At 40.4% G+C, this 72,089-nt stretch overlaps 3 protein-coding genes across 5 annotated transcripts; all 3 read right to left on the minus strand.

Annotated features, from left to right (window-relative positions):
* Nucleotides 1-22,919: 22,919 nt before the first annotated feature.
* Nucleotides 22,920-24,155, minus strand: LOC122050601 (seipin-1-like). The gene is made up of 2 exons (XM_042611495.1): nucleotides 23,628-24,155; nucleotides 22,920-23,552 (listed from the first exon to the last, which is right to left on the minus strand). The coding sequence occupies exons 1-2, from the start codon at nucleotides 24,153-24,155 to the stop codon at nucleotides 22,920-22,922; spliced, it is 1,161 nt and encodes a 386-aa protein (XP_042467429.1).
* Nucleotides 24,156-25,087: 932 nt separating this feature from the next.
* LOC122052317 lies at nucleotides 25,088-33,444 on the minus strand. Its single transcript, XM_042613788.1, has 15 exons — nucleotides 33,084-33,444; nucleotides 32,570-32,676; nucleotides 32,191-32,304; nucleotides 31,665-31,769; nucleotides 31,508-31,579; nucleotides 28,306-28,418; nucleotides 28,092-28,217; nucleotides 27,915-27,983; nucleotides 27,688-27,775; nucleotides 27,524-27,595; nucleotides 27,333-27,433; nucleotides 26,529-26,646; nucleotides 26,384-26,443; nucleotides 26,158-26,268; nucleotides 25,088-25,422 (listed from the first exon to the last, which is right to left on the minus strand). Exons 1-15 carry the CDS (start codon nucleotides 33,217-33,219, stop codon nucleotides 25,309-25,311), a joined length of 1,506 nt encoding a protein of 501 aa, XP_042469722.1. The 5' UTR covers nucleotides 33,220-33,444; the 3' UTR covers nucleotides 25,088-25,308.
* A 5,380-nt stretch (nucleotides 33,445-38,824) lies between these two features.
* Nucleotides 38,825-51,050, minus strand: LOC122052318 (protein MEI2-like 4). Of its 3 annotated transcripts, none has more exons than XM_042613790.1 (13): nucleotides 50,540-51,050; nucleotides 48,381-48,722; nucleotides 47,713-48,143; nucleotides 47,466-47,624; nucleotides 46,686-46,802; nucleotides 46,421-46,572; nucleotides 43,036-43,136; nucleotides 42,588-42,935; nucleotides 41,609-42,266; nucleotides 41,412-41,496; nucleotides 41,253-41,321; nucleotides 40,753-40,932; nucleotides 38,825-39,306 (listed from the first exon to the last, which is right to left on the minus strand). In XM_042613790.1, exons 2-13 carry the CDS (start codon nucleotides 48,706-48,708, stop codon nucleotides 39,160-39,162), a joined length of 2,775 nt encoding a protein of 924 aa, XP_042469724.1. In that variant the 5' UTR covers nucleotides 48,709-48,722; nucleotides 50,540-51,050; the 3' UTR covers nucleotides 38,825-39,159. The 3 variants fall into 3 exon arrangements, with proteins under 3 accessions (XP_042469724.1, XP_042469723.1, XP_042469725.1); XM_042613789.1 differs by having other exon boundaries at nucleotides 42,516-42,935; XM_042613791.1 differs by lacking the exon at nucleotides 50,540-51,050 and having other exon boundaries at nucleotides 42,516-42,935; nucleotides 47,713-48,145; nucleotides 48,382-48,655.
* Between the last annotated feature and the right edge of the window lie 21,039 nt (nucleotides 51,051-72,089).

Consider the following 72,089-nt stretch of genomic DNA (forward strand, 5'->3'; position numbering starts at 1 on the left):
CATCAAGAAATTTTCGATTCTTGATCTCCAAAGATCGAAGCTTGTCATTGTGAATGGTGGAGGCACCTGTGTATCAAATCCAAGTCCATCTTGGAATTGCATTTTGAAGTTGAGCTTCTTGAATTCTTTGACTTTGATGAAATTGCTCCAACTTCTTCACCCTCTAGCTTTGCTTGTTTTATTTGCCCCTTCCGACGATGATTCCGGTGAAGAGCGACCTTGCTCTGATACTACTTGTTGGGACCAAAATGTAGTTAGAGAGGGGGGTGAATAGCTCGTCGCGTGCTCGTGGTCGGCGTTGCTTGTTTCTTCAACGATGTGCAGCGGAAATGAACAAGAAACAACTCACACAACGCTAACAAGTAGATTTACTTGGTATCCACCTCCAAAGGAGGTGACTAGTCCAATGATCCATACACTCACACACCCTCCACTATAAATAACACTTATTTATGGTAACTACCAAAGGCGGAGAAGCCCTACAATCTCTCAATACAAGAATAAAGCAAAGGGAACAACAAATACAAGAAATCTTACAAGTTTTACAGCTAAAAACCCTAACCCTAGCTTTTCTTTCTTCTTGTGTTCTCGCCTCTTGACTTGGATGTCTCTCCAAGATCCTTCAAGAATTGGCGATCTGAACCTCAAGAGATGCTGTGGAGTCGCTGGTGAAGATTGGAGATGAATCGTGTAAGATCTGCCGAAGGAATCGAACACCTGCAGCTATAAACGACGCCAACGGTCGGATCTCGATCGATTGGATTGCTCTCAATCGATCGGGGAGGCTTTGGATTGATCAACTGATCGATCCAGAGTGCCTCTGTACTTTAGAAATTTGCCTGGATCGATCGGTCGATCGATCCAGGACTGGTCGCGACAAATCACAGCTTCCCAATCGATCCATTGATCGATTGGGACCTCTAGATCGATCAACTGATCGATCCAGCAGGCTTTTGTGTGTTCGCGACTGCCTCCCAATCGATCCACTGATCGATTGGGACGATGGCTTCTCGCGGGGACTCCCCAATCGATCGGCCGATCGATTGGGCTCCAGCCAATCAATCGGCTGATCGATCCAGCTGCTGGTTTTTGCCCAAAACCAAGTCCCAAGCCCCCAAACCAACATCCGGTCTATCCATGACCTGTTGGTTCCTCATGCCTAGCATCCGGTCACCCTTGACCTGCTAGGACTCCCTCGCCAAGTATTTGGTCAATCCCTTTGACCCACTTGGACTTCTCTCCTTTTGCCAAGTATCCGATCAATCCCTTTGACCTACTTGGACTTTTCTCCTCGTGCCAAGTATCCAGTGATCAATCCCTCTGACCTACTTGGACTTTCCAACACCAGATGTCTGATCAGCCTTGATCCATCTGGATTTCTCCCGTTTCTGGCTTCACTCACCAGGACTTCCCTTCTACCTAGCTTCACTCACTAGGACTTCTCTTCTGCCTGGCTTCACTCACCAGGTCTTTCACCTAGCTTCACTCACTAGGATTTTCACCTGGCTTCACTCACCAAGATTTTCCTCTACCTGGTTTCACTCACCAGGACTTCCTCACTGCCTAGCTTCACTCACTAGATCTTTCACCTGGCTTCACTCACCAGGATTTTCCTTCTGCCTGGCTTCACTCACCAGGACTTTCACCTAGCTTCACTCACTAGGATTTTCAGTCAAGTATCCAGTCAACCTTGACCTACTTGACTCTTCTTCACAATCTCCCCACATGAATAATTGCACCTGCAATCTTCATGTGTTGTCTACAAGTATTGTCAAATATCGAAACCCAATCATCAAGACTCGAGCTTGACTCACTTCAAGCCCAGTCAAACAGGTGAACCTTGACCTAGGGAATATTGCACCAACAGTCCATACCCCATTGATCAAAGGGGCATGAGACTATGGAGGTTTTCAACGTGTTGGTCAGCTAATGGGTCGGGTTCTAATGCTTTTAGAAGGATAAGCAAGTATTCACCAATCGCTGAGTATCTTTATGTAGAGTGGGCCAGAAATACCCAGCCAACAGTATTTTTCAAGCCAGTATCCTTCCTCCAACGTGGTTACCGCAGCATCCATGATGTACTTCCTGCAGAGCATACTCCGCCTTCTCCGTTCCTAAGCATTTGAGCAACAGTCTGAAGAATGCTCACTTGTACAGCTAGTCCCCGATCAGGGTATATACATGAGCACTTTTCCTGATCAATCTGACTTCTTCCCGATCAACAGGTAGGATGCCCTATTGAAGATAAATGACCATTGAGGCTCTCTAGTTGATTAACTCTTCGATATTGCTCTGTAGGTCTATCTGAGCTATTAGGAAGGTCTGGGCTAGTGACCTGTCTAACACCTAAGTGGTCAAAGAGCTGGCTATTTTAGCTAGTTCATCAGCCCTTTGGTTATCTGTAGCTTGGGGAATCTTAGTCACCGTGACTTCCTTGAAATCCTCTTTCATTTTCTCATATACTTCTCAGTATAATTGCAACTTGTCACTATTAACCTCAAAGTTGTCCGCTACTTGTTGAGCTACGAGCTAAGAATCTGAATAAATAACCACCTGGACAACTCCTACATGCCTAGCTGCTTGTAGCCCTGCCAATAGCGCCTCATATTTCACTTCATTATTAGTGGCTCTAAAATTTAACCTCACGACCAGTTGCATGACATATTCCTAAGGGGATATCAGGAGTCTCCCCACTCCACTTCCCTGCTGGGTGGACGACTCGTATACATAAACCTTCCAAATTTCTTCGGAATCAGGTTGATGGACCTCCGCCAGAAAATCTGTTAGGGCTTGCGCTTTAATTGTCGTTTAGGGCTAGTATTGTATGTCATATTCTCCCAACTCAGTTGCTCATTTGATGAGATGACTCACTATCTCCACGTTAGTAAGAGTCTTACCCATGGTACTATTGGTTAGGACTGTGATGGGGTGTGCCAAGTGTTAGAGTGTATACTAAAAGTCTAACTTTTTGTAAACATTTATTTTGAAATAAAGAATCACATTGGTCGAATGTCTACATTTATATGCTAAGTGTAGTTGTTCAATTAATTTATATTGTAGATAACATAGTGTGTGGTGTCACACACAGAAGATCATGTTATCGGTTCCTTATAAATTATAAACAGTAGCTCACGACTAAAATGGATAGAAACAAACCATTGGAATAGTCGTAGTGTAATTTGGTATTAGTTTATCTTGACTATAAAATTACACTAGTACACTCTGGGTGTATTGAGCAGGACTATTTAAGGTAGTTTCTTTTTATACCGACTGCATAAAAGAATAAGACCTTTGTTATTATGGAAGTGTGTGCTCTTAATTATGATATAATAACAAGTGCATATATTTAGTATTTATTTCTTTAATTTATCAAAGGGTGTGATTTAGTTCGATAAATCAATAGACCTGATAAGTTGGGAAATAATATTATTTATAGTGTATGTTGTTAATTATAGAAGGAAACTGTGTCCTAGAAATCTAGGTTGATGATGTCCCCAAGAGGAGCTCATAAGGGTTGTCATGTAAACCCTGCAGGTGGACTTAGTCCAACATGACGATAAGGTTAAGTTGTACTACTCTTGGAGCTAGATATTAATTAAGTGAGTTGTCAGTAACTCATTTAATTAGTGGACATTCTATATCTTAAACATAGGGAGATTAACACACTCATGATAAGAAGGAACTCATATAGTAATATGGGATTGGTGCGGTAGTTCAATAATAACTCTTTAGTGGTATGAGTTATTATTGATGAACTCGAGTTGGGTGTTCGGGGCGAACACGGGAAGCTCAAGTTCATCGGGAGACCAAAACCAATTCCTCCTCTCGGTCCCTGTTGTAGCCTCTTAGTTATAAAGTCTTATACCCACCTAAACCCACCTACTTACCCATCCCAAGATGGTCGGTCAAGCCAAGCTTGGAGCCCAAGCAAGGGTCAACCAAGATAAGGCTTGGATGGGTTGAAGTGTGGCCGGCCTAGCTTGAACCCAAGCTTAGGTGGCCGACCACAATAAAATTAAAAGAATTTTATTTTTTAAAATCTTTCCTTATGTGGAAGCCATGATTTAAAAGAGAATTTTAAAATTAATTTTTTTTCTTTTATAGTTTCTACAAAAGATTAAGAGAAAGGTTTGATATCTTTCCTTATTTGTAGATTGAAAGGAAGATTTTAATTTTGGAGAAAACTTTCCTTAGTGTAATCATCCACATGTTTTAATAGAGAAATTTTAATTTATAAAAGTTTCCTTTTATAACCAACCATGAAGGGAATTTTTAAAGAGAAATTTTTATTTTAAAAATTTCTGAAAACAAATTAGGAAGTTTTAATTTTGTGTTTAAAACTTTCCTTGTTTAGGGGGGTTTGAGGTGGTCGAGCAATAGAAACAAGAAAAGGAAATTTTAATTAAATTTTCCTTTCATTGGCAAGGAAATTAAGGAAGTTTTAATTAAAACTTTCCTTATTTGCCAAGACCAAGGAATATAAAAGAGAGAGTAGAGGTGTTTCACCTCATAATAATACTTCTATTATTCCTCTCCTCAATTCCTTGGTGGTGGTCAACCCTCATCTTCTTCCTCTCCTCCTTTTCTTCTTCTTTGGTGGCCGGCGGCATCAACACTCAAGGAGCTTGTTGGTGGCTGGACTTTGCTTGGAGAAGAAGTAGAGAAAGGAGGCTTTGTTTCTTAGCATCCCTTGGAGCTTGGTTGGTGGCCGAAGTTCTTCATCTCTAGGAGATTGTTGGTGGCCAAAACTTGCAAGGAGAAGAAGGAGGCTTGAGTGGATTCTCGTCTCGGTAGATCGTCACCCACATGACGTCCGAGATAAGAAGAGGAATATGATAGAATATCGTGAGGTTTATTAGCTACAAAGAAAGGTATAACTAGTTGTCTTGTTCCGCATCATACTAGTTTTCTTTGTACGTATTTTGAAATACTAAACACAAGAGGCTAACGTTTCTAGGTTTCGGATTTATGATTTGAATTTGTGTTTCTTTTATTTTTTGATCTTGTGATTCGATTGTTCTTATTGGTTAAACCTAGGGTTACTATAAGGAGATTAAATATTGAATTTCGTTGAAAGAATTTGTCTAGGAAGTGGTGGATGCTCCCATAACCAAGAAGGCCTGGTGCCTCGCCATGTTTAACCTGGAAGACGATCTTTGAAATAAATATTTAATCAAATTTGTAACATAGGTGGATTTGGATTAATAATGTTAAGCATCGTTTGCAATCCAAGTCTAAACCTCTAAGAACAGATAAATTGAATTTGGAATCAATAATGTTAAGTTCTATTTGTGATTCCTAATTTAATTTCTAAAGAACACAATAGGTTGTTAGGAAAGGTTCAGGACTTGTATAAAATTTTTGTACAGGGGAACCAGTATGATATTCCGAGTAGCAACCAACACCAAGAAGTAAGGTCTTAAGAGGCGAGCCATGAGTACCAATCCATAAACCAATTTTTCAGGGTCGTGTATTGGGACTTGACCCCTTTCAATAAGTGGCTAAAGAAGTACACTAGACGTTGTACATCATCTTTCTCTTTTATCAACACCACCCCCACGACCTCAGGGGTGGCTGACAGATAGACCCAGAGTGGCTCCCCTGCAATAGGTTTAAACAATGCGAGTAAGGTCTCCAAGTGTTTTTTCAATTCTTCGAAGGCTTGGTTGCATTCTTCATCCCATTGAAACTTGGACGCTCTCCTGAGCACCTGGAAGAAGGGTAGTGCTCAATCTGCAGACCAGGATATGAACCTGGATAGTACAGTTATTCTGGCTACTAACTTCTGGGCTTCTTTCAAATTTAGAGGTGCTTTCATGTCTCAAAGTGCCTGAACCTTCTCCGGAATAGCTTCAATCCCTCGCTCGGTAACGAGGTATCCCAGGAATTCCCCCCTCCCCCCCCTCCCCGAGCTCTAAACAAGCACTTCAATGGATTTAACTTCAACCCATATTGTCATAGTGTGCCGCAAGTCTCTTCTATGTCAGTAATCAAATTTATGGCCGGAGTGGATTTGATGAGGATGTTGTCTACATAGACCCCCGCATTCCATCCTATCTGCTCTCGGAAGATCTTATCCATCATTCTTTGGTAAGTAGCTCCTGCATTTCGCAATCTGAAAGGCATGACGGTGTAACAGAAAGTATCATCTGCTGTGATAAAACTGACCTTCTCTTGATCTTCCCGTGCCAAAGGGATTTAGTGGTACCCTTGGTAAGCGTCAAGCATGCAAATCCTTTCGCAGCCCGAGGTCAAGTCTACTATCTGATCAATCATAGGTAGCGAGTAGCAGTCCTTGGAGTTGGTACGGTTGAGGTCTTGGAAGTCGATGCAAACCCTCCACTTATTGTTGGGTTTAAACAGCAAGACCACATTAGAGAGCCAGGACAGGAATTGTACTTCTCTAATGTGACCTGCTTTCCTGAGTTGGTCCAACTTAGCTCGGATGATCTTATTTGATCTAATGTGACCTGCTTTCCTGAGTTGGTCCAACTCAGCTCGGATGATCTTATTTTACTCGACCGAGAAGTTCCACTTCTTCTGCTTGATCGGTCGGGAATCATGCAGAAGATGTAGTTTGTGTTCAGCCACCTTGGGCTTGACTCCGGGTAGCTCTTCGGGGGACCAAGCCAAGACGTACCTATTGCGAGTCAAGCATTTGACTAGATCTATCTTGATCTCAATAGGTAGGTCTCTTGATATACGAGTGAGACTTTCAAAATGTTCGGGATAGAGTTGGACCTCCTCCCAAGGGATGGGCTCTTCTGCTATAGGTAAAGGTTCCTCTTGGATGACGTGGATCCCGCCATCCTGGATTCTCTGAGCCTTACGAGCCTCCACCTTCACCATGTCGATGTAACATCTACGAGAGACCAATTGCTTACCTTTGACTTCCCCGACCTGGTCTCCCACAGGGAATTTGATCTTCTGATGGAAAGTGGAGACTGCCGCCCGGAACTTGTGTAGTGTCGGTCTCCCCAAGAGGATGTTGTACGAAGACGGTGAATCCACCACTATGAAAGTGCTTCTCCGCGTTCTCACTAGGGGCTCGCTACCCAATGATATAGCTAGCTTGATTTGGCCCAAGAGTCTTACTTCATTGCCAATAAAGTCGTATAATGAAGTGGCTATGGGCTCGAGCTCACTGACGTCGATTTGCATGCCCTCAAATGTGTTCTTGAACAACACATTGACAGAACTTTCGGTATCCACAAAAACCCTGGCCACGCAATTGTTGGCTATGACGACTTTGATTATTAGGGCATCATCATGAGGGAGCTCCAACCCCTCCAGATCTTGTGGCTCAAAATTGATTACGGGCCCGGCAGCTTGCTCTCGGCTGCATCCTACAGCATGTACACTCATGAGATTTTCGAGCCCTAGCAGAATCTCCATCTGTGGGCATCTGGAGATCATGTCGATCTCTCGGATAGCCACATTTCCCCTATTCTCGTCCTCCAGGGATTCCCCTGGCTCCTTACCGTGGCTCAGTTGTTGGCTTCCTGGACCTGCATTGTCGAGTGGGGGCTTACTTGACTTACCTGCCGCGACCTACTGGCCAACCATCAACCTCTAAAGTTTGGGCGCGATCTCAAGTAGAGGCAAGCCCAGTTCAGCGACGTGCCGTGAATCACGGGCAAACTGGAAGTAGTCCCTAATGGCATGAGTGAAAGACCTGTGGTAAGTGCAATAGCGAGGCCCCCACTAACCGAGCCTTGGAGCTTGGGCAGCTGCCACACATTGGATTATCCTGGAACCTTGACCGGGCGGGAATTGTGGTTGGGCATCCCGGGCGCGTGGAAGGGGTTGAGCTGGCAATTGGGGTGGCCTCTTTTTAGATTTATTGGCTAGAGCAGGCGCTTTGTCAGCTTTCCGCCAAGCCTCCTGGGTTTCTTCCACGTTGATGTAACTGGTTGCCTTCCCTAGCATCTCATCGAAGTTCTTCACGATCTCTCGGATGAGGCCTCGGAAGAACCCCCCCCCCCCTCGGCGCCTTCTACCAAACTATGGGAGAAGGCGCTCATTAATATTTCAGAGGTAGTGGAAGGGACGTCCTGGGCTACCTGGTTAAAGTGTTTGATATAGCTTCTCAAGGGCTCGATAGACCCTTGCTTAAGGGAGAAGAAACAGTGGTCTATCTTCTGGTACTTCCTACTGCTGGTGAAATGGCGTAGGAAAACAGTCTTGAAGTCATGGAAGCAGGTGATGGACACATTCGACAATCCATCGAACCATTTTTGTGCCGAGCCGGATAGAATGCTCAAGAACACTCAGCACTTGATAGCGTCCCTATATTAGTGCAACAACACAGCGTTCTGAAATTTTCAGAGATGATCCTCTGGATCCTTGCTACCGTCATACTCTCCGACAGCTGGGGGCTTGTACCCCTTCAGCAGCTTCTCCTCGAGTACCCTTAAAGAGAAGGACACTCGCCCCCCAGGCCCCCCCCCCCCCCCCCCGGGGCTCCTCCCTGAGGACTATGGCCTTCCCTTTCTTTGAGTCCCTGGGCAGGGAACTTTCTGCCATGGAGGTCTGCGGTTGCTCTTTCTTATTATAACAGTCCGGTCCCTTATGGTAATAGTCTAGGCCAGGTTCCCGATAGAAGGATGGGGGGAACTTCTCGAGTTGTTTTCTCTTAGATCCTCTATCCGAGATGTGAGTAGGGTCCTTGGAAATTGTAGGCATCTTGTACAGTCATGAAGCAGTGGTCTGTTTTTCGGAAGCCGCTCGCCACTTGGTCTCCTTGAACAGTTCATATTCCCCTGCTGTCATGGTCATATTGATTCTTCCGGTCTCCTCCATCTTCACGCTCCAGAACAGGTGAAGGAAGTTCTCACAAACAACGCCAAATTGATCATGTCAAGAATCTAAGTCAGACGAAGGCCGGATGAGCTGTCGATGGTGTTGATGGAGAGGCGATTGTGACGCCCTTATCATACGTGCCCCAGCGAATGGACCCCTACGTGGCGCTGACGGGCGGAGATAACTAAGCCGGCGGTACTTGAGCTCTGCGCACTCAGACAAGTACACGGAACGTTAGAGGCCAAAAACCAGGAGAAAGATTCCCAGAGCAAGCCCTCCAATGCTCAAGTCAGGTACTTTTTTCCCAGAAGAACAGTGTACGAAAGAGAAAGAAAAGTAGAAGACAAGTGCGAATGTGTGAGAGAGTGTATCTGCTAAAGGTAGAGGACCTCCCTTTTTATATGACCGTGCGTACCTCTGGAGACTGACCGATGTTAGGAAATATCAGGTGTTTGGACCTGTCTGGTGATGGAGGGTGCGTGGCATCCTTTTGTAGACTGGAAGAAGGTTTCATTCACAAATGATCGCAGACCATTGGAATATTCTCTAACATACATCAATTATTCTCTGACAAAAGGTTATGATTCCCTGACCTTGTTGTCGTGTAGCACCTTCTGTCCTACTCGGGTATGACTAGGGCAGCTCGGGATGATCGAAAGTTGGCCTACTGGGAGAACCAGGCTTGGATATAACTAAGCAGTGAAAACTCGACCAGTCAGATCCAGGCCAGGCATCACCCCGATTACGTACCATGATTCAGATCTAAGATCTCGATTTGTAAGCACCCGACCTGACATTATACGTCTGACGACACCGGGCAGTCTTACCCCTTCTTTCCCTGGTTGTTGACTGTCACATACTCCTGATTATTGACTATCACATCCCCTTAACTTCTGACTTTCACATCTTCTTGACTTCTGATTGCCTCGTCTCCTTGACTCCCGACGACCAGGCCCTACCATTATGCACTGTATCAGGTAGCTCACGATAACAAGAGGAGACCTCTTGCTGTGGTTGTCGGTAAGAGAGAAGGAGAGGGAGAGAGAGGTATTAGGTTTAGGTTTTCAAAACCTAATCAAACCAATAATGAATTGTGTATTAATTCTCTCTTAACCATATCAATATATAGTCCTCTTTAATGAGTTGAATTAGAAAGTCCAAATCCAACTAATTATGTCTTAACCAAAAATTAGCATATTAACCCCTTGATTTGATTTATGACTAAACTAAATTGGTTCATAACTAAACCAAATAGCGTCTAACTCTTTCATTAGAGATGTGGTACATCCGCGCTTCTATTCCAACAAATATTTTCATATTTATCTTATGTATGGTCTAACCAAATATTTATCTCTTGATCTAAGAATCCTATTCTCTAATTTGTTTTACGTCTTTTAGATACTCGTAGTGTGTGTGGCCCAATAAGTTCCTGATTTATCTTAGTTGTCCATAATTAATTACTTAATTATAGAACAATTATGAGTGACACCTAGTAGTACATCATAATTTCTAATTAACTAGAAAATCACAGTTGATATCAGAACTAATTTTGAACCCTTCGGCATCTACAGTAAGTCGTGTATCGTTTCTTTCACTCGTCTTATACCCACTTAGTTCATGACATGGTCTATGTGTTTACCCCCATTAAGCTGACTACATCACACCTAACTCAATTAATACTTCCTCGTTCTATGGATTCAAATTACTCATCTATGTGTACAAGAGTCTCATACTCTTAACGTGTGATGTTTTGGCTAAAGATTTTGAGTAATAATCCTAACAAGTTGTCATAGGGTATACGTCTACTCGCAATGAGCGGTGAATCCTTTGTGGGTTTTCTAAACACCTTCGGGCACTTTGACTTATACTCAATTATTTCAGGTCTACACCTCCAAGAGATGCTTGTTTAAGATGTCAAAGTATAAGTCTCCATAACCAAGATGACTTGTATATCTCAAGTCAAAAGAAAGTTGCACTTGAGCTACAGTAAGAACTTCACAAACATATCCATATATGTAGAGAATCATATGAAATCTTACAGCAAGTCACTCCAATGAACTAGTTACCATAACTAGCATCCAAGTTTAACTCTCGACATCCCAATATCTCCATCTAGTGAGAAACAGTTGCTTGGCCGAACCAAGGAGTATAATCAGTGCTAGTCTTATAGAATTGATGATGTTCAAATGCACTAATTCGATGACTGGAGAAATTCTAATACGTTCATAATTACACATGTAGAGATAATTACAAGTTGTGATTCAATCATAAATTCTCTCGTGCTATAAATTATATTGCGGGCATTGAGTAAATGAGTTTAAAATTATTCAAACATATACTATGCACTCAAAGAATAAATCTATATTTATCAAATAAATAGTAAAACTCTAAGGTGATTGCTTTAAGACATCTCTCAAAATCTACCAATTTCAAGTGGTTTGAAGAAACAGAGGCTAGCTTTCAACTGGTCAAATAAAAGATGACTGAAGCACTAGTTATGGCCCTACCTGATTTTGGCAGATTATTCGAAGTCAACTGTGATGCATCCGACATAGGCATCAGGGGTGTTCTCAGTCAATCTCGGCCACCAGTTGTTTTCTTTAGCAAGAAGCTCTCCGGGTCCAAGAAAAATTATTCTACCTACGACTTGGAGTTCGATGACATTGTGCAGTCTTTAAAACATTGGCGACACTACCTAGTACAGAAGGAATTCATCATGTTCATTGATCATGAAGCATTAAAGTATATCAATGGTCAACACAAGCTGTGCAGGCGGTATGCCAAGTGGGTGGCTTACTTGCAAGAGTCCATCTTTACACTAAGGCACCAAGCTGGAAGTCTGAACCATGTCACAAATACCCTGAGTCGACGTTCTTCATTACTCACGACCATGAGTATTAGCGTTACGAGCTTTGAGGTTTTTTCATATATGTATGCAGCTGACCCATCATTCGGAAGGACATTCCAGGAGGTACATGATGGTTGCCGATATGATTTTATTTTGTATAATGGTTATATATTTCTTGGGTTGTAGTTGTGCATTCCAAATTGATCTCTAAAGCAGCAGATTATGAGCGAACTTTATAATAAGGGGCATTTTGCACATGATAAGACGTTGGCCCTCATCTCTACCAATTTCTATTGGCCCAAGTTTACTAGCGATATGGCTCACTTTGTTGATCGATGATGTTCTATATGTCAGCGGTCTAAGGGGGGTCTAACCAATGCAGGCTTATATACTCCCTTAGCCATTCCTAAAGCTCCTTGGCTTAATGTCAGCATGGATTTTGTATTGGAATTGTCCCGCACCCAATGAGCCTCAGACTCAGTTCTTGTTGTTGTTGACAGATTCTCAAAGATGGTGCATTTCACAGCTTGTAGGAAGACTATGGATGCTACTCGGATTGCCCATCTTTACTTCAAGGAGATCATGTTTACATGACATTTCTCAATCCATGACTTCAGATTGAGATACCAAATTCATTAGTCACTTCTAGAAGAGCTTATGGGGAAAATTGAGAACACAGTTAAACTTTAGCAATGTTTACCACCCTCAAACAAATGGGCCAACCGAAGTGGTGAATCAGAATCTAGGCAATTTTTTGAGATACCTTATAGGAACTAAACCAAAGCAATGGGACTTGGCGTTACCTCAAACAGAGTTTGCCTACAACAGATCAAAAAGCAGGACCATGGGATTGAGTCCTTTTGAGATTGTCTATGACCAAAATCCATCAGGAGTTCTAGACTTAGCCCCTATTCCACGTGTAGGGTGAATTAGTCCTAAAGCAAATGAGATGACAGAGCATCTTCAAGGTATTCATGAGCAAGTAAAACTAGCAATTATGAAAAGCAATACTAAGTATAACCTAGGGTCGATCGTCATCATCGACAGGTACTTTTTGAAATTAGAGATTTTATATGGGTCGTATTGACTCATGATCATTTCCTTGTTGGAGAATATAATAAGCTAAAGGATCAAAAAATTGGATCATGCGAGATACTGCAAAAGATTAACAACAATGTCTAGAGGTTGCATCTTCCTAGTCATCTAAAGACTTTTGATGTCTTCAACATGAAGCACCTAACTCCTTATTCGACAGATGCTAATGAAGTTAATCTAAACTCGAGGGCGACTTCTTTTCAAGCTGGGGAGACTGATGTAGGCCCAACCCATGTTGAAGTCCAATATGAGCCTTCACCTTCAAACGGTCATGACTTTTGACTCGGGATTCGGAATCAGAATTTGTCTGTCATCACGCGTACAGAATTTGAAAACCTATGTTTGATACTAGTGAAACTATAATGTCAAATTTTTAGCCCCAAATTCCACCGTTTGAACCCTTTTCAATAGGGGTGTCAATTCGGATGGGTCAGGTAGGGTTGGGTCGGGTTGAGTTTTTTTTTTTTTAACCCAACCCGAATCCGACCCGAACCCGAGTTCAACCCAAAACACCTCAACCCGAACCCGACCCATATAACCCGAAAATCTGATTAAAAATGACTTTTTTTGGACTATTTTTCCTATAATTCTTCACTTTTATCTCAATATTTCATCATTATCATACAAACATGATATTAATATACATAAAAACATCTAAATTTTTAAAATAAAATTTGATTTAACCCCAAAAAAACCCACAAAATCCTATATTTAAGTCAACCCGGGTCAACCCGAACCCGACCCGACCCAACCCGAAACATTTTTACTCATCAACCCTCCAACCCAAACCCGACCCGAACCCGAAAATGCCCAACCCGAACTCGATTTTTTTTTGGTCGACTCGGGTTAGGTCGTCGGGTCGGGTTCATTTTTGACACCCCTACTTTTCAAGGTCTTTTTGGTATTTTTGGTCATTTTTATTTTTGGATATTTAGGGTAATTTTCATATTTCTGGTATTTTTTTTATAGAGGATTTATCTTGATTCTTGTCTTAATTTGAGTTAAGATCATTAAGTTAATTACTTTCCTTTTCGGATAAAATTTTATTTCCTTTCTTTACAAGATTGGAATTAAGATTTGTTAATTATAATTTCTTTCATTGTTTGAATCTTAAGTTGTGGTCTATATAAGAGTCATGTTTAGATGCTGAGGGATCAATCCTCTGTAATTAATAAAAAGTTTTCTTTTTGGAAGTTCCTCTTCTTATCTTCTTCTCAATTTTCCTCTTCTCGTCAACCCGCAGGATAGTCGCTATTCAGTCCGGCGTCACTTGGTCATTTTCTCCATAACTCACATCCTCATAGCTACCTATCTTACACAAAATATTGTTAAACAATAAATTAACCAAAATTTTGGTTACCTTATCATTTATCTCTGATCTCTTCACTTGCTACTCGGTCCATTTGGCATTTGCTCTTCTTGAGGAGCTTTCCTTTGTTATTCATTAGGGTTTCAAATTCCTCCATTAGAATAAAATATTGATCTGTGTCCATCGTAAAAAAAAATTCTTTATTCTTGATTTCCATAAGTTGGAACTTCCAACTATGAAGGAAGGAGATGCCTGGAAGTCGTATCCAAATTCATCTCGTGGATCCATTTTGAATTTGAACTCTTTTTATTATGAGTCCTTTGACTTGTTGATATTTAGGGCTTCATTTTTAACTTTTTCTTCTTCCTCTAGTTCTTGCTCTCTCTGGCTATTAGTCCAAGGAAGAATAGTTTTGTTCTGATACCATATGTTAGCACCAAAAGAATTCATATATTTCTATAATATTATGATATTGTCCACTTTGGACTTAAGTCCTTGTAAATTTATTTTTTATCTCTACCTAAAAGGTCTCATACCAATGGAGATATATCTTTTCATCTTTTAAATCTATAATTTTTTTTTCATGTATGTCCAATGTGACACTTTAATTGTATTCCTTGTTGGTGCGGGTAGCACTAACGGTCTAACCTAGGTTTTGATGAATGACAAATAGGTTAAGTTAGTTTTGTTGTTGTCTGACACTTTGATCAAGTGTGCAGGAGAAGTCCAGACAGGTCGACGGGCTGACCGGATGTCTGGCACGAAGTCCAGCTAGGTCGACGGGCTGACCGGATAGCTGGCGAGAAGTCCAAGCGGGTCGACGGGCTGACCGGACGCTTGGCGAGAAGTCTAGACGGGTCGACGGGCTGACCGGACGTCTGGCAGGTAAGTGAGGTAAGTCACTAGAGGGGAGTGACTGCGAGGACGCGTTCCCGGGAAGGGAACATTAGGCGTCGATCCGGCTTAGATCCATTTCGGATATCTAAGTCGAGATCGTGACTAGATTCCGATCTCGGAAAGACGAAATCTAAGTCATACTATTTATGCTAATTCATACTATTATAAAATGTGCTAACAATCTATTTTGCAGGATATATATTGCCTCGGACTAACTTTGTTTTGCAGGAAAAGAGAGTTTTCTGGAACAAGGTGGTCCGGGCGCCCAGAAGGGATCCGGGCGCCCGGAAAGCAAATTATATCCAGCCAAGTCGTCGCCACGTGGAGCATCTCAGTTTGAGCAGCTACGTCACATTCCAGGCGCCCGGAAGGAATCCAGGCGCCCGGAGCAACATATAAAAGAAGCCCCAGGCAGGAGCTTCATAAATCAATCAACATATCTGAGAACTCCTCTACTGCTGGTCCTGCTGCTCTACGTTCTTGCGACGCCAACAAGCTCCGACAAAGTGCTCCTTCGGGTTTTAGTTAATTTCCTTGTCGGTATTTTTTCACTAGCATTTCCTGTACTTATTTTGTAACTATATTCGAATTGATAGTGATTGCCCAACGAAAGTAGTCAAGGACCACGGGCCTTCGAGTAGGAGTCGTCACAGGCTCCGAACGAAGTAAAAACAACTGTGTTCATTTACTTTTCCGCTGTGTATTTTAACTCAACTTTTCGAATCGATATTCACCCCCCCCTCTATCGAACGATCACGGTCCTACAAGTGGTATCAGAGCAGGTACCGCTCTGATTTGGTGCAACCACCAATCAGACTGGGGGTGAAATCTTTCCTTTGTTTTTTTTTATTCCTCTTAAAATTTTTTTCTAATTCTAAACTGGTATATCATTTTTTTTGCAATTAAATCTAAATTGGTGCAACACCAATCTAGATTTGTCTACTATTTTTTTGTCCCGCACTACTAATCCAAGACCAAGTCTTGGGATTTTTTTTGTCTCTTTTTCTTTCGTCTATGAGCAGGACTAAAATGTCTCAGACAGAAGGATTCAGCACAGTACGCCCTCCACTCTTCAACGGGGACGATTTTCCGTACTGGAAAAAGCGGATGGAGGTTTACCTCAAGACAGACTTCGACCAGTGGATGAGCATTACGAGACCCTACAAAATTCCAGTAGACAACTCCGGGAATTTACTGGATCTTGAAGACTGGACAGCAGACTTAAAGAAAAAGGCATCAACAGAAAATAAAGCGATCAACACTCTACAGTGCGGATTAATAAGAGAAGAACTAAACAGAGTCGGTCCACACAAAAACGCTAAAGAACTGTGGGACAAATTGATCAAGCTGCACGAGGGAACGAGCGACGCCAAGGTAACAAAACGAGACCTGCTTTTAAATAAAATCTTCAATATAAAAATGCAGGAAGGAGAAACGGCGAATCAGCTCCACGCGAGGATCAAGGACATCCTCAACGGGCTTCATGCGATAGGCCACCAGATGGAAAATAAAGACTTAATAAGGTACGCATTAAACGTCTTTCCACGTAATAGTTTGTGGGCATCAATAGTGGATGCCTACAAAATTTCAAAAAATCTTTCTAAGTTAAAATTAGATGAGCTTTTTTGTGAATTAGAATTACATGAACAAACTAATGTTGGAGCCGAGAAAGGTATAGCTTTATTTGCAGGTTCCACCAAAGAAAAGAAAAGCAAGCCTGAATTTGAAGAAGATTCCGACCAAGACTCCGAAGACGAAGAACACCTGGTGAACTTGGTGAGAAAAATGTTCACCAGGAGAAAGAGGAGCTTCTGTAAAAAGGACCTTCAAAAGATCAGCTCTCCCACAGAACAAAGGAACGTTACTTGCTTCGGCTGCAATAAAAAGGGACACTACAAGAACGAATGCCCAAAACTGAAGTTCGACAAACCGAAGCCAACCAAAAAGAAGGCACTCAAAGCAACGTGGGACGACTCCTCGGACGAATCGGAGGAAGAAGAACAGAAACATCAGAGCCACCTCGCACTGATGGCCCATGAAGCTGAAACAGAAGACGAGTCGGAAGATGAAGACGAGTCTGAACCCGAAACAAGCCACGAGTCCGTACTCGTTTCCGAAGGCCCGAGTGAGGTATACTTTAATTTAAACAAAAAAAATTTTAGAATTATTTCCTGTTTAAACAATAAATTAATTAAAACAGAAAATGAAAACAAATCACTTCTTGAGGAAAATCAAAACCTCAAGGAACAAATCAAAAATTCAAATCCAACTCAAGATCTAACACTTGAGGAGGAGAATTTATCATTAAAAAATGAGATTAATAATTTAAAAGAAATGTTAGAAAAATTCACAACAAGATCAAAAAATTTAGACTTAATCCTGAATAATCAAAAAGCATGTTATAATAAAACCGGACTAGGATATAAGTCGAATTCAAATAAAACCTTCAAATCATTAATAACCCAATACAAATCAACCAATCTAGCTTGGGTTCCAAAGCGTGTCACGCAAGTAGGACTTAATCAATATTATATACCTAAAGAAAAAATACATTATATAAAATCGAATAAACCAAACCAAAATCCAAAATACAAACCTAAATCAAATTCAAAATCTAAACACTTTAAAAATCAACAAAATTATCACCAAGTTAACCATAACTATAAAAAGAATCGACACAAACCTAAAACCAAAATTTAAAATCAATGGCCAATAATTCAGGGGGAGGCTCCAGAATAGCTGGCACCTCCAAAACTAACTTACCCGACAGGGTAACCCAAAACAAATTAACCCGACAGGGTAATTAGGATTAGAGACCAAGTTTAACTTGAATCATGGTACCGGTGAAGTTTTTGGATGATAGTACGTTAGGGAAACTTGGGCATCGCATGTCTAGAAAGATATGGCTTCGATCTGGTGCATTTGGCCAAGTGGAACTGACCGAAGCTACCCTTAAACGAATCCTAACTAGTTAGACCAAGATTTAGTACTAAGCTCCGTGGATAGGACTATTCGGAAAACCTCGAAAGGTTGGTTACTTCTAATGACGTCCATGTGACTCACCAAGCTTAGAAGTTCATCCGAAGAATGGCTGTTTGTAGAGACCAAAACTAAACCTGAATCTAATACTAGTTAAACCAAACTCTGTAATCAAACCAATTTCATCTCACAAAATCATAGGATTCCCTGATTGATAATATAGATCGGGTGAGATGAATAAAGCTTAAATTTGCTTAATTAAAAATTAAGTCCAAAATTTTAAACTTAAAAATTAATTTAATTTCAAAATTTTAATTTTAAACTTAAAAATTAATTTCAAAATTTTTAATTTGAAACTTAAAAATTAATTTCAAAATTTTATTTTTAAACTCAAAAAAAAAATCAAAATATTAATTTTAAACTTAAAAATAAATTTTAATTTGAAACTTAAAAATTAATTTCAAAATTTTAATTTTAAACTTAAAAATTAATTTCAAAATTTTTAATTTGAAACTTAAAAATTAATTTCAAAATTTTAATTTTAAACTTAAAAATTAATTTCAAAATTTTAATTTTAAACTTAAAAAGTAATTTCAAAATTTTAATTTTAAACTTAAAAATTATTTCAAAATTTTAATTTTAAACTTAAAAATTAATTTCAAAATTTTTAATTTGAAACTTAAAAATTAATTTCAAAATTTTAATTTTAAACTTAAAAATTAATTTCAAAATTTTAATTTTAAACTTAAAAATTAATTTCAAAATTTTAATTTTAAACTTAAAAAAAAATAATTTCAAAATTTTAATTTTAAACTTAAAAATTAATTTCAAAATTTTAATTTTAAACCGAAACAAAATTAATTTCAAAATTTTAATTTTAAACTTAAAAATTAATTTCAAAATTTTAATTTTAAACTTAAAAAGTAATTTCAAAATTTTAATTTTAAACTTAAAAAGTAATTTCAAAATTTTTAATTTGAAACTTAAAAATTAATTTCAAAATTTTAATTTTAAACCTAAAAAAAATAATTTCAAAATTTTAATTTTAAACTTAAAAATTAATTTCAAAATTTTAATTTTAAACTTAAAAATTAATTTCAAAATTTAAAATTTTAAATTTAAAAATTAATTTCAAAATTTTAAACTTAAAAATTAATTTCAAAATTTTAATCTTAAAACTTAAAAATTAATTTCAAAATATTAAACTTAAAAATTAAATTCAAAATTTTAATTTTAAACTTAAAATTTTTTTTCCAAAAAATATTTAATTCAAAATTTTAACTTCAAAATTTTAATTTTAAAAACTTAACTTCAAACCTAATCTCCAAAAAAAAAAAAAAAAAAAAAAACCCCGCCCTAAATCAACCCCGGGTGCCCGGAGTCCCCTATAAATAAGGGGCAGCAGGCACCCCCAACCCTTGCCCCACAAACTTTACTTTTGCCAAAGGTTCACTTCAAACCTTAGTGCGAGAGTATTTTAAATCAAATTTTTCCTGCGGTGAAGACGCTGTTGCGATTCAACCGAGGTCGTCAGATCTATATTTGTCGATGGCTCCTCGGTAAAAATTCTTCCCCTCTCTAAAATTTTATTAGAATTTGTCCTCTCATTTTCTCTTAGAATATTTTCTTAGATATACAGTAGGAAACGAACAAATACTGGTGCTGGACCCTCTAATGCTAGCACTGACCCTAGGTTTCCCATAGAAGAACTAAGGATTAAGTTTGAGTCAACCATTTATAAGGCCATTAGGACTACCTGCATAGATAGATCGTTCTTTCTAGGGTCATGTCCCTCCGTTTTAGAGGTTATAGACCACTATAACTTAAGGAACTTTGTCGAATGTACCAGTCCAATAAACATAAGTCTGTGTGCCGAATTTTGCAATAACCTAGTGAAAGTAGATGATCTCACCTATACCACTAGGGCAGCAGGCACTGATATCACATTTTCCCCTACGACTATCCGAGAGTTTTTTGAGTTGCGTCCATCTACTTGTTCCTTTTTGTGCTATCCTCCTAGGGATCTACCATTCGGAGATCTCTACTCACATATTACTCTCGATACGATTTATTCATATTTTTTGGGGGGAGAACGAGATCCCACTGTGACACAGTTTAGGTCGGTAGAACTTCGGGTCCAGGACTACGCTCTTTATAGGGTTTTAGTCCTTTGCATCTTACCACTGACTACTCGGGACATCGCTATGATGCGCCCATTCCATTCATTCTTACTCTATGCCCTGAGTCATAGGTTAGATATTGATATCAGCCTACATATCTTCTCCACCATTATCTACTCGGCTGAATTCGTGACTGATAGACGAGTCCACATGCCATTTTGTCACATTTTGACAGCCTATATGTCCTCGTTGCACATTGATGTCACTAGAGGAGACATTGCCCATATGACCGAGTTCGATGTTATAGCAGCTCGGAACTTCTCCCTAGCTGGTGTCCAGATAGATAGGGATGACGGGACTATGTCTTGGCGGAGGGGGGCATAGCACCAGCCCAATCCAGACGCACAGGTGGACGAGTTCATGCTCGCACTATTTCCAGAGGAAGCCGCACCGGCTCCACCACCGCCCCCAGCTCGAGCACCACGTCACGCTCCCCGCACTCTAGCCGACTGTATGACCGGACTAGAGAGAGCTATGGCGAGTCTCCAGCAGGAGAACTCATATTTTCATCGGGACATTCGGCGAGAGGTTGCCGAGTTACAAGCTGCCGGGGATACCCGACACACTGAGCTGATGGCGCTTCTCCGATCCTTGGGATCTGGACCACCCCCTTCATCATCTCAGTAGATCTAGTTATGACTCACTTCTGTAGCTACACTACCTGTAAAATATTTTGGATCTATCTAGTGATATTTCAGACTTACATTGATTATGTTCTATCTTGATAGACTAAGGATTTTTCAAAAATACTTTCATAAATGGTTTTATCAAATTATAAGTTAAACTTGTTTGTTTTCAAAACTTTCCTTTTTTAGATTTTCAAAAACAGTTTTGGCCTTAGACTAGTTTTGAATCCTTAGAAAGCATGTACCCATAGGACTAGTTTTTGAGCATCTCACCAACACCTTAGGTTTACCTTGTTTGTGTTTGACAAACATAGAAAGGGGTGAGATGCATAGGCCAACTGTCTAGACTTAAGATGCTTATTTCAGTGCATCAACATAAGTCTGGACGTTAAATACAACTCAGATATTAATCAGATTAAGTTCAGCAGTCAAGTCAAACACTGACTGCTTATAATCAACTTAATCTGACTAACCAAGTGAAAGCTACTATCTTCTGATAGTTAGTTAGTACCTAATTGGTTAGACAGCTGTTTAATTTTAAGTGTCAAGTTCAGGGGGAGAAATTAATTAAAATTTTGTATGTTTGAAAAATACCTTTGTACAGCTATTTTAAAACTGACTTATTTTTTAAAACACCAGTTTACAAAAAGCTAAACTAAGTGTTTGAAAAACTTGGAAGTTGAATCTCACCTAATTTTTAAACCCAATTTAAAAAGTTGAATATTTAAACTTATTCAGTTTTGTAACATATGCTTGAAAATTAAACTTTCCAAATTTAACTTTTATCAAATTAGCCTTAAAAATTTATTTTGGCAAATTTAATCTTACTTGTTTAATTTTTGCTTTGTTTTGGAAAATTGAGGTTGAAAATTTTACCTTTTTTGAGAAGTAAATATTACTTAAACTTGAAAAGAAAATTTGAAAATCCGGATTTAAAAATTTTTACACGCTTGAAAAGTTAAACTTGATTAACTTTAATTTTATACTTTTCAAAATTCAACTTGTCTCCCCCAAGTCAACTTGATTTTTTTACTTAGATTTAAAAATTATACTTTTATCTTTGAATTTTGAACCAAACTCAGATTTTTTTCAAGATTAACTGTATTTACTTTTTTAAAGTAACTTTACACTATGATTATTTACCCTTGCTTTTTTTTTTTTATGAATGCCAAAGGGGGAGGGTTAGGTAGTTAAGTTAGATACACCAACTTGAAAACACTAAAACTAACTTTAAAACCGATGCACCTGTTTTTTTTTTGCGCTCTTTCACTAACTTAACCAGGTTGTCATTCCATCAAAAAGGGGGAGATTGTTGGTGCGGGTAGCACTAACGGTCTAACCTAGGTTTTGATGAATGACAAATAGGTTAAGTTAGTTTTGTTGTTGTCTGACACTTTGATCAAGTGTGCAGGAGAAGTCCAGACAGGTCGACGGGCTGACCGGATGTCTGGCACGAAGTCCAGCTAGGTCGACGGGCTGACCGGATAGCTGGCGAGAAGTCCAAGTGGGTCGACGGGCTGACCGGACGCTTGGCGAGAAGTCCAGACGGGTCGACGGGCTGACCTGACGTCTGGCAGGTAAGTGAGGTAAGTCACTAGAGGGGAGTGACTGCGAGGACGCGTTCCCGGGAAGGGAACATTAGGCGTCGATCCGGCTTAGATCCATTTCGGATATCTAAGTCGAGATCGTGACTAGATTCCGATCTCGGAAAGACGGAATCTAAGTCATACTATTTGTGCTAATTCATACTATTATAAAATGTGCTAACAATCTATTTTGCAGGATATATATTGCCTCGGACTAACTTTGTTTTGCAGGAAAAGGGAGTTTTCTGGAACAAGGTGGTCCGGGCGCCCGGAGGGGATCCGGGCGCCCGGAAAGCAAATTATATCCAGCCAAGTCGTCGCCACGTGGAGCATCTCGGTTTGAGCAGTTACGTCACATTCCAAGCGCCCGGAAGGAATCCAGGCGCCCGGAGCAACATATAAAAGAAGCCCCAGGCAGGAGCTTCAAAAATCAATCAACATATCTGAGAACTCCTCTACTGCTGGTCCTGCTGGCCAAAAGTATTCGATGATGTTAAAAAGACTTGGAATTCATACTAAACCAGCACTATTTCCTCGTAGATGTATTTTGATTTTTTCTATAACTCTTAAAATAACATTTATAATATAATTTTAATATCATTGATAATACACAGATTTACATTCAGAAGACTCGGAAGCCGCTAACTCACCCGAATCGTCCATACTCTCGCTCGCCTGATCTCCTCCCTCGACGACGTCGCCGCCGGTGCTCGAAGCCGATCCCTCCACCAACTCCGCCCTACGACGATCTTCCGACACCCTCCTCTTGCTTCTCTCCCTATCCTGTAAATCCTCCGAACGCCGATTCTCAACTCTGTTCCTCCTCGGCCTGAACTTGAAGCAGCAAGCCGACGTGAGGAGAAGCGCGAAGAAGACGTTGAGCGAAGTCCACAAAGAGAATGTCCACCTCCATCGGTTCACCAGCTCCTTGGACCAAGGGAGCTGCGATCTCATCAGGAGCTCTGATTCGTAAAGCTGTGGCAGATCCCTAGTCCCGGCTTTCGGCTTCAATCTCACTCTGATCGAGCCGCTCCTCTTTGCTCTGCTTTCCTTGTATCTCAGCACCTCCATGCTCATCTCCTGAGTCTCACTGGAAATCCCCAGCAAAAGAGGGATACTCATGAACAACGTCCGCATTAGCCTCACCGGGAAGCTTCGGAATCGGAGCATGCAGGGACGGCTCGACGCTGCGATTATTTCTCCGGTCGAGGAAATTACTTCGGCTTGTACCTTCAACCAATCCAATCCGGTATCAGACGAACATATTGAAGAAGAAAGAAGAAGAAGAAACAGAGGTTATGGGACCTGGAAGACGCCGATCAGGAGATTGTAATCAGACTCAGGCAGCAGGATAAGGAGCGAGACCGTCACTGAGTGTCCCGGCGGCACCGCCCTTCCTGAGTGCCACGTGCCGCCGGCCAGCGCCACGGACGCGGTGGGGTTCGCTTCCGTGTAGTCGAGATGCAGGGGGCGGCGCAGCAACACTGGCTCCTCCGCCCACATCCGAACTAGCGCGACGCCGAGAAGGAGCGAAATGAACAAGAGGGCTAGCAGGAAGGTCGCCGCGTAGAGGGCTCCGAGGAGGCCGAGGGCGAAGCGGCGGGCGATGGCAGCAGCGCCGCGGACGACGCGGGCGGGGATCTCACGGGTCTGGAAATAGAGATAGAGGAAGGGGGAGACGAGGGAGAGGAAGGAGGAGGCGATGAGCTCGGCTTGGAAGGCGACCAGCTGCGCCAGCCACCCGGCAGGGAGAGTCAGGAGGTCCTCGTCGTCGAACCTGATGGCGTCTTCAGTCATCGACCGCCGATGGCTTTTGCAGAAGTTGGCATCCATGGCTGATCGGTGGACGGCGGCGGCGGAGTGGTGGCGGAAAGCTAATAAAGGAAAAAATAACGGCCGGGTGGCTCTTGTGCATGCGGCATGGTTGACAAGTTGCACTGCGGTCTCCTGGAAAATTCGGCACGTGTAATTTTTTTAAAATTAAAAAAATATTCTAATTTATATAAATGATTTAATATATATATATTTCTAAATTTTCTTTACTATTATATATCTTCCCATCAAACAATGTGGCATTATTTTATTTATTTCTACTAAATTAGTAGATGCCGCTTTATTTTTGTTCCTCATCGTTAAATGCTTTTGTTTTTTTTTTTTTTGTTTTTATATATTTTTGAAGGCTTTGCTCATTTAAAAACATTTTTATTAGTGATCCGTGAATACAAGTCGGCCTTCCAACTCGGTTGTACAGATCGTTGACAGAGGTATGGAAAGACTTTAAGAAAACAATAAGAGGCCAATCGAGTCAGGTCTAGAAGAAAAGTGGAGAAAATAAATGGAGAAAAGTAAGGAGAGTGAAAAGTTTTGAGATTGCTTAATTTAGTCGCCTTTAAATAAAAAAGATCCCTAGTTTATGAAGGGCTCAGCTTTTTTTTCATTACCAAGAGATGTCTCTATATGACAGATGCTTTAACTATCGCATCCCTGGGTGATCGTTGCTTTAACAACTACTGAGTCGAGTTCTAATTTGGGCTAATCATATTCGGATGCTGCGACTCAAACTGAATTAACTTGAGGTCTTCTTTTTGGATAGATTTGATCAGAGTTTGGTTTAATCTAATCCAGACTCCGTCTAAATTGACCCAAGCTCGATCTGATTTAACCTGAATTAGTATAAACTAAAATTTTGATGATTTAATAAAAAATTTTTAAAACCAATCATCATCTATGCCCATCATCTAGTCTTATGGGATTCTGAGGTGGAAATTTTGATGTTATACGCTACAACTCAACCTGATAAATCCAGAAACATGTTCTTTTTCAGCAAAACAAAGCCATTTTCAGAAAAAACAAATAATAATAATAATAATAATCCCGATGTTTTATCTTTATTACGGCAGAAGAGGTAGCAATGGATAAATCGAACCAATCAACTTGCCAGTCCAATACATTTGAAGAAGCTTGATATATCAATTTCTGAATCTGATCAACAAGATGAAGCTTGAGCTTGTTTGGCTTTCATCAGTACAAGTTCTTCTGTCGTGACACCGATAATATCGTTTGCCTGCTTTAGGGGAACAGCACGAATCATTTCATCGCTCTGCAAATGCAAACTTGCCATTTCATTACATAAATAATCATAAAGAGCAACAAAATAGCTCCTACGCATTGGCGTAGTTTATTTTTGCATGGGTATTTACTTTAATAAATCTTGGGATCAATTCCCAACTGATATAAAATGTCTCGACCTCCCCCGACAAAAGGCTACTGTGCATTATGGAGAGGTTGATATTAACCACCACCTCACAAGCAAAAAAGCATTATGCAAAATACAAAATGTTAGTGTGTTTTACTTGATCACCCAAGGAAGTGGATGGGATTGTGATAATGAAAAGAACCAGCGTCCTGGTTCTTTCTCGTAGGAAGCATAAAAACATTATGCAAAAGACAAGATGTGAGTCTTTTGCTTGATCACCCAAGGAGGTCGATGGGATTGTGATAAGGATAGGAACCAGCGTGTTCTATCTCGTAGGGAACATAAATAGAGAAAAGGATGAAAAAAAGGGAATGAGATGATCACTTAGAGGAATCGACCTCCAATAATGATCACTTCAAGGGGATCAACTTTCAATAACCAAAGTAATTTGATTATTTAATTGAATCACTTCATTGTCTGTCCCTAAAGGAGCCACCTTGGTGTAGACAGTATGAAGGCCTAGAAAACTAGAATTACTTCTGCATTAGTAAATGAATTTTTACAAACCAAAATCTATCTAACATGAAGTAAAACTTGAAGTGAATTAGCTAAAAATGAGGCAGATGCAATCAAACTTACTCTTGTAACAATACCAAGTTTCTCCAACTTTCTGATCGCGTCTTCAACTTCAAAATTGCAATTCTTCCCAAACTCCTCTGTAATAAGTTTCTCACAGTGACGATCAAGAGCCTATATTTAGATCATGAAAAATGTGAGGTTAAGAAAATACAAGGATAACAGAGAATGGCAAACAAATTAATTCCATGCATTTTTAAAGATTTTAGTAAAAGAAAGAATGTCATACTTCTTTTGTCAATTCCCTTTCCCTCATTAGAATAAAGTAAGAAACTATCACCTCTTTGACCTGCACATTCAGATTTTGAAACTAAGTTTTTCCCAAACTTCACTTGAACTTTGGTCTAATAGGATTTATTAATTATAGAACCTACTTCTTGTTGAATCACATCATCACACAAATGTAGGAGTGTAGCTTTGCCAGTGTCAAGTTGTTTGTCAAACATTGATTTGGTGATTAAGTTCTGGTAAGTTGCTATGTCTTGTTGAAACCTGAATGCTTTCAAAAGATTAGCATAAGAAAATACATTATACTCAAAATAACATGATCATGCCATATTCATGTTCCCATTAAGCATAACTTCTTTATCAAATCTGATGCAAAACAATATTCGTAAGAGACAAGTGAATATTGCACACTAAAATCGTAATGGTAAACAAAAGTCATTTTTATTTTTATAATGAGGTAACAGTCAAAATCGAATGTTCTAATCCATCAAACTATTATGTTAATGATAGATAGTTCCTTGAAAGAAACGTGTTGCAGGGTGCGATTACAATATCTCGACAAAGACCATTACATCTCTATGAGAACTTAGGTGTAGTGTTAAAAATGTAAGAGTTCTCACGTCATCGGTTAGATAAGAACAAGCATTATAGGAATACCGATTGTCTTGGATTTGAAACATAAGAATGCTCATTGGTAAAATGATGGATATAGTAGATATGTTGATTAAGAGAAAAATTAATATTTTGTGTTTACAAAAGATAAAATGGATAGAAGAGAAGACAAAGATGATAGAGAATTATACTCACGTGAACAAGGAACCAGAAATGAGAAATATATAGGGTGTTTATAATTTTGGAACAAGAAATGAAAAAGGAAAAACTATGTTGGATTTTGTAATAACACATGAATTTAGTCAGAAATGGAAGATTGTTGAAAAAAAAATACTCACGTGAAGTAAATTTTAGCACAATAGCCAATGAGACCGAAAATGATAGTGAGGACAACACGAATTTCAGCTTTCGGCATTTTAAAAGAGCCAATGAGAGTAATCTGAAACAGTATGCTGCTTGTTAGGTAATGGCAAAGGAGAAAGAAATTGTAAAGCCAGTCAAATTAAGTCATCAGGATTCAGAAACTTACAAGACCAAGCACCATCGTAATCAAGAAGCTGACCCAGTCCCTAGGAGTCAAGCTTGGGTTTTTCTTTTCAGGCTGCAAAACCATTCACACTTTATGAAAATGGAACCTCAAAATGTTGTTCAATAAGTTGGTTACTTGTAGGAATTGGAATTTAGAAGTCTCACTAAAACTAGTTCCAAATCAGCCATGGGAATATTTCTGAAATGTTTTACATAGATTCCTCGATCTATCTTGTCTTTTGTGCTCGCCCGCCTGCTAGGTTGTGTGTTTTAAGTAGTTATGAAATGCAGGTAACTAAAAACTGTTGACTTAAATTGAAATGGATCTAAATCCAGAATCTCCAACTTCCATGACTTATAGAAGAGAACTTAAAATGTAGAATAGCTGCTACCTGTAAACGACGATTATTCTTTTAAAAGTTGGTTCTTGGATTTCAATCTTGCCTAGTAGGTCTTGGGTTCTGCAGAAAATAAAATGCAGATTTATTATGAGATCATATACTGTCAAAAACTGGTTCTAGGATATCAGACCAAATCTCATCAAAATCGACATGGGAAAGATAGTTGACCTGAACTCCATGTTTTCAATCCTTTTTCGTTTAAAGAGCTCCTTTGAATCATCAATAATTCTAGTTGTTTCCTCTGTATCTTTTCTCAATATATTGCTCGATCTTTTTGAGATGAACCTCTCAAGCCTGAAATCATACAACTCACCCAAATGCAAATGGCCTTTTGAAAGTAATGGATTCAATTTACCATGTTTGAAATAAAAAAAAAAATTACCTAGTAGCCCTTAGAAATTTAGTCCAAATACTAGTTATAATCGTATCCAATTTCTCCATGAAAAAGTAACCGGTTGTATGATCAGTTCCTACTCCTCGATGAAAAATAATGTACTTCCAAAATAAGAGAGACAAAGATAAGAAAGATGTTTACACTTCAAAGATAAATCATTATGCTATTTTTAAAGTTCAATGAATTAGTCAACATTGGTGAAAAAATAAAATGCCATGCTTCTATATTAGCTAACATAAACATATTTGCAAAAAAGTCATATTTCAAGGAGATTATCACAAAATTAATGTGGTCACTTGTGATAAGACTAGTGGCGGAGTTAGAAACTATAATCTACCCGGGCTAATCGGTCGATGGTAAGAGTTGTATATATATAAAAAAAATCTTTAGGCTGATCGCGGAATTTGATTTGGGGATTTAAGGCTAGTCAGATGAACAATTGACTAAAATGATTAAATGTATGGAGAAATTCCTAAATATATGGGCTTCTTGTCTAAATCCTAAAATGGGCCCCCGGGCTAAAGCCCAGGTAGACTAACACCTGCCTTCGCCCTTGCAAAAGACACCTAAAACCGAGAACATTTTCTATACAATTTTCATAGTATATATGAGCAAAGATTTAGATACTATTTCATATCACACATTTTTCAAAGAGGAAAATACAGGATTGTTTTGGTGTTTTGCAACAGCTTTGATGACAATGAGCATGGATCACGCTCGGTCAAGTTTTAAAGAAGAAAACCGACCTAACCCAATTTCTTTTGGGTACATAACAATCCTCTGATTTGAATCCAAATCTAGATTTATGAAAAAAATTCAAAATCAAAATTTTCAAGCCAAGTAGGGTGGATTGGATTTTAGGGGTCTTTAGGTTTAAGGCCTTTATTCAAGTTTATGGGGATTCTCGAGTCTTATTGATTTTTAGATTTTATACTTATAGGGTTATGTAAAAGTTTAGTAATTTTATATCTAAATAAAATAAAATCATATATTTGGGTTCATTTATTATTATTTTGATCTCTTATGCTACTTTAATTATTATTAATAAGTACAACATGTACTAATTGCAAGTTTATGCACTGTGAACTTTATTTCCTACTATTCTTATTCTTCTTGGGTAGGGATGATAATTTCCTTCGAATTTGATGGAGAATTTGATATCTGACCCGAATGAAGAAGGGTATGGAGGGATCTTTTTGGACCTGATTAAATAATCAGATAATTGGGTGTGAGTATTCGGGTATGGAGACGGGTCTAGTAGAATCCTACCCACATACGACCCGAATACCCAAGTAATATATATAGGAAATTTTTTCCCCAAAACTCACTAACTATTTTTGTTGATCTTTAATATGTTTTTATTGAATATGATTAAATTAGGAGTATGCTATAGATGTTTAATCTGTTTTTTTTCTAAATTATGTTTTTTTTGGATATGATGTTAATTCTAATATGCTTTTGTTAAATGATGGTAATTGGATGGAATGAAGAAAATTATTAGTATAGAGGATATCATCCTATGGGCATGGGTATGAGGATGGATATCTAATCCCTGATGGATATGAGGATGTGGATGAAAGTTGAAAATATGATGGAATGGGGATGAGGATAGAGATAGAGATGGATATAATAAATGGGGATGGGATCCAAACCCAACCCATTGTCATCTCTATTCTTAGGTATCATCTTTTGAAAAGTGTCAAATCAACATGAAATAAAAGTTGGACCTTGTACAAGTCAATATGGACATGTCACACAATTCTCTTGAATATAATTTAACTAACATAAGATTTAACATAAATAACATCAAAAACAATATAAAAATAGTTATTAAAATTTAAAATGAATATAAATTTGAGAGTGCATTATTTTTTAGTACTAACTAAATTAAGGTTGGAATAGAATTTAGCTAACATCAAATAAATTTAATCTAATATAAATACTTCCTAGAATTTAAAATTGATTAAGAAAATAAATTATTGTTGTTCAAATCCTATTTCTAAAATATAAATTTTAATTGAAAATTTTAAGTTAATATTCGAATGCAAATTCCAGTCAAACTTTTTCCTATAAAATTATAGCATTATATTTTTCTATAATTTTTTGTAACTTATTTTTCTTAAATTCTAATTATATTGATTATTGTTTTCTATGCAAATTTACTATCTACTATAGTTTTATTTTTAAAAGAAAACAAATAAAAAATAATAATATTAAATTTTCCCTAAATTTATATGAATTTATCTAGATATAAGTAATAAGGCATATTTAATTCAATTATCTAACTATATAGCATGATTTTAAGTCTTCAAAGTAGAGGTTGAAATGTATCGTTTTGGTTGAATCTCTATATTAATTAATACAAATAATTTCTCTTGTATCGTATATGTCGTTGTATTAATGAGAATCGTATCATGTCAACAATCTATGTGCCTTGGTATATTACACAACACATCAAAAAATGTTCAAGATGCTTGTTTTTTATAGCTTGTGGTAGCACAACACAATATTGAAACTGTACCACTCTAACTAGGGACAAAGTACTAAACGGTTCCACTGTTTCAATAATCAAAAGTAAAAAAAAAAAAAAACTATGTACTAAAGCAATACTAAATGAGTAAAATCCATTTGTATGGTTTTAATACATTGTAAAGTGTGTGACGTATGTATATGACACAATGCAATATTTTCATTAATTTGACTATCTAGCTGCTCAATCCATTATAATATTTAGTAATTTATTAGTTTTAAATTATAATTAAAATTATTTGTAGTTGCCATAGACATATTTAGATTTAACAAGCTAATTGGATTAATATAGATTAACACATATTTGAATTTATCTCGTCACACTTGGGAGCATGTCGATGCATTAGAAGTGTCAACACCCAACATCCCTAATTCTTAGGTGTAAAAAAATTTAAGAACAATGGTGTTAAGCTCATAGATCCACACTTGTGTGGATATTGAACTCGAGGTCCAAGTACATAGATTTTCTCATATAGGACATATAATAGTGTCAATAATCTCAAAAAACGATCATTGAAGTGAAAATTAAACTTCAGAAAACTAAAGTTTATTTATACAACAAATCAAAATTTTGAAATTCATGAACTTTTAGATTGATATAGTTCAAATATTGGGTAAAAAAAAACTGCAAAGCAGAATATTTTTTAGGAGCTGACTATACCTTTTCAGAAAAACGAGGAAGATTTTCACAAGGATGCTTCTGAAAATACCTTTGAAGAAGCTTGTTATCCAACTACATTACCAAGAAACTACCAAATTAAGCTAACATGCAAGTTCACAAGGTTCAAACCTTGAGAGAAATTGATAACCATATAAACCTTAGACTCGTCGACTTCAATTGGTAAATTTAAGAGATAGTTCTCCGAGAGTGCAGCTTCAATTTCCTCATCAGTTGCTAGTTTGAAGTTGCTCTTTTCCATAACCTGTTTCAATCAGAGAAGAAATAATATGATTACTATGGAAGGACCAAGATTGACTGCATATGATTGCTTCTTTGGTTTCCTAATTTAGTTAAAAGAACATCGACTATGGTACATAAGGTTTACAAGCTATAAGAATTGTTGCCAATTCTAACATATACCCGGCTGTAAGAGGATTGAGCAACAAGAAGAAAAGAGATTAGTGCCAATGGACGATGTCAACCAGGGTTTTGTTAGACAATCTATCATCAAAGATATAATAGGTTTATACGCACGTAATAGTAATCAAGGTAAGTGAAATATGATGATTATATGATTAGATTTCATTTAAGTTAATCTAGGTATATTTTTGAAATTTACCAAGCATCTGCATGGCATAGAACCAAACAATATTGAAATTTATGAAAGTTAGAAATTGGCAAACCTTGAAAAAGTGTTCCAGAAAGTCTAGTTCCAGAGTGTCTATTTTTTCACGAGATAATTTCCTCTGCTCCAGTCGCTGGTTACCATCAATAGGATCAAACAGAAGATAAAGTTGCTGCAAATACAATGTTGTAAAAATAAATAGAATGCTGAATTAAATGTTTCACTAGACAGAAGAATAAGTTCATGTCCGTGCACATGCAGCCATCATTTCAGTTTGTTCCTACATGATTGTACAAAATATTCTGAAGATAAATGACTTATTTTACAAGTAGGTATATGCCTACAATTATGAATAAGTTTAACAAGAATGACTAATGCATTAAATTTGATTATTTTATTTTTTGAGAAATGTTATGACAAATATGAATCAATTCTACCATCATTTCTTCAAACTGCATAAGGTACCAAGCTCGAATAGTGTATTCAATCCTCTTGCACAGCTTATGAAACTCTGCTGGATCCTCTTGCACAACTTGTTCAGGTCCTGAATATGGTGGCAAATCTAGTGTCATTGGAATTAAATTTAAAAATTAACACCAATTCAATGTAACAGATGTGACACTTAAGTCAAAATGATTATAAAATATATATTTCCTTAACGATGGCGTAGGAGGATCTATAGAAACATTTTTTGTTATTTTCTTAAATGGGGACCTGATTTTTAAACATAAAGCAAAGAATAGGATAGACATTTGATAAATGTACCTTCTTATAAGGTATTTGATCAGATTGGGGTGGCTTTCACTTCTTAAGTTCTTATAATGAAACAGAAGCTTTTTGGGTTGTTTATTCGTTTAAATAAATAAATAAATATCATTTAAAAAAAATCGTCAAAGAGAAAATAGAATCAGGTAAATAAAGATCGAAAACCCTGGATCGAGAGATTCTTACTAATTAGCCCGGTGAGAGCCGTGATGAGATCAGACTTGGGCACCGGAATGACGGACTCTTGCTCCACACTTATCACATCCTCAACCTTCGCTTTTCCCTTTCCCTTTCCCTTCCCGTTGTCCTTTCCCTTCGCCATCAGTAGTATCGACCACAGGAGGAGACGATTGATGAGACGGCCAGAGAAGGGAGAAGTAAGGACGCATTTTATGCAGAGGTTGCGTGCGATGAGAGTGGCGGGGAATGGTACGATTCGAAGTGAGAAGGAGGAAGCTATGGAGGTTCAACGGTGGCTTGAAGCTTCCACTCTTTCTCTCTTCGGAGGAAAACATTTGGTACTTGACGTGGAGCAGATGAAACGAACGAGAGCAGAACAAAAAAACATGTTCACGAAAGTTACTGCAGTTTGCTTAGGTGATTGTTATTATTTTTTTTTAGTTGACAACTGTATATATATATAATTTTATATATATATATATAATTTTATATTTACTAAAGGACACCGTAAAATATATAAAACTTTCCTTCTATCCCTTCCACTAGCCTTCTCTTTTCCTATCTCAATTTTCAACACAGCCGAACCATAATTTTATTTAAAATTTATTTTTATAGTTCAGATACCTTCTTCTTTCTCTTATAAACACGAAACTATCATGAATCTCTTCCGATTACCAAATCTCTTCTTATAGTTTGACGAGATTATAAAAGAGTAATTAGAGTGAGATATTATCGTAAGGGTTTCAAGAGGTGACTTTAACGGACAACAGGATTCACGAACAATGTTGTTGAAGATCATCGTCGTTGAAGGACAAATTTCAAGCCAGAGTGAAATTGGTAGAATAAGACATAAAGATTTAGCGATGTACGTATCAATTTGCTACTATAAAATTGGTTTGTAGTGTAAAAAAAAATAGTATATACTTTTATAACAAAAGGTAATTATAGAAATCATATTTATGGTGTCAATGGATGTCTAGGTAAGAATTATGGAAGAACATCTATAATATGGGTCCTCCATTACTTAATCAGTTTACGAGATGCTCCACTGTGATGTTAGATTTCAGTTAGATTTTGCTCATGCACGTTCAACTGATATAGTAGGAATCAACATGTTGAGTCTAATATGCAATCATATCAGGCCTACTTTGTTCCTTGATTAAAACTGTAGTTTAATATCATATCTAACTTCTCCTCACTCAACCCTTTGTAGTGATTGGGAGTTTACATAAATCTAATTATCTTAGGTCCATAAATGGATTTTGATCAAAACATACCGATGGGTCTAGACATATTTGATTACACTCATTTAAAATCTTGTAAGTTGGTGTTGCAAGGACTCAAATGGTTATATCCATTACTATTTAAAGCTCTCCAAAGGTACACCAACGTTATGATAAATTTCACCCATTACATATCCGTCGCCAACAGCGATGGATTTTTTGAAATATCTGTCGCCAGTAGCGACGAAAATATAATTTTTCTTCACAATTAGCGACAAATATATTGGTATCCGTCGCTATGGCTAAACGTTGATACTCTCTTTCGATATTATAGGAATTAGGACTTAGCCACGGATATATTGGTCTCACCCTCTCTCTATCCATACCTTCTTCCTTCTTTTATAAACACAAAACCATCATGAACTTCCTCCGGTTACCAAACATCCTCCTACAGTTTGGTGGAATTACAAAAGAGTAATTAGAGTGGGATATTATCATAAGGATTTCAAGAGATGACTTTAAAGGACAACAACGTTCAAGAACAACGTTGTTGAAGAACATCGCCGTTGAAGGATAAATTTCAAGCAAGAGTGAAATTGGTAGAAGAAGACATAAAGATTTAGCGATATACGTATCAATTTGCTACTATAAAATTGGTTTGTAGTGTAAAAAAAAATAATATACACTTTTATAACAAAAGATGATTACATAAATCATATTTATAGTGTCAATGGATGTCTGGGGAAGAATTATGGAACAGCACCTACAATATGGGCCCTCCATTACTTAATCAGTTTGCGATGTACTCCACTGTGATACTAAATTTCAGCTAGATCTTGCTCATGCACGTTCGGCTGATATAGTAGGTATCAACACGTTGGGTCTAATATGCAATCATATCACGCCCACTTTGTTCCTTAATCAAAACTTTGGTTTGATACCATATTTACTTTCTCCTCGCTCAACCCTTTGTAGTAATTGGGAGTTTACATAAATCTAATTATCTTAGGTCCATAAGTGAATTTTGATCAAAACACACTGATGAACCTAAACATGTTTGATTGCACTCATTTAAAGTCTTGTGAGTTTTTAGTGTTGCAAGGAGTCAAATGGTTATATCCATTATTATTTAAAGCTCTCCAGAGGTGTTCCAACGTTATGATAAATTTCACCCATTATTTATCCGTCGCCAACAACGATGAATTTTTTGAAACATTCGTCGCCATTAGCGACGGAAATATAATTTTCCTTCACAATTAGCGACGGATATATTGGTATATGTCGCTAATGGCTAAACGTCGATACTCTCTTTCGATATTATAAGAATTAGAATTGCAACAAAAAATTATATTTCCGTCGCTAATACCTCAATAGGAATTTCGCCCCGTTCAGCTAGTGGCGACAGATATTTTTATTTCCGTTGCTAAAAGTAGCAACGGATATTAAATATCCATCGCTACAGTGTCAACGACTAATATCGCATTTCGTTGCTATTCCGTCGCAATATGTCTCTAGCAACGGAATAGCAACGGAATATGTCTATCACTATTTGGGGCATTATTTGTTGTGAGTGATCAACTATAACTTCTCGATTTACCTCCTCATAAATAGTCGTGAGGCTGACCGTATGGGGCTGCTGTGGTGGCGGATTCCACCTTATTCTATAAAGATATACACTGTAAGCAATCTCCCAAGGCAGAGTTGAGTTGGTTACTGTGGGGCAGAACTTGCTACAATGGGCAGGAGTTGATTCTCATCAAAAGCAGAATGAACAACTCTCCTCCGCAGTGGCCAACTACAGCTTCTTGATTTGCCTCCTCACAAATGGTTTTGGGGTCGATTATGTGGTGCCACTAGGGTGGTGGATTCCATCTTTTTGCTACAAAGATACACTGTAAGCGTTCTCATAGGGGTGGCGCATATCTTTAGGAAAAAAAATTCCTCCCACCCTCTAGTCACTTGACGGTCGGCTATAAGTTGATCCCGTAATTTACCTCTTTCACACAATCTAGAGACGAGCTGTAAGGAGCGTCTGAGATGAGCATAATCACTTTTTACTACAAGATATATGCTATGAGCCCTTGGGATAATGGTGCAATGATTAGACCCTTCAATGGATAACCAAAATATTTAAGATTTGAGTATGCGCACTGCAAGTAATTTTTTCTCTAGTGAGAAGTGAACATAAGAATGTTGACCATTTAGATGGACTTTCGTGAGTTTTTCTTGATTTATATATTTTGGTGACTAATGATAAATTTTTATAGAGTCGGACGGGTTATCTCCAAAATTAATTGGTTCGAAGAAGTACCAAATTCTTATAGGCATTGTAAGGAGCTATAGAAATTCTACAATAGAGATGGTGCAAGATATACATGGTGCAAGATATGCACTACCAAAGCATAGATTATACCATGCTATTTGAAAGTACTTTGTGCCGGTGTGGAATCTATCGACGACGACGATCTTGACCTTGATCTAATTACTAGCGTGTTTTGTGGATTCTCAGGCGGATCGCCGGTGGCTAGGAGCTGATCGAGGGCGGAGACCATGGCCGAAACATCGTGCTTGGCAAGGCTAGGGACGCAATTGTGGTGATCCCATTCAGCTGCTGCTTCCTTCTCCTAATCCTCCGGTGCCCCATGTTTGGGAGGAAGGGAAGTACTCTTCCTGTACCTTCGATCCACCTTATAATAATTCCTCGTTCATCTCCTCTTCTGTATAGTGGATGCTTTCAACCGGCTTCATTTGAGGAAGAGTAAGAGATATGGTGTTGGGTGGGATGCCTTTATTGGCTTGCCCTTTACTTTTTGTTCAACACAAGATTCTTTTGGCAAAGTAATAAGAGGTGTGTGTTTTTTTTCAAGTTTTGTATGCATGCTCCTATTTAATTTGTTTATAAGGAAGCTTATATATAATTAGTTAGTGTATTAGAAGATTAAATAAGAACAATATCTATTCACTCAGTTGGTTAATATATAGCAGTTTAATCAAAAGATACAATTTGAAAGGATTGTTTTAAGATTAGAGTTGTAGACCTGCTAATCCGATTCAAGCTCCATAGTGTTTAAGTTTTATTGATAAAATAATCGGGTTAAGTTACGTCGAATATAAAATAAATTCACTTTCTCTTTTCTATGTGAGTATTGAAAATATCCCTATTCATAAGTCCGAAGTCCGAGATCCACATCTATAAATTAAAAGATTCGAATGATGAACCCTACAATCATTTGCTAGAATCGATAGATGTTTAAATCGTATCATTTTACTTTTAAAAAATATCAAATGGATGATTGTCTCATTCCATCAGCTCCAGGTTACCCATTATCAATGCGAGGGAGATCGAGTAGGAAAGTCCAAGTGTTAAATGCATGGACAAATTCTACGACAATCACCTCACTCTCTCTCTTCACTCTTTAATTAAAACATCAATAAATGACACCAGTAAGTAGGTTCGTAAACCTAGTTGACTAGTGACTACGCCGGCTCCGTTAATATTATTAATACACTTTCATTTCTTTTTAAGAAAAAGGAAAATAATGTGTACTTGTTCATGGAACCGACCCAAACCACATGGAATTTCTTTATCCATATCTGAATTATATAAAATATTATATCACCGTTTCATTGAGAGTCTACTATGCCTCTCGATTTACCTATGGTTGGAAGGAACTTCCGTAAGATCAGGCGGTCACTCCTAGCATTCATCATCGTAAATTAAATATCTAACGCTAACTTAAAAAAATAATCGACCACACTTGCTTGATCAGCAGCTGACGTGGCTAAGGGAAACGATCAACGATAAGATCCGGCCATAAAAGTAATCCAAATTATTTAACCGGTCAATCAATATGCAACAAGATAAAGTCCTCAAACACATACCTTATTTGAATTTGTCAAATAAAATGACAAAGTTAGCCGACCAGAGTTAGATAACTATCGCAGCGGATATCGACTGAATCTCTCGGTCAGGTTGGTCGACTGGAATATACAGAGTTCAAGAGACTAAAGTACTAAAGAAACAACTAATTAGACTCGTACTAAAGAAGACATAAGTAGAGACTCAAGTACTTTCATCAATGCCATCAATTTACATTAGAAAAGGCATGCAGAATTGCATACTAGAAACAGTTCAACATGCTTCAAATCCAAATCCAACAGAGTTTTTCGCTTTCTCAATATTGAATGCTCAGTTTGATGGTTATAAGAATAAAGTTATGGTGATACAAAACTAAGATTCCAGTTCTCATATGTCATCTGATTCACAATACAAGTCCATCGATGACTTGGAAAGGTATTGCAAGAAATGCATTATGCATATCCAACACAATATCGGGTGTTTGTCCAAAGATAAACATCAAGGCCACTTTACAACAAAATTCATGGTATTAGAATATAGATCTGTATCAAGAAAGAACACAGGGAGGAACTAGCCCCAACTCCAACAATAAATATAACTCTTCTCATGAATGGACCCTAGGCTGACCATGGAAAAGATGAAAAAAAAATATGGAGAAGCAAATGTGGAAAAAACCTTCTGCAGCCGCAATGGTAGTCATTTCTCTTAAAATTTCTGTACATTGTTTTTCCTCTTACAGAAAATTCAAAATCTTAAGGCCTCACACATCCTTTGACAGGTTACTATCACTGGCTCATTAAATACTCCAAGAAAATTGAAAGCTTCTTGACGCGGTTATGACAGGTGTAAAGGCTCCCAAAGGCAACCACAACCGACAAATTTGCAAAAGAAACTCTGAATCTTATAAAAACAATAGAGAGAAGGAAACAGCATTATGGTTCAACTTTGCCTCAAAGTTAGTGCCTCCTTATGCCAGGGGCTTATGTCACAGTGAATCCTTCTAGGAACCTGGAAGGAAAGCCATGGCATCACAGGAATCTTCGCCACTTGCTAGGCTAGAGGATTCCTTGAGATGGTGGTCTTCGAAACAAGCTGTTCTAGATCTGCCAGACCTTGACTTGATATTATTGCCCACGGGAAAAGGCTCCTACAGTGCAAAAATAAAAATAAAAAAGAATTGGTCAAGAATATGGAATAAACCCTCAATCCATGAGGTAACTCCTGAAACACGCACACTCATGACGCAACATGACCAGAATATGGAATTAGAGGAAGTTAAGTTCTATATGTAACTATTTCAGATTGGTTACACTTACATGTATTCCTTGATTGAACTTTTTCACAGGTAGTGAGATATGAGTACAATAATAAAAAAAAATTTCGTTAGACATTTCCTTCAGCTCTACGCAAGGCTAGACAAGTCCCATCTTTATAAGGCAAGTTGGATGTGTATGATAAGTAAAAAAAACTGAACGTAGGCCTATTGGGTGTAATAGTGCTAGCCACATCCAAAAAATTAGACATCATCAGAAAGGCTACTCCATATAATGCTTGCAAAGCATGCCACAATAGTACAATTGTTAAAATATAGTTTCTTTGTCTTAAAAAAAAAATCAAAGGCCAATGGAGTTCAAGTTTTATGAGATCCCTTTCTACCTTTGTGCACTCCTGATGTTTTAGTTTCACAAGAAGGAACGGGCATGCATACATCTGATGTTTCATTCTCTCAATTTCTAATTTTCAACTCTTGGCCAAGCTCAAGGTAGTTAAACATCACTTGTAGAATGGGTCATGTAAGTTCTCAAGAGCCATCTGCCAAATAAAATACATAGCACACTTTTCTAGTGAACTCAGTTTTTCAGTTCAACTATGATTAAAAAGGTGAACGTGGTACTCTAATATAGACTATAATCCATATTGTCACTAAGAAATTAATTAATATAAGCAACCCTTAATACCATAGTTTCCATCTTCCACCTAACAAGCAACAAATACAAATAAGGTCCAAGTTTCTGTGTTTTGTTCATTATGATATTTCAGTCCTAGTTAGATAACAATGATATTTATTTTATGTTAATAATATCATAGCTTCAAAGATATAGGCAACTTCGTAGAGTTTCATCACATGGTTGCAAATCATTCATGTCAACTATCTTTCAGTGTTTCTTATTAATCTTTCAAGATTAGAAAATCAAGTTAATGAACTCATTTTCACTAGTCAATGATAAACTTTTTGCCAAGCAGACAGTCCAATAGAAATAAAAAAATAAACCATCATTGACAGAAATAAAGTATGAAGATGATTCTGAGAGAACACAGCTGATATATCCAATCTGCTATAAATTTGCATCGTCTGCATCATCAAAAAACAAAAGTGCTAGCTATTTTGATTGGACAGGACCAAACTAGAGAAGTCATAATGGTTGAGATTAGAAAAGAAATCCTAATCCTTATGCTCTACTTTTAGCTATTTCAGTCGTGGCTTCAGATAACTTGTAATTGGGTTCATATTTTGGAACGTTATGTAAATAATAACTAATTCATGCTCTTTCAAAGTCTGTTTGATGGAAGCTGTAGTAAATGGCAATCATACCTGATCCCCAGCATTAGGACCGTCTGTGTGGAAGAGGATAGGACGACATCGTTTATCCTCATTCATCAGACTTGAGTTTTGAAAATGAGCAATAAGAGCAGCTTTTCCTTGGATTCTAGCATATGCAAGAGATGCCACTTTCTCGCTATTAAACTTTTCCCATTTCTTACCATTAAATGACTGCAGATTTTTTTTCAAAAAAAAAAGAAAGAAAAGGATTAAACACCTATGCAGAAAAAGATTAGTTGTAATGCTTACCAATAAAGGAAATACAGATGCAATGAAGCCACAGATAGCAAAAGAACCCATATAAAGAATATCCTGAAAAAAACAATCTCAATGCCTGCTATCGAAATAACAGACTATAGTGAAGTGGATCTTTTGACATGTTAAAGATGTAAATAAAATACAAGTGCTCCAATATTGAGTAAATTGAACATATAAGAAAAACAAAACACCAAAAGAACTAACTATTCAGTATCCTGTGAGATTTATCAGACCTGATAGAACACAATGATATGTTGAGGGTTGGTCATGTTTATGAACGCATAACCAACATTGCATTTGTTCTGAAAGAAGAAGATTTATTAAAACAATTAGTCAGTTTACAGAAAAGAAACTAATGCACACTAGTAGCTTACTCAGGATACTGGATTTACCTTGAAATCAATTGGCAAATAGATGAAATCATATGTTCCATGATGATTTTCATCAATTGCAGCCAAGAGCATCTTAGAAGTGTACCTAAGAAACCAGGAAAAGGATCTTAAGGAAAAGGACATCAAGCAAAATATCTGTGTTTCTTTACAGAAAAAGGAAATTAAAAATAAAGCAGTTACAAAAGAATTCAGCATACTTGTTGGGGATGTTTTTTATCATTAGTGTCGTGCGAGAATCTTCACCACGTATAATTCGCTCAATATCAAGTTCAAACTGCTTCTTACTATCGCTCTGATTTGAATTTGCATCATTTCTCCTGTTCCTAATTCGCTCAGCAGGGGCATCAAAAGAATTGGGCATAGGAAATATATGGTTCCTTCCATGATAAAATTGCCCCCTATTCTGAGATGAAGGAATTCCAATATGTGCAGCAGATATAGAAGGTTCAATACAATTTCCAGCAGCATGAGAAAATATGTTATGAGAAGCAAGCTCTAGCCAATGTAATTGAGAAATTGCAGAAAGTCCCATGCTACCAAGAGATCCAGGGTGAAAAGCATGGGGCTCCATGGAATCTCCAGAGTAGGCATATCTTCTATCCCAAAGTGATGGATTGAGAGCAGGTGCAGATCCAACATGATGATGCGTAGGAAGGACTGTGTTGAACATGTGAGATTGCCCACTAGGAGATCCATAGATCTGTGATTGATGATGGGTAGGAATGTTGTTTACCAAAGAAAGTGAGTTCTTCCAAAAGACTGGGTTAGGGGATTTGTCCTGGTGTGCATTTTCATTACTCCAAACATGCTGATTTCTAGAAAGAGAGCAGCTTCCATTTGTAGGAAGTCCAAAAGCTGAAAGGGAAAAAAAATACACATTTGATAACTACCATGCAAACAATGTAACATTAGTATGAATCTCAAGGATAACTACAATTTCTAATGTGTCAAAACTTTAAAATCAATTTCTTCATGTAACTTGGAGATAAATGACAAGGTACTGGAAATATCATTACCTACAGAAGTCATTTAAAACTAAACAAATTATGCACAAATATTAGTGGCATCCAGTAGCTTGATGACAGATATTTCTCAGATTAGTACCTTGATTAGTATCAAAACAATCTCCAGTTAAGCTACCAGAGCATATTGTTTGTATATTCCTTTTATTAATACCTTCAGCAGGTCTAGAGATGACTCCAACACCCATGGCTCGAGTACTTGGGCTGTATGGGTTGCCATTTTTCATTCCATTGTCATAATTTGGAAGAGAGTGAGGATGGAGAGCAGGCATATCTTGAAATCCAAAACTCATCTGTCCCAGAGAAAAGTTCATGTCACCTTGAACTGGTTGATTGGTATGATTACAATTTGATGCAATTGATTTAGGGGAAGGAAGATTCGGTGGTATGCTAGGTAAACTTCCATTGAATTTAGCTTCCACAATAGCAATAGATGGGGCTTGTGCAGATTTAAAATCCTGGATAGTTCCATTTTCAAAACTGCTGCCAAACAAGGATGATCCTAGAAACATTGACATCGGATTTGCTATCAGTCGAAGAAATTCCAACTGAGGAGCAACAGAAAGCAAGTTTTGGAATCAAAAGCCTTTCAGAAAACTCACCAAAGCACCCAGGGCAGCCAGACAAAGATTCATTAGGGCTTCCGAAGCAGAATCCATTTAGTTCTTTCTGCCCCATCTCTTGGGGTATCTTGTTCATCAAACTGGCGGAGAAGCATAAACAAAATTTTAAAAAACAAACAAACTGATCTTTGATTGCAAGAATAGCTGATGAAAGGTATCAGAGTTAACTTAAGATCATAAATAAGAACACAGAAGTACTTCAATTCTTCAACTTCTTTTTTTTAGTTCAATTCAGTACCATCATGAAATATTTGCAAGAAACAAATACCATAGCTTTAACTCAAATACCCAAATGTTTAGATAAAAATATTTTTGATCACAGAATCAAACCAATGAACTCAGTCTTCAAATGTACCCCCATAAAAGCAGCAGATCAACTATCAAAAACATAGTTGCATGGATTAGAGGCATAATCAACTACAATCAGTGCCCTTCAATTTATTAACGATATCCTTTTGTAAACATATGCTAGGGAGTAAAGCATATAATCAGACAATTCCTTTAGAGCATCCTTTTCTTATACAACTTAAGAAACACACTACTACCAACTTGAATCACAAGGATCACATTTTAGTTTCCATCCAAAGAACAGATACTCGAACAAAAGAAAGAATTCACATTTTACAACTAAGGAGGCAATAAGTTATCATGAAAACTAGTAAAAGTTTCATTAATAAAATCTTAATTCGAAATTAAAATTGCTATAAAAAATTGTCTAAATAGAAACTAACATTTAGAATGTCAAAAATATTGAACTGATAATCTAGGTTGCTCAAGAATAACTAGATAATATGTGAATTTAGATTTAATTGGTATCCCAATGAAGAAATAAAATTAAAGTTATGCTTATTTCAGTGTAACACAGAAAAACTATAACTCTTAGCTATTGAGAGAAAATATGCCGACTTAAACTTGCATAAAACTTCTCAAATAACTACCAAAAACAAACTGTTTTCTTTTCATTTCAAAAGAACAGAAGAACCCAATGCACAAACCAAGACCAAGTCCAAAGTTCAACAATGAAAATGATTTCATGAACCTTGCCATACAAAATGATTATCAAATTGTACTAGAACTGAACCAGGGAAGTAAAAGGATACTATTAGCTGAGTCTAAAGTGACAACATAGTCAAGGTTTGGAAAGGCAATTCAGCTGATAGGCAATCAACCCACTCTATAATGCATATGTAGTATGCAAGAGATATATGCAATATCTACCAAAATAATTAAAAATATTATTTGATATTTTTAATTATTTTGGTAAAGTTGTTGCTTTGTGACCAAAAGGTCCCGGGTTCGAATCCTGGTTTCCAGCCTCTTGCAAAAAGCAGAATAAGGCTGCGTACAATGAATCCTTTCCCGGGACCCCGTATAGCGGGAGCTTCGTGCACCGGGCTGCTCTTTTTATTTGAAAAAAAATGAAGAAGAAGTCATTCAACATAGAATAAAAATCAATCCATTCAATTTATAATTACAAAAAGAAAAATATGTGTCAATCATACAATATAAAACTCATTAATTTATTAATAGCATGCATATAATTAATTATAAAAATGTTTATCATTTGGAAACAAATGTTTGAGCTAACATTTCCTAGATATGTGCTACCACATCAAAAGTTTTGTTCAGTTTTTCACAATCACAAAGATAAGTCATTTTTAGTGGAGGAAAATCATCTCAAATTTTTTACTAATCTCTGGATTATCAAATGAATTGTATTATCTTTTTCCTTTTCACCGCATAGATGGCCTGCCAAGCCTCCTATGCATTGAAACTGCCTAAAGAGAATGTACATCACACATGCAATCCAGTCCCTATCTAAAATGCTGCCTTTTAGAACACTAATAGTAACATTGAATCAGATTGGTGTTAAGATCGAGTATTCAGTAGAATCAGATTGGTGCTAAGATTGAGTATTCAGTAGAATCAGATTGGTGTTAAGAATCTTAGTGACCATGCCTTCCTGCCTAGTCATTGCATGCTCTCTTTTTTTTCTTCCTTTTTTTCCTTTCATTTTCATTCTTTTGAGTCATCACATTAGACCTAAGCCTAAATAGGTATACAATAAGGTAACATATAAGATGACCTGACTAGAATTATAATGCACAACAAGGTAAAATATCATTCCTCATATTAATACTAAATCACAACATAAAATCAGCATCTAACAACTCTTTAGCATTATAAAAATTCAGATAAGATACTGCAAATAGATCTTGATCTTCAACAAGTGCATTTCGCAAAACACAAGAAACTGAAAATAAGTTTATATATCTGCTAGATTATTACTAGTTTTCTTTTACTTATTGCAAGCACTAGGAGATTACCAATTAAAAGACAAAAAATCTACAAAATCTCATAATTGGGGTGCTAGGAAGGCAGTCAGAATTTTTAGCTAGGTCTTCAGGAGCAGGTGAATGCAATAAGTGATCATCACACCAAATAAGACAGTTAATCAATAATACAAAAATAAGCATTTTTATTGCTAATATTACTACACAGATATGTTACTTTACTAAGCTACCTAAAAATCTGGGTAATATATAAACTCAAGCCATGTTTGTATTTATTATCTAATATCAACTACATCCATCTTATCCCTCTATTGAGCTCCTGCACAACTCTATACAAGGCTACATCATTAGCAGCATTCAAATTAGTTTCATCATTTTTGTTGTCATTAATGTTTCATTAAATTCCCTCAACCTTTTACATATTCCAATTGATAGATATACCTCTTCCAATTATAGAATCTACTGGTTGTTTTTAAACATGACCATACCATCTCAGTATGTTTTATCTTATTTTATTATTTATTAGAGATGCACCAAAATGCTCTCAAACAATTTTATCTTTTTTTTTAATAACTTCATATATCAATCTTATCTTTCACTACTCGCTGTATTAATGATTTATCATCCCACTAAGTGAGATTGATTATATGGGTCCTCGCACGGGATCAATCTCATACTATATCCTCATATATATTTAAATGAATTTTATCATATTTTATCGTTGCCAAACAAGTCTTTTTTTGGTCTCTCTCTTCCTTGATTAATGTGCATATTCGTCATGATCTTACATCACCTAACTAGGGTATTTATTAGTCACCTAAGTACATAATTTTCCTTTTAACATATTGGGCCCTAATTTTTTATACATATTGCTTTTTAATAGCCAAACACTTCAAGTATGGTAGGTACGATCATAATCTTATAAAATTTTCCTTTTAACCTTGAGAAAATGACGAGATTAACTCTGGTCATTTTCCCAGCGTAATCAAGCATATAAAAATCATATAAAGAATAGGATGGAACAGGATGATGTTTAGAGAAATGAGAGAATAAGATAGGTGGAGTAATACCACTGTCTTCCATCTCCAGTGCAGCTAAGCCCAAATTTAATTTTTTGGCCACCGATATCACTCCAATTAAGAGCATGAAGAGCAGCTTCAGCAGCTCTAATATCATAAAATTCTATGAATTTGTGATTATGCTGATACGGAGTATCTAGAATCTGTATAGTATTAATAAAGGATTAATATAAGCAATGCATGATTATGATATTAAAATATGAATTTTAGAACTGCAAGCTAATGTAATAAAATTTAATCAGGATAGCTGCATAACCTCTTTTATTTCACCATAAACACCAAATATTTGATGAAGCTCATCATTTATAACTGAGGAATCGAGGTTGGACACAATAATTGTCCCCTGATTTATATCTTGCTCAGAAGGATTGTCCTAGTAAGAATGAACATAGTACATTAATATTCACAACTACAGCATCTGTTTACATCTCAAATGAAACAATGCAAATGAACTCCTCTAGTTACATAGAAGAAACATATATACTATACAGACCTTGCTGGGGCTTTTACATGTGTAACAAGAATAAACATAAGTGATCAGGGATCATTCAGAGCAAAGAACAATAACAATAATAAAGGTGAAGATGAAGACTTTGATAACTTGCTTTTCACATCAACACTAAATGATGTTTGCAAAAGATCAATAGGCATATAATTCCTGTATATGTAAGGTTGACAATGGATTGCAAATTCCGGCTAGAAGTAGAACCATTCTTGCATGATCATAAGTATGAAAGACCAATCAAAAGTTCAGTTCTTTCATGATTTAGTTACAGAGAATATACAAGTTATAAGGAGTAGAGTTGATCGCACAATTGAATGAACCAACTCACATCTCTTCCTGGTGCGCATATCCATTCAGTTTCGACCTTAGGTTTCTAATTTTGAAACTTCAGTTATACAAACAAATTAAACAAAAAGAAAAAAAAAGAACAAAAAATTTGATCAAGTGATGAAATACACGGTGAGGTTCCCTCTGAATGATATAATGAACTGTAACAAAATTAAAACAGTTAACAAATAAGACAGAAGTTACCTTTGGAATAGAGAAGTGTATATCAAGCTTTCGACCCCTCAATGGCTTATTTTGAAGTTCTTGCATTGCATTTTGTGCTGCCCTTAGATCATAGTACGAAATCATAACAAAACCGCGATGCTTGCAAGTGGTATAAAGTGTTCGTATGTCACCATATTGCTACAGAAAACATAAAACTCATTATCAATCTAAGGGCAATATTGAAGCCAATCAATTAAAGAAATACACATCTGAAGCAAAATATCACCTCAAACAAAGTCCTCAGCTCTGAATCCTCTGCATTACTGTTGATATTTCTAACAAAAAGAGTTCTTGAAGGATGTTCACCAAATGGATGTTTGCCAGAAAATGGACCAACTAGACCCCCTTGTTGGCCATTTGAAGCCCTTCTTCCAGCAAAATCAGATGGTTTATTGACATTGAGATTATCATCATTTTCAAGTTCCATTCCGCCACCACAGTAAAATATGTCATCATCAATGTCATTTCTACCATTGAGTTCACTATTTCCAACATCATCAATAACACCAGAAAGTAAATCATCGTCATCAGGAAGTAGGTTCCCAATAGTTTGAGCTTCAATTTCCTTCATCGATTCAAAAGGTTCATCTTCACCATAGTTCAAGTTGATTGAATCAATAGATTGCACTAAAGACGAAATGTTTGATGACAACCTTGCTGCAAAAAAAATTAGCAACAGTAAACAGATTCAATCTTAAAGCAAAGCATTCCAGGGCAACCAAAGATAAGTCTCTGAAGAATAAGCTTATTTGAAAAGAAAATCTATGACTCATTCAGCCAAAGTGTATGGAATGGAAATAAAAAATTATCTTAATTATCTTAGAAAGAACTTAGTCTTTGAAAGTAATGTAATCTAATTTATATGTTAAAAAAAACTATAAGAGAAAAGCGAACCTTTTTTGTCAAATATCTTCGAAAAGGAGCAGGAGAAAAGTCCATTCTCATAGTGTGAGCCACTGATATCCCTTGTGTTTCCTTCACAACATATTGAAGAAGGAAGAGACAACAGATCAGCCTGTGGAACAGCAGCATGGCTAGTAACTCTTGGAGTAGTAGATATGCTGGTGAATTTCTGTGGTTCCATCAGACCATATCCGATATTTAATTTAGTCTTCAAGTCATTAGGAATCCAACTCTTTGAAAGTTCTGAGAGTTCAGGGGGGCTGGATGGAGTATTATAAAGTGCATCTAGTGAAGAAGAAACAGACTTACTTCCTGACATTCGTTGCCTTTTGTCTGCAATTTTAACAGAAAACCAATTGCATTCATGCCCATGATTTATAGTAAGAACTAAGAACAAATAATGACCAGAATATGGCAAATATCAGTGAACAAACAACTGAAGACATACACACACTAATACACGATATCCTGAATTTATTCATATTAGGAAAAAAAACACATAACTTGTGCTAATACTTTTATATCCACGAGGATGCATATTGCAAGTACTAGAATATAGTAGGACCAAGCAGAACCTAGTAAAAATGAGCCTAATTTTAGACTGCTAAATATGGAAATAGAAACCTAATTGAAAAAAAGATGATAACAGAAACAACTGAGCATAACCTAGCAGTTGCTGAAATGGTGATCTTTTGGCAGAGTGCAGAATGATCTTAAAGATATTTCAAGGTAACAGTTGACAATCTCCTAAAAAACAACATATGCTAAGAAACTGGGAATTGAATGTGCAAACAATTGACATTAAGATGACAATTTTGATGCTCCATCGAAATTCCACTAGGTGGATAAAGAGAAATCTTCAGGAAAACAATACAAATAGTAGTTTGGAAAATAAAACAAAGCCTAAACTCCTTATCATGAGATCTACAATAATGACAACTTGTTTTTATAAATATGGCTTATAATTTTTTTTATAACTGTCCCAACCTATCATGACTGAAATACAATTTGTTTCTTTTGATACAAAATATGACAACTTGTTTTTATAAGCACATGAGAGATATTTGCCAAGCCAACAACTAAACATTTTCATAAGAAGAATCCAAACTAAATAATAAAAATATATGACTTTAGGTAAGGCGGTGACTTTAGGTCCTATGCAGGTACCTATCACCATTGTCATTTTAAGAATTCGCCAATCCGGAAAATTTAAGGAATTAAATAAAAAAAAAGAACAACCCGGTGCACGAAACTCCCGCCATGCGAAACTCCCGCCATGCGAGGTCCCGGGGAAAAATCCATTGTACGTAATCTTATTTAATTTAAGGAATTAAATAACAAGATATAAATTATTATTTAAGGAATACATATTTCCTGATTAATTCAAGTATCTTAGAGCTCTAAAATACATGTTCATAAGAATGCATTAAGTAGCAGCTAAAAGTTAAGTCGGTTGTTACAAACAAGGTCTTGGCTTAAGGGTTAAAACCCTTTCTCTCTGTGATAAAGGTTCTAGTTTTGAAAACTTATGGAGGTGATTTCCAATTAAAGGGTCCAGGTATTATTCAGGAGGGAGGCATGCTTCTCTATTTTATAAGAAATAAGAAAAAGAAAGAAGACGCAAATGTTAACTCGCTAGCTGCATGCAGCTCAGACAAAAGCGAAGTTCAGAATGAAATCTAAATGGAGAGAGTGGCTCGTTGATCCATGGTGTTAGTAGGATCCTAATTTAAACACCCGGACTTTATTCTGGCGTCCCTGTCTACTTTCCCTATGCTCTTGGTCGAATAACCCAACAAGGCGATTGGATACATAAGGCGACAAAACAACTAATCGAGAAGAACCACAAATCAATTTGTATATTTTTCCCCCGAATCAGGCAAATTGAATGTGCTGAATAAGATCGCAAGAGAAATATTGAGATCCTCGCAGTAATTGAACACCAAGAACTAATGGGGTTAAAAAGAAACAGAAAACGCAGAATAACAGCAAAATACACCTACTCTCGAAAGTTCGCCACTGATCTCAAATAAAAAAAAAACGAACTTTTCACGCCAATTGCAAGCCGTCACAGATGAATATGACAACTCCAGCAAGAAATTCAAAACCCAAGAGAAAAAAAAAATCAAGTGGAGAAGAATGGTTCTCACCAAACGATTGTCGTTTCTTCCTCTGCTTGCCAACAACCTCCGGAAACCGCACAGGGCAAGGGAGTCGAACGCGGGCTGCATATAAAAACGTTGATCCACGGGGGAGGGGAGAGGAATAGATTACGCCATAAGGCAAGGAGGCGGCCGCCAGGGGGAATCCCCTACGGGATCACCTCGGCACCCGTGCCGTGCGCGAGCGTCCAACCTCTCCGATGCCCACCCCTCCCCCCTCTCCTTTTCCCCTCCTATGCAAGCAAGAACGCCACGCTCCTCCCGCCCGCCGCAACCAAAAAATATATATACATATTTAAAAAAAAAAAAATCCCCTCTTTCTCTCCCACTCAAATACAAAGCCTCGTATCGCGTGCTTCCGCTGGGATCTGTCACAATTGTCGGCCTTACAAAAGTTGAAAACCACGGCGATCCACCGCTCCCTCCGGCAGGCGAAGGGAAGCGGATGGAAGAAGAGAAGGAACGGAACGCAGAAGGGGGAAGGTTAATATTTAACGCTCTACGAATGGCGATGCGGAGCCGGAGGCGGAGCGGAGATTGAGGGGTAAAACTACGGTGAAGAAAGCGGAAGCCAACGTGACGGCACGCCGTTATCGTCTTAACGGCGTCACCTCCCGGTCGCGGCATTTCGCCGTCTGCCCGTCACATGTCCAGAACCGCTCCCGCTCCGCTTTTACCTAATCGCCCTCCTACATCGACCCAATAACCAGTCGACCACCAATCACGTGGCCCCATCTCCATGACCCCACCTAAGGCGATAAGTGGCCCCATCCCGTAGCGGGCAAGAACCCGTTTCCTGTCCCCAGATAACGCCTGATCCTCCTGCAATTCCAAACGTATGGATACGCCAACCGTAATCTCTCTCTTTAATGAAGGCACTAAAAGGATGCGGCAAATCTCTGACGCCACGCAATCGCGTTCAGACTCCACTCCACTTTCTGCCTGACGTAAGAGGCCTTCATTTAACCGGTCGCCACGTCCACAATAAAGCCTGCTTGCCGTTTCGGTGATACAGCGGATGCGTAGAGGGGAGCTTGTGCGTGCGGCACACGGAGGTGACAGGTTCAGGTGAACGGACAGGAATCTTCCCGTGTCCTCCTCACTCGAACCGTAAAAACTGAAACGAACGGACCAGATCTTCCCTTCTTTCCATCGCCGGATTATGAGTTTTACTTTTCGCAATTTGATTTGGTTTCAATTTAATTGTGATTATTCTTGTCGTTTTGTGCTTTATTACTAGAGTTGCAAGATGATGGAGATTAAGTTTAGTTTCGACATGCTAAACCTTTTTGTTAATGGGTTGTGAAGATATCAACGCAATTTATGGATCAACGTAAGTTTCATTATTATTTATCCATTCCATGTAATGTATCTAAATTTCAAATATACTCAAATGGTGTAGTTTTTTTTCGAAATATTCTTCCTTATTTTTAGGTCAGTTTCGCCCATTAATAAACTTAGATTACTCTAAATAACCTCAAATTAAATCTAATATATTTTATGTCCTCAAATCTGAATTAGAAAACATAAATTAATAGCAAGGTATTAAATTAAGAACTCGTCTTTAATTTTCCATTCTACTCATTTATCACTCTTAATTTACACTATCAAATTTGATGGACCTAAAGATAGAGTCATTAAAGAGGCTTTGATTTGAAGCACTTTACGGTTCTGGACACAGTGATGGACCTAAACCATTCTAAAATTTAAAAATTTAATGTTTTTCAAATAGTGAAGTCGATCACTAGTATTTATTAATAATATTCAAAATCAAAACTTACAAAATAATATAATTAAAAATTTAAATGAAAAACTAATTAAATTTTCACCAATAGAATATACTTTATGACAAAAAAAAGTCAAGATCACAAATCTAAATAATCAAAAATTAATATTAATAAATAACATAATAATAATTTAGAAGAAGAAGAGGACCTAATAAATCATGAAGATAAATTTTTAAATAATTTTGACGAATTTATTATTCAAAATATATATGATATAGTACAATGGAAAAATATATATATAAATTATTATTCAAATTATTTTTGAATTAAAATTTTATTTTAAAAAAAAATAAAATTATCATTATCAGTTTCAAATCTGAATAAAAAGGATGAAAATTTTTTTAATTTTTTTTTAAAAAATATTAAATATCTAAATAATTTTTGTTAAACCTTATGGAACTTGAGACGGCCTGAGACAAAAAGTTATCTATCATTTTGCATTCTCCAACAAAGTAAATATTAATTTATATTTTTTTATTTGAGTATATTTATAATAAAATATGTTCATCTAGTATCGTAGGATTAATTTTTTATAGGAATGTTGTGCGAGTCTCTCTCATAGAGACGAGGTCAATTTATTTATTTATTATTTATTAATTGACATATATATTCCAAATTAATCCGTGGGGATGAGTTTGATCCATAAAAATTTTTCATCAATAAGATAGATAAATCAGAAAGTACTCATAATGAATAATCTATGTTAGAAATATGAATGGAATAAAGAGATGGAGATAAAGATACTCTGTTATACATGAGATTTTAGTTTAATATTAGAAGTCTTGGCTTTATTGTTGGTTAAATTATAGCATACACATTGATGTTATGATATATGCATGGGAAGAAACTTTCTCATACGTGGATGCACAAGGATTGATACAAATCTATGACTCGGATTGTACTAAATCAAGGTTACCTCGTGTACGAACACAACCTACGCATGTTGAATGTCGGACTGGTCGAGATAAAATTTATCCAAAAGAATGAACCAATATTTTGCTACCTAAATCTCTTTTTGATACTTGCCCAAGAGTGTAACAAAAGTATTAATATGAAATTAATGGTGATTCTGTAACGTCTCTACATTAATATGACGATATTAAACTCATTAATGGTAACTTCATAACATCTCAGCATTAATGGTGACATTAAACTGATTAATAATGATTCTGTTAGATCTGGACATTAATGAAGACATTAAACTCATTAATGACGATATTAAATACAACATTAAATTACTATAATTTGGTCATTCATAGCAGGCAAGATGAGAGCTCTTATATAAGGAGGTTGAATCTTGAGCAAAGGAAAGTGTAGCGAAAGAGAGAGTGAGAGGAAGAGCAGGGAGCGAACCTTTGTCTACCCGTATTTTCCTATAAAAACTCTCGCAGTCGTGCATCCGTTCAGCTGAACTATTCGTGATAGCACTCGGGTGCATTTTCAATTCGCTACGAACAAATAGTGCTTGGTTGCATGTGTGGTTTTACCATTATATCCTGGGAAGCAGACAACTTGAGAGAACGTCGAAGCACAGTCGGAGATGGGGCGAATCTATTTCAAGGAAACTATGTTGAGCTCAGGCCTCAGTATCTTACCCAATGAATTTCCTTCTTAACTCGATGATCGACTCCTGATTTTGTTACACACCGTATCAACTCTGCAACTTGAACCACTAGAAGCTTGGCAGAACCAGTCTCATTGGTAACTTGAGATTATCTGCTCAAGTTATCTCAATAGATAAGTTAGAATTGATTTTGTATAATTTCAATTCAATAATTTTCTCTAATATCTCCAGCAACAGACTGTCCAACAATCTTGAAATGGAGTTTATTCTATTAATATGGTCACAAAACAAAGTGTTGAAGTACAATAGACTCAACACATGAAGGCTCCCTCCACCCCGATTGTAACTATGTCAATCAACTATACGGAAAGGTCAGAGAAGTTCACTGGATTGAACTTCAAGAGGTCAGCAAAAGATGCTCTTCTACTTGACCTGCACGCTCAATTTAGCTCAGTTCTTGATCGATGACACTCCCAAGCATACTGAGGATGCTGATGCGCAGACCATCAGTATAGTGGAGGCATGAAATCCTTTGAGTTCCTTTGCCAAAACTATATCCTCAACTACCTGACGTTGTACGTGTTAGTGCGGTTAGCACTAACGGTCTAACTCAAGTTTTGATGAATGACAAAATAGGTTAAGTTAGTTTTATTGTTATCTAACACTCTGACCGAGTGTGCAGGAGAAGCCTAGACAAGTCGACAGGTTGACCTGGTGTCTGACACGAAGCCCAGCTACGTCGACGGGTCGACCAGATAGCTGGCACGAAGTCCAAATGGGTCGATGGGCTGACCGGACGTTTGACACAAAGTCCAGCTAGGTCGACGGGCTGACCAGATAGCTGGCACGAAGCCCAGACAAGTCAAGCATATGAGGCAGTCAGAGGTCAGGCAGACTTGTCGATCAAGGGGGCAAACTAGTTGAAAGACAAAGGGAGACGACAGGCGGAACACAGGGTACAGGTCGGGATCGGTAGAGTTGTTTAAAGGCAGCTTGATCTACAGGCCTGCGATTCGAAGGCCCGGAAGTACAAGTCACAAATCACAGGTCGGGATCGGCAGAGCTGTTTAGACACAGCTCGATCTACAGGCCTACGGTCGAGGGCCAGGAAATACAAAGTGCAGGGTACAGGTCGGGATCGACAGAGCTATTTAAAGGCAGCTCGATCTACAGGCCTGCGATTCGAAGGCCCGGAAGTACAAGTCACAAATCACAGGTCGAGATCGGCAGAGCTGTTTAAAGGCAGCTCGATCTACAGGCCTGCGATTCGAAGACCCAGAAGTACAAGTCACAAATCACAGGTCGGGATCGGCAGAGCTGTGTAGAGACAACTCGATCTACAGGCATACAGTCGAGGGCCAGGAAATACAAAGTGCAGGGTACAGGTCGGGATCGGCAGAGCTGTTTAAAGGCGGCTCGATCTACAGGCCTGCGATTCGAAGGCCCAGAAGTACAAGTCACAAATCACATGTCGGGATCGGCAGAGCTGTGTCGAGACAGCTCGATCTAGAGGCCTACGGTCGAGGGCCAGGAAATACAAAGTGCAGGATATAGGTCGGGATCGGCAGAGCTGTTTAAAGGCAGCTCGATCTATAGGCCTACAGTCGAGGGCCAGGGTATACAAGATACAGGGTACAGACTGAGATCGACAGAGCTGTTCAGAGTCAGCCCGACTGGCAGGTGACGCTTAGAGGCTGGATCTGATCGGAGGATGCGAGGCAGATGCAGGCCACAATAGATCAGATGAGCTAAGCCGTGCGGAAGTCGGAGAATCACAATTGTCCATCAAGGGGTAATCATTACATGCCAGCGATATGTGCGAAGGCGGAGGTTTCTAAACGAAAAGATGTCCTCATAACCAATAGTAGCCTGACAGATGTCCTTCATTACAAGACAAACCCATGTGTAAAGGCGGAGGTTCCTAAACAAGAAGATGCTTTCACAACCAATAGCAGCACGACAGGTGTCCAGGACTACACGACAAAGCCCCGCGTCTAACGCTTTCTGACATAGTTGCAGGTTCTAGAAGCGAGGCGGGTGCATAAAAAGTGGAGGATTCTTCGTACGCGGGTACACTCTCTCGTCACTTTTTTCCACAACTTTTCACTTTCAGTCGTTTTGGCTTCTCTTTGCGTTTTCTGGGGAAAAAGTACCTGACTTGAGCATCGGAGGGCCTGACCCGGGGACTTTTTCCCTGGGTTCTGGTCTCTAACGTGAGGGAGGGATCGTCTGAGTGTGTGCAGGGGCCTGCAGCATCGTCAGCCGCCCGTGGGAGCCGGATCACCCACGACTTTCCGTCAGCAACTAGGCCGTCACGACCAGCCTTCGTCCGACTCAGCTTTCGGACAGGATCAAATTTGGCGCCGTCTGTGGGAAGCACAACAGCCTGATCCGAAGCGTGAAGATGGAGGACTCTGGTCGAAGTTCCAGTAGGAGGATTAATGTCACCATGACTGCGGGAGAGTACGAGCTCTTCAAGGAGGTCAAAAAGCGAGCCGCCTCTGAAAAACAAGGAACAGTTTCACGACCTCGCCTAGCGCCTGAAGCGTCCAAAGAACCAGCTCCTGTCTCCGACAGGGGCTCAAAGAGGAAGCAACCAGAAGAACTCCCTCGTACTTCATTCCGAGAGCCTCGCTGCAACTATCATCAACCAGGACCTCGCGAGCATAGTCCAAAGAAAGAAGAGCCGCAGGCGTCGGTGGCGGAAAGATCTCTACATCCACCTCGGGATTCAGGAAAGGGAAAAGCTATAATCTCTGCCAAAGATCTGCCCCGAAGATCCAGATGACAAGGTACCCTTCTCGGCTCAGATCTTGAGGGAAAACCTACCAAGGGGTTATCGAGCCCCGAACATCGGAGAATACGATGGAAGCAAAGATCCGGAAGAGCATCTGCGAAAGTTCAAGAACGCGGCTATGTTGTATCAATACAGCGATGCTGTCAAATGCCGAGTATTCCTACATACCCTGTCGGGTTCGGCGCAGAAGTGGTTCAATGGATTGCCCCCAGAGTCCATCAATCGCTTCTTGGATTTCAAAACGACCTTATTACGTCGTTTCGCCAGCAGTCGTAAGTATCAAAAAACCGACCACTGTCTTTTCGCTCTTAAACAGGGTCCGACCGAGTCTCTGCGAAGCTATATCAATCGGTTCAGTCAGGTGACCAATGACGTCCCCTCCGCCACCTCAGAAATACTGATGAGCGCCTTCTCCCACGGATTGCTAGAAGGGGAATTCTTCAGGGACCTCATCAAAAACCCCGCCCAAAGTTTTGATGATATGGTGGAGAAAGCTTCTTGCTACATCAAAGTGGAGGAAGCTCAGGCAGCTAGGAGGAAGGCCGAAAAGACAGTGGCTCCTGGCAACCGACCTGAAAGGAGAGCACCACAGCCAGCTCAGCCTCTTCAGCGCGTCCAACCCAGGCCTGCCCCTCAGCCCACTCAGGGAGTCAGACCAGCTCCGCGAGTTGCTGCCATACACGCGCCCAGACCTGGACCAAGGGGAGTACCATATTGCACATATCATCGGTCCAGGACGCATGATCTCAGTAACTACTTCCAATTCGCCCGTGATTCCAGGCGAGCTGCAGAGCAGGGTTTGCCTCCCCCAGAGTTAGCTCCCCAAGTACAAAGAATGGAGGAAGAACGGGCCGCAGCCGAACGTGCTTGTCAGACCCGGCCCGACCTAGCCGGTCTTTCTAACCAAGTTGGTCCCGTGGAAGATCGAAGAGATGTCGGGGAGCTGGAAAACCGGGGTAATGCTGTTGTACGAGAGATCGACATGATTTCAAGAGGGCCCACTGACGGGGACTCAGGCCGGGCCCGTAAGTCACACGGTCGGCGGTTATATGTGGGAGCTGTGGGGTGCAGCCACGAGCAAGCGTCTGGCCCTGTTATTAGCTTTGGGCCACAAGACTTGGAGGGTCTGGAACTACCCCACGACGATGCTCTCATAATCAAGGCCGTTATTGCTAACAGCCGAGTGGCTCGGGTCTTTGTGGATACCGGGAGCTCGGTCAATTTTTTGTTTAGAGCTGCGTTCGAGGAGATGCAGATTGATGCCGCTGAGCTCCAACCCATAACCACTTCTTTATACGAGTTCACAGGTAACGAAGTCAAGCCCATGGGTCAGATTAAGCTGGCCATATCCATAGGCACTGAGCCACTGGTGCGCACCAGGAGGAGCACCTTTATAGTGGTAGATTCTCCTTCCTCCTACAATGTCATCCTGGGAAGGCCAGCTCTGCATGAGTTTAGGGCTGCTGTCTCCACTTTTCACCAGAAGATTAAGTTCTCGGTCGGCGAGCGGGTCGGAGAAGTCAAGGGAGAGCAGAAGGTGTCTCGTAGTTGCTACATTGATATGGTCCGGGTGGAGGCACGCAAGAGCAGGAGGACTCAGGATGGTGGTGTGCACGCTATCCAAGAGGAGCCTCTGCCTATTGCCGAGGAGCCCATCCCTTGGGAAGAGATTCAGTTGCATACTGACAGAGCAGAGAGCATCACTCGCATTGCTAGTGACTTACCACCGGAGCTTAAGTCGGAGCTGATACAGTGTCTGATCCTTAATAGGGACGTTTTTGCTTGGTCCCCGGAAGAACTGCCCGGAGTCAAACCAGAGATAGCTGAGCACAAGCTGCATTTAATACCTGAAGTCAAGCCAGTCAAGCAGAAGAAGAGAAATTTCTCTGCCGACCAGAATAAAATTATCCGAGCTGAAGTGGATCAGCTCAAGAAGGCGGGACATATTCAGGAGGTGCAATTCTCGTCCTGGCTTTCTAACGTTGTATTAGTAAAGAAGCCTAACATCAAGTGGAAGGTGTGCATAGACTTCCGCGACCTCAATAAAGCCACCCCCAAAGACTGTTATCCTCTCCCGCGGATCGATCAGATGGTGGATTCAACCGTTGGCTGTGAGAAGATATGCATGATAGACGCTTATCAAGGATATCATCAGATACCCTTAGCTAGGGAGGATCAGGAGAAGGTTAGCTTCATAACGGCTGATGATACTTTCTGCTATACGGTCATGCCATTTGGACTTAGGAATGCTGGGGCCACCTACCAAAGGATGATGGACAAAATCTTTCGGAGTCAGATCGGGCAGAACGTTGAAGTCTATGTTGATGACATATTAATCAAGTCCCCCCTGGCGTCAAATCTAATAAGAGATGTAGAAGAAACCTGTGGGACTCTGAAACAATATGGTGTAAAGCTGAATCCTCTGAAATGTCTGTTCGGGGCCAAAGGAGGGAAGTTTCTGGGATATCTGGTGACTGAACGAGGGATAGATGTCAATCCTGAGAAGGTTCAAGCACTCCGAAACATGCAGATCCCTCAGAACTTGAAGGAAACGCAGAAGTTAGTAGGCAAGATAACGGCGTTGTCCAGATTCATCTCCAGATCTGCAGATCGAGCCGCGCCCTTCTTCAAAGTGCTCAGGAAAGCAGCTAAGTTTCAGTGGACGGAAGAGTGCACATAGACCTTTGAGGAGCTAAAGCAATACCTGGAATCTTTACCATCGCTGTTCCAACCTGTTGTTGGAGAACCCCTTTGGGTCTATTTATCAGCCACCCCCGAGGCCGTGGGGGCCATGCTAGTTAAAGAGCAGGACAATGTACAACGGCCAGTGTATTTTTTCAACCATCTATTGAAGGGGGCTGAGTCTCGGTACACAGCCCTGGAGAAGTTGGTTTACGGACTTGTTCTCATGGCTCGGCGCCTCCGACCGTATTTTTTGACGTATCCTATTATCGTACTGACAAACAGTACAATGGGTCGAGCTCTCACCAAGGTGGAAGTAGCATGTCGGCTTATCAAATGGGCAACCGAGCTAGGGGAATATGATATACAGTATCATCCCCGAACCGCGATCAAAGCACATGCTCTGGCGGATTTCTTGACAAAGGTTTATCAAGCGGATTCGGAGGAGGTTTGGAAAGTTTATGTAGACGGGTCGGCTACCCATCATGAAAGTGGTGTGGGTTCACTTCTAATATCTCCGCAGGGAGACATTATGCAGCTGACTGTACGGCTAAATTTCAGAGCTACCAACAATGAGGCAGAATATGAAGCCCTATTAGCAGGTCTGCAAGCAGCTCGGCATGTGGGGGCAAGCCGAGTCGTAATATATTCAGATTCACAGCTAGTAACTCAACAGGTGACCGGACATTTTGAGGTAAACAACGAAAAGATGCAAGTTTACAAGGAAGCCTATGAGAAGATGAGGAAAGATTTTAAAGAAGTCACAGTCACTAAGATTCCTAGGGCTGAAAATGAAAGAGCGGATGAATTAGCTAAAATGGCCAGCTCCCTGACCACTTGGGTACTTGACAGATCTATAGCACAGACCGTCCTTATAGGTCAGATACATCTACAAAATAACCTGGGAGGAGTAATTGATTGGAGGGCGCCCATAATAAATTTCCTCCAGCAAGGAATTGTACCAACCAACTTAGAGGAAGCGCGTATGCTCAGGAGACAGACTCATTCTTATGTTATGATTGGAGATCAACTGTACAAAAGGTCTTTCTCCAGACCTCTGCTCAAGTGCTTGAATATGGAAGAAGCAGATCAGGCCTTGCGGGAGATATATTTGGGGTGCTGTGGCAATCATGCAGGCGAAAGAACGCTGCCTCGGAAAGTACTATTGGCCGGGTATTTCTGGCCTACCCTGCAAAAGGATGCACAGAAGCTGGTGAATACTTGTTTGTCATGCCAGAAGTATCAGAACTTGACGCACCGACCCACAGAGTTGCTGAGAACTTCTATCGTGTCTTGTCCATTTGACCAATGGGGTATGGATATTGTAGGACCTTTCCCGATGGCTACAGGGCAAAGACGCATTTTGTTGGTAGCAGTAGATTACTTCTCCAAGTCGGTAGAGGCGGAAGCTCTGGCCAGAATTACTGAAGATGCGGTGATCCAGTTCTTGTGGAAGAATATCTTTTGCAGATTCGGCTTGCCTCATAAGTTGTGTCGGACAATGGCAGACAATTTCAAGGACGCAAGATACAAAATTGGTGCAAGGGGTTCAGCATAGCTCAGGCCTTTACTTCGGTGGCTCATCCTCAAAGCAATGGTCAGACAGAGGTAGTCAATCGAGAAATAGTGCGAGGGCTCAAAGTCAAGCTGGATCACACGGGAGATAATTGGGTGGACGAGCTGCCGAGCATTTTGTGGGCTTATCATACGACACCCCAAGAAAGTACAGGTCTGACACCTTTCCATTTAGTATATGGCAATGAAACAGTAGTACCTCTGGAGGTCGGGATACCATCCGTCAGAAGAATGATGTATGACGAAGGGAACACAGAGCGGCGGTTGGCCAAACTAGATTTCATCAGCGAAATTCGGGAACAAACAGCTGCCAGGTTGGAAGCCTATAGACAGAGGATGAGACAAAACTATAATAGAAGGATGATCCCCCGATTCTTCGAAGAAGGAGACCTAGTCTGGAAGCAGGTGAAACCCTTAGGGGAAGTGACAAAGTTGGCACCTCAATGGGACGGACCATACAAAGTTATCAAGAAATTGACATCAGGAGAATATTATTTGCAGGATGCTCAAGGAAGGAAGCTAGACCGACCTTGGAGTGCAAACTACCTATGGCCCTATTGGGTTTGAGGGGGCTGACTCTGTTGGTGTAAGCCAGGTCAGGCGAAGGGCCTGGAGATAGTAGGATAGTCAAGTAAAAACTCAAAGATACGTATGTCCATGTAAAAATTCATCAGTTTAAGCAGTTGCTACAGATCATTTAAAAGGGGCAAAGATCTCGTCCGGAAAGCCTTGAATGATCTTGTCTTGATCCAAAAAGTCTGCGGGAGGGATGGAGTTCAAGAAGTTCTGTGCGTGAAGTTGTCGGATAACTCCAGCCGCCGTGTAGGGTACGGTCGCAGAAAAGCGTGCCCCAGCCTGGGATAAAAATTCAGGAGAGCTTAGATAGGACATTCAACTTCGCAGGCAACGGTCATTCTCTCCTTCTTGATAGACCGCCAGGGCAGAAGATACTCCCGTCAAAGCCGCCCGAGACTGGGATAGTTCCGCCCTCAGAGCCCTCAGCTCAGCTCCTTGAGTTTCCAACTGAGATGCCTGAACCTCCAATTTATTGTTCCTCTCCTGCAGAAGGGTATCCTTGGACTGTATTTCCTGAGCCTGGTGGGCTAGTTGTTGCTGATACCCTGCCTCAGATGCATCTCTTTCCTCCTTCAAAGCTTGGAGCTCATCTCTGACCTGTATCAGGGACCTTTTCTGCCGATTGGTCTGATTGGTTAAGGCTTGGATTTCTGCTCGCAATGCATAACTAGCTTGGGCTGGGTCATTCAGTTGCAGCTCTAATTCAGAGACTCTCTCTCGAAGTTCTTTGCTTTAATAATGAAGGTTGTGGAAAGATTGGTTCAGAACTAAAGATTCTGCATGAGTCTGGATGGAAGATATAACCTTCAGTTAAGGCAAACTAATAACAAGTGTAAGGTAAGGAGTACTTACTTTAGCCCAGGACTTTGAGAACCTATCCATCTGGACTAATGACGGTGCGCTATCCATTTGACTCATGCTCTCCCCACAAACTGCCAAGACAACCTTTCATCATCAGAAGGCTCGTGGGGACGTCATGTCACCGAACTAAAGCAGCTTCAGAAGGGATAGTGGTTTTGTAACGATAGTGGTCGGAGGAGGAAGGTCGAGAAGGGCCGGCGGCAGAATCAGTAGGAGCAGGAGGTGGCCCGGGAATGTGCTCAATTGGCACTGTGTCATGACGCTCGCTTGAGCTGGTTTCCTCAGCAGGGGTAGGGGCAGAGCGGAATGCCGCTGGTCTTCCCCTGTAAGGGTTAGGAGAGGCTGTCAGATAAATAAAACAAGAATGAAGAGGGGAGTGGTGTTAGAGCCAACCACGGTGGCAGCGGGGAGCAATATAGTAGTAAAAGGAACAGGATCAAGTGTTTGTGAAGTCAGACCTGGTCTTTGACGCCGTCTGTGAAGCAGAGGCTGGTTGTCAGAGTCAGAACTATCAGAGCAAGGCTGACCCAGTGAAAAGGCTGAAGCACCCCTGTCTGTGGCGTCCCGACCGAACGAGCCTCGACCTGCGCGATGAAGGACTGCGCGAGCACGTTTAGAGGCTCGGGAGGCTCCTCGGAAGACGCGTCTGGCCAGACGGCCGGCTTGATCACGACCCCGACCTCGGCTCGGGGCGGCAGGTGAAAGAGAAGCATTGTGTGAGGCGGTGTTGGAAGTAGGCTGAGTCGCTACCCCAAATGAGGTGGATCCAAGATGAGGGAGTAGCCTCCTCTCCAAGATTACCCGACCGCGCCACAGTATTTCCAGATCACTGAGGGGCAAAGGCAGAGCCTCTGATGCATGATACAAAACCTCAGCTGTAGGCACCAACACGAAGGGTCATTCTAACAGAGAAAATGATCGAAAGGGGGGGCTCAGCACGAACTTACCTAAGGAGTGCGGTGTTTCAGGAGAAGAGGGACTCAGCCTGAAATAAGAAAGCATGTCTTCAGATAGTAGTCTTGTTAGATTCAAGCGTCAATCCTCCATTCGGGTTGTAGCCATAGTAAAGGGGAGGTCCATATGGAATTCTTCCAGTGCCGGAGATAGAGGCAGCTGAGATTGCCAATGCATAGGCCAGCTTGTTTCCTCTGGAAACCGGAGAAAAAAGAACTTTTTCCTCCAGTTAGCGCTGGGAGGAGGAAGAGGAGAGAAGAAAGCAGTGTGACTACGAGCTTGGAAATAAAAAAGACCGTCAGCGTGCCGAGCAAGAGCGAAGAAGCAGTGAAAAAGGGGAGCTGACCAGGAAACCTCACAAACTTCGCAGAGTATTACGAAGCCACACAAAATCTTTATGGAATTGGGAGTCAATTGACCTAGGGGGATCTTAAAGTAGCGGCACACTCCGGATAACAAAGGATGTGGGGGTAGATGAAGGCCAGATACAAATTGTTCAGTGAAGAAAGTACAAGAATCATGCGGAGGATCGAAGTATAGGTTCGCACCAGTAGGGATGATGGGGCGAAAGCTAGTAGGGATTTCGTAAGTATATCGTAGGTCATCCCAATCCAACTCAGCAAAAGTCGAAGCGTCCGAGAAGTGCTCCACTAACAGGGAGAACCAAGAAGAAGAGGTCATTACAAAAGAGATTACCTCAGGAAGGAGAAAGAACAAGCGAAAAGAAGAGGCCTGGAGAAAAGGAAGGATCTCGGCAAAGTCTCAGGGGAAGTCAGTCTGCGACGGCAACATCTAAGTGCTCCGTGGTGATGGTGAATCATAACAGAAGGAATAGAGTAAGAAGATACTTATAGGTATTGCGGATGAAGGACATTTTCGTAAGTTGACAATGGACGGGTGATACAGGGGCAGAGATAGACAGGGAACGCCTTGTGATGATCCTCGAGAGTATAACCAGGGGGCATTATAGGAAAGACAGGGGCTCGAGATACGAGGCGCCTCATAAAGTGATCGCTCCGAATAGAACAAAAGTGTATAGAAGGGCTATTAGAAAGGTAGGTAAATCAAATCAGCGGGCTTCATGGACATGCATCAGGGATAAAAAGTAAAATCTAGCTCTCGCCGGGCTCGATATAAAAGCAATTATTGGAAGAAGAGCGACGTAGCAAAGCAAAATAAGCAAGGGCGAGCTGATTACTAAAGATCAGCTAAAGCCGTGGACGACCTACTAAGAAAGAGGCAAGCTAAGAATACATGGAGGGGAAGCAGTATGACCATCCAGATATAAGGGCGGATAAGTATAGTCATCAAAAGATCAGCATGGCCACACAGATAAGTACAGTCATGAGAGATTCAGCATCAGCGCATAAATGTTAACATTACAGCATGTTTCCGACTACGCAACATCCGGGGAAGAGGGTGCAGGGTCATTGGATACTAACGGAAGGAGCATGGGTTTGGCCAGCACTATGGAGGAAGACGCAAGATCAGCAGACGCTTCAGGAACAGTAGCAGGAAGACCCTGGGTAGAAATATCAATGGAAGTCTGGTCGGCCGAAAGGGGAGGAGCCTCCAGGGGGAAAAGTCCATCATCCGCTTCAAAGGAAGGAAAAGTTTCCTGCGGCAATTCCCTAGATAAGCGAGTTGTGTCCAGAAAAGTGGCAGGAGGTGCCGAGCGTAGAAAACCTTGCTCGAATGCCTGTCTGACCCCGCCAGCGGCCCCGTGACATAGCAGCAAGATCATCCAGCTCCCCAGCTTTCGGAGGAATAAGGAAGAGCGGATATAGGCCAGTCTGTAGGCTTTCAGCCGCCCTGGTTCGCCAGCCTGGTACACTTCCAGGCTGTTTTTGTTCTCGACAGCCTCAGCGCGGGCCCCTGGGCCTTCAAGAGATCTGCTTGCAAAGACTTAAGAGTGGCTTAGCAAGTTTCCCATTGAGTCTGCATGGTTGCTTCCCGGGCAGCGGAAGCAAGAGCCAGAGCCTGGGCATCGGCCAGTCCCATTTGCAGGAGCTCCTGACTTTGTCATAACAGTGTCAACTCAGTTGATCGGGAAAGCAGCTCTGCCTCTTTATTTTTCAGTTCAGAAACTGTCGCTCGATGGCGCTCCGCTTCAGAAGCCAATGAGGATTCACTCGTCTTTAAGGCCGCCTCCAACTTTTGTAGCTTATCGAAGGCGGCATGGGAGATGGCTCGGGTAGAGGCCGCAGATTCCCCAGCGGCACGCAGATAGGCATCCAAATTTCCAAGTGAAGGTTCAGGAGGAGCTGAGGAAGCCACAGGAGGCTCTAGTTCCCGAAGACGGACCTTGAGCACCGCATTCTCTCGCTGAAGCTCGGCCGCTTGTTAAACGACACTCAAACTCGCGGAACAGGTCTGCAAATGGCCATAGGAAGGAAAAGGAGATTACAGAAATGTATGAATACCCAGGAGAAGAAAAGGAGCTTACCGCTACCAAGGAACGGACAATTTGATCAAACCCCTCCAAAGGGGAACTGCTCTCCCAGAATTGACGATTGGCTGATTGCCAGGAGGTGGCCAAGTCCCCATAGAAATCAACCCTACCAAGGATAAAAGGTAGGGCGGCAGCGGGTGCATAAGCTGGATCGGTCTCTGAGGGAAGTCTCTAGGAAGCCTCGAAAGCTAGCTCTGTAGAAGGCAGTTCCTGGGTTGGTGTGGCTGAGCTTGTAGGCATAAGAAGAGGAGAGGCTGAGGGAGTCATTGAGCCCTGGGGCCAATCGCTAGAGGACGAAGACGGGGTAGGTAATAAGCTCTGGATCGGTACCAGAGCTGTCATGTCCAATGACAGGTCTGCAATTCCCAGATCAGAGGCCTTCTCCTGGGCCAAGCTTGTATCCGAGGACCTAGAAGGAGAAGAGATACTAACTACACGTTGACGGCGAGGGGGTGAAGGAGAAGTCGCGGTGACCGGCGCCACTCTTTTGCCCTTGCGCGCAAGACGCAGCTTCATAGTAGGAGGGGGAGAGGGCACTTGTCCTGCCGGCGGTGGCTCAGTTGCAGGTTGATCAGAGACTCGGAGTAGGGTTGAGTCTGCAGGGCTGGGGGCAGGTGTTTCAATAAGTGTCGAGGTGGCTACCGCATCTGAGGTTTGGGGTTCCAAAGGCTGCAGACCGACGGAAGCAGTGGGATCAGAAGATAGGCCTTGTGTTAACTCTTCGTTCAGAGCTTGCAGAACGGCCACAGATGATTTTTCCTGACTGGCAAAAGAACGGAGAATGGCAGCCACTACAAAAATAAGAGGAAAAAGCACCTCAGTTAGCGAAGAACGACATATAAAAAATAGCAACTTACCAAAAGGAGCTCCGATTTCTGTTGAAACAGGGCTAAGACCAAAAGCGCACAGAATGCCTTCTAGCATCAGCACGGACAAGCGAACAACAACACCGGTCAGCTTGTCTGAGGCTGTGGAGCAGGCAGGTTCATGAACATGTGTAGGGAAGTCCGAAGGAAGGATGGAACGCCATTGGGAAGACCCAGCTAAGGGGACGGGGGGCTTAAGAAAGAAAAAGCGAGATCTCCAGCCTTTATTGGAAGAAGGTAAGTCATCAAAAAATTTATAGCCCGGCTTCGCCTGTACGTTGAACACCCTCGGCTCGACCCGCCTGAAGGAATAGAAATGATGGAATAGTTGAGCGGTCAAGGGAATTTGATAAATGTGGCACAAGATGATGACTCCGCAGACGGCTCGGAATACATTGGGGGCAAACTGAGAAATGTCGATGCCGCAATACTGACACAACTCGGAGAAGAAAGGATGTAAAGGAAAGCGAAGGCCGCCTAAGATTTGATCCCTAAAGACAGTGACAAAACCTTCGGGAGGAGAAGAAGGGTGTTCATTTGGCGAAGGGAGACGAAGATCATATGGGGAATCTAGCTTCAAGTGGGATTGCAGTAGAGACAAGTCATGATGGTCTAAATCAGAGATATAGCATGAATACCAGAAGATTTCCTTACCATCCATGATTATGAGGAGTAAGCAAGTGAGGGGGTCGAAGACAAGAGGGGTCACAGGTCGGGCGCAAGCAGGAAGAAGAGAAGTTGCACTACCAGAAACGGCCACGAACGAGAGGAAGAGGATAGCAAAGCGTCAAAGTGAAGACGGCGGACTGCCTTTAGGGTTTATAAAGCCCATTCATTCCTAAGAAACATCGAGAGTCGAGCCAAGTATCTTTTTGGGTAATGCGCCCCAGCGCCGTCTGATAGGAAGTAAGCGCCGAAGGGTGCGAAAAAGGGTCAGAAGCTGGCATCAGGAGGCGTGAGCAATAAAGGCTTCGAACAGGTGTCGTCGCGAGAAGAAGTGCATTAAGGATTGACATGGCAAGGCAATCATGAAGGGGCGTGCCCTAGAGAAGATGTATTCTTCATGAAAGGCCCGAGACTAAGCGGAAAGTTTCATAAAGCTGCAGAATCCAGGCAATTCAAAAGGGCCGAGAATGAGACAGGGTAGGTCAGCAGGAGTGAGTATCAGATCAGAGAAGTAGCGAGCAGGCCTGTGGATGTGTTGCTTGCTCGGATCATCCGAGTAAATAGTTCTGCATAGGTATCTCCTGATCAAATCATCTAACCAAGTGCATCGCGAGAGCTGCGGGGTCATCGCAAACTACGAGGGCACTATGGCCCAAGGGTAGAGTAAGGTTTATGTGCTCCCTTCTTTATTCCTAATCCTATACCATACATAATGCGATTGCAGGGAGAAAAGTGGTGCGGATGAGTAAGCCCAAGGCTAGCAATAACGACCAGATCGACAAAAGCAATTAGGTCAGCATAGGCAAGATGGATGAAAGCGGAAAAGAGCAATTCATCTAAACCTTTGCCATTTGGGGTCCAACTGGTCTCAGACCAGCACCATCGCCACCGGTCTCGGACCAGAGTATCATACCTGGTCTCAGATCAGCACCATCGCCACCGGTCTCGGACCGGAGTATCATTACTAGTCTCGGACCAGCGCCATCGCCACCGGTCTCAGACCGGAGTATCATACCTGGTCTTAGACCAGCGCCATCGCCACCGGTCTCGGACCGGAGTATCATTACTGGTCTCGGACCAGCGCCATCGCCACCGGTCTCGGACCGAAGTATCCCAGACACTCGCCTTAGTGTGAGTTATAAGTGAGCCCTGTTCTCACGCCCAACGACCTTTCAGGTCGGCTCCCATTCGAGAATTAAAAGTGAGCCTTGTGCCCACGCCCAACGACCTTTTAGGTCGGTTGTCCCAGACTCTCGCCTCAGTGCGAGTTATAAGTGAGCCATGTTCTCACGCCCAACGACTTTCGGGTCGACTCCCATGCGAGAATTAAAAGTGAGCCCTGTGCCCACGCCCAACGACCTTTTAGGTCGGTGGGCTCTATTCTCACGCCCAACGACCTTTCAGGTCGGCTCCCATGCGAGAATCAAAAGTGAGCCCTGTGCTCACACCCAACGACCTTTTAGGTCGGTTGTCCCAGACTCTCGCCTCAGTGCGAGTTATAAGTGAGCTCTGTTCTCACGCCCAACGACCTTTCAGGTCGGCTCCCATGCGAGAATCAAAAGTGAGCCCTGTGCTCACGCCCAACGACCTTTTAGGTCGGTTGTCCCAGACTCTCGCCTCAGTGCGAGTTATAAGTGAGCTCTATTTTCACGCCCAACGACCTTTTAGGTCGGCTCCCATGCGAGAATCAAAAATGAGCCCTGTGCTCACGCCCAACGACCTTTTAGGTCGGCTCCCATGCGAGAATCAAAAGTGAGCTCTGTTCTCACGCCCAACGACCTTTCAGGTCGGCTCCCATGCGAGAAGCAAAAGTCGGCTCCCATGCGGGAATAAAAAATCAGCTCTCCTGCGAGAACCAAAAGTGAACCCGGCGCCCGCGCCTAACGATCTTTCAGACTGATATGCCTCACGCTGAGCAGAGCGTCTTCAAATAATCAGGTCAACTACATCTGATCTTGTTTTAGCTCCTTTATGCAAATTGCAAATATGCAGCAAATATGCAACAAATATGCAGCAAATATGCAAGGTACTGAATACGGGAGGTCATCCACCATACCCATAAAGCATCAATATTAATTGCAAAATCAGGTTTTGCCCATTCATTACAGTTTTAATTTTCAAGTATTATACTGGTTTGATTATCCAAAATTCATAAAAATCAGTCATGATGCAACTCTTGTCTCTTACATACGAGTCAGTTTCTAAGAATGCTTGCTAGATGAAAATCGATCAGGAAAGACTATGCAGGAAAAGGACAAATATACAAGTATAGCAGTACAACTCGATAAGTGGGCGATATAGCCGAGGCTACAAGAAGGAACGTCCCGCGGGTCAGGAGTCACTGAGACAACTATAACCCGGACTAGCTTTAACTCGAGGAAAGGATTGGTTATGGAGTATGAGCACTGCCGTGTGAAGAAATGTCTGGGGACTCAGGAGCCTCTGGGGCGTTCAAGGCTCGAGCCAGCTCCGCGTGTAAGGAGTTGATGACTGTTTGTTGCTGAGCGATCGTGTATTGTTTATCGTCGAGACACGCACGGAGCAGAGATAGCTCCGTTTCATGCTCTTGCTGCAAACGTTCCTGGAGGCTAAGTTGGCGCTGCAGGCTAGCCTGACATTCCTCTTTCCTCGCCTTCTCAGCATGCATGCAAAACTTTGCGAGATGATACTGGGTTTCCATGGAGTGCAGGGCAGCCAGTTGACGAGCTCGATCCCTGGACATGCGCTCCAGTTCGCACTCTTTCTCGACAAGCTGCGAGGCGAGTTGATCTATCCGCATTTGGGAGGAGGGTTGATCAACCTCATCAGAAGAAGGAGAATGCATCGTGTGGGGAAGAAACTGGTGGAACGTGGGTTATCAAAAGAAAGTAGGAAAGCGTGAAAGAAGAAGGATAGAATAAAGAAGTGACTGTAAGTCTCTTTAAAAAGAGGGTGGGTACCCAAGTCAAAGCAACTACATGGGCACGGTACTCCAAGCAACTGGTAAAGAAATTAAGGAGGCATGGTATCCCAGGCGATGGGACACAAAGGTTGGTACGTGAGGCAGGAAGCAGAGGGCGCAGAAGGTATGGTAAGACACAGAGATATGCTGAGGTCACAAAGATATGCTGAGATCTTAGAGATGTGCTGAGGTCTAGTCAGTCAGACTGTAGTCCTCCTTCGACTAGACTTGTAGGGGAGGCTTGTGATACGGCTGGCAATGGAGGGGCCCAAAAGGAAAGGGTGAGAAGGGTCAAGGCCATATAGCGGTCAAAAGTCAAGATGATGTGGCAGTCAATAGTCAAGGTGACTTGGCAGTCAAAGTCAAGCATATGGGGCAGTCAGAGGTCAGACAGACTTGTCGATCAAGGGGGCAAAGTAGTTGAAAGACAAAGGGAGACGACAGGCGGAACACAGGGTACAGGTCGGGATCGACAGAGCTGTTTAAAGGCAGCTCGATCTACAGGCCTGCGTTTCGAAGGCCCGGAAGTACAAGTCACAAATCACAGGTCGGGATCGGCAGAGTTGTTTAAAGACAGCTCGATCTACAGGCCTGCGATTCGAAGACCCGGAAGTACAAGTCACAAATCACAGGTCGGGATCGGCAGAGCTGTTTAGAGACAGCTCGATCTACAGGCCTACGGTCGAGGGTCAGGAAATACAAAGTGCAGGGTACAGGTCGGGATCGGCAGAGCTGTTTAAAGGCAGCTCGATCTACAAGCCTACGATTCAAAGGCCCAGAAGTACAAGTCACAAATCACAGGTCGAGATCGGCAGAGCTGTTTAAAGGCAGCTCGATCTACAGACCTGCGATTCGAAGGCCCGGAAATACAAGTCACAAATCACAGGTCGGGATCGGCAGAGCTGTGTAGAGACAGCTCGATCTACAGGCCTATGGTCGAGGGCTAGGAAATACAAAGTGCAGGGTACAGGTCGGGATCGACAGAGCTGTTTAAAGGCAGCTCGATCTACAGGCCTACGATTCGAAGGCCCTGAAGTACAAGTCACAAATCACAGGTCGGGATCGACAGAGCTATGTAGAGACAGCTCAATCTACAGGCCTACGGTCGAGGGCCAGGAAATACAAAGTGCAGGGTATAGGTCGGGATCGGCAAATCTGTTTAAAGGCAGCTCGATCTACAGGCCTATGGTCAGACCGAGATCGACAGAGCTGTTCAGAGTCAGCCCGACTGGCAGGTGACGCTTAGAGGCTGGATCTGATCGGAGGATGCGAGGTAGATGCAGGCCACAATAGATCGGATGAGCTAAGTCGTGCGGAAGTCGGAGAATCACAATTGTCCGTCAAGGGGTAATCATTACATGCCAGCGATATGTGCGAAGGTGGAGGTTTCTAAACGAAAAGATGTCCTCATAACCAATAGCAGTCTGACAGATGTCCTTCATTACAAGACAAAACCCATGTGTAAAGGCGGAGGTTCCTAAACAAGAAGATGCTTTCACAACCAATAGCAGCACGACAGGTGTCCAGGACTACACTACAAAGCCCCGCGTCTAACGCTTTCTGACATAGTTGCAGGTTCTAGAAGCGAGGCGGGTGCATAAAAAGTGGAGGATTCTTCGTACGCGGGTACACTCTCTCGTCACTTTTTCCACAACTTTTCACTTTCAGTCATTTTTTGGCTTCTCTTTGCGTTTTCTGGGGAAAAAGTACTTGACTTGAGCGTCGGAGGGCCTGACCTGGGGACTTTTTCCCTGGGTTCCGGTCTCTAACGTGAAGGGGGGGGGGGGGGAGATCGTCTGAATGTGTGCAGGGGTCTG

The sequence above is a fragment of the Zingiber officinale genome, chromosome 3A (assembly GCF_018446385.1).
Source record: "Zingiber officinale cultivar Zhangliang chromosome 3A, Zo_v1.1, whole genome shotgun sequence".
NCBI classification, from domain to species: Eukaryota; Viridiplantae; Streptophyta; class Magnoliopsida; order Zingiberales; family Zingiberaceae; genus Zingiber; species Zingiber officinale.

Excerpts from the sequence above, each read along its gene's own strand:
- LOC122052318 (XM_042613789.1), bottom strand. The coding sequence starts at position 48,708 with ATGTCAGGAAGTAAGTCTGTTTCTTCTTCACTAGATGCACTTTATAAT. Across the intron at positions 42,267-42,515 it reads TTGTTTTGATACTAATCAAG|CTTTTGGACTTCCTACAAAT; the intron begins GTACTAATCTGA and ends TTTCCCTTTCAG. Across the intron at positions 41,497-41,608 it reads ATAAAAAACATCCCCAACAA|GTACACTTCTAAGATGCTCT; the intron begins GTATGCTGAATT and ends CTGGTTTCTTAG.
- LOC122050601 (XM_042611495.1), bottom strand. The coding sequence starts at position 24,155 with ATGGATGCCAACTTCTGCAAAAGCCATCGGCGGTCGATGACTGAAGAC. Across the intron at positions 23,553-23,627 it reads TCCTGATCGGCGTCTTCCAG|GTACAAGCCGAAGTAATTTC; the intron begins GTCCCATAACCT and ends GATTGGTTGAAG.
- LOC122052317 (XM_042613788.1), bottom strand. The coding sequence starts at position 33,219 with ATGGCGAAGGGAAAGGACAACGGGAAGGGAAAGGGAAAGGGAAAAGCG. Across the intron at positions 31,770-32,190 it reads TTCTGGAACACTTTTTCAAG|GTTATGGAAAAGAGCAACTT; the intron begins GTTTGCCAATTT and ends TGATTGAAACAG. Across the intron at positions 25,423-26,157 it reads AACTTGGTATTGTTACAAGA|AGCGATGAAATGATTCGTGC; the intron begins GTAAGTTTGATT and ends TTGCATTTGCAG.